We start from the raw sequence: 72,089 nt of genomic DNA on the forward strand, positions 1-72,089 counted from the left end.
CCAACTATATAATCAACTACCTGCAAAGCACTTAGTGATAACTTTGAACTTGTGAAAGGCAACTTGTTCTATTATGTCTATTATTGAAGGTAAGGACTATAGCGTGAACAACTTTGAACTGAAGCTCTGTTACCAGCTCAGGTGAATCCAATGGCATTATTTGCTGAACAATAGGAATCTCTGGGGGCCCTCCTGTAATGTCCCTACCCCCGAAACAAAGAGGACCAAGTTCAAGACCCACCTGCACCAGATGTGTGGCAATATCACTGAACAGATTGATCAGAAAAATAGGCTAAATTACAAAAGGAGAAACCTTGGCATAGTTGGTTAAAGTGCCTGCTTGGTAAACAAGAGATCCTCGGTTCACATCTGAGCAAGTACCTCAAATAAGAGTAGTCCAATTAACCTAACATCTAGGGGTTCCATTGTAGTGTCCCTGACCCAGGTTCAGTGGAAAATAAAATTTAAAAAAGGAACCTTTCTCTCCAGCATCAAAAATCAGTTTGAGAGAGAGTGCATTTACTGTAAATAGTGCTTGCTCTGTGAAAATCAGTTACCCCTCTTCTCTAGTGCAATGACTGCATTTTGAAAATCATCCAACAGATATAAAGTTTTTTTTTTAAAAGGAGATGGGGAGTGCAGGATGAGATGAAGAATGACGCAAACACAAGATCTTTCTTTTTCACTTCTTTTAACATGTTCAAGCTGGTGTTGAGTCCTTCCATGGTCCACCTCTTCCTATTCTTAGCATCTCCTCAAGCGCCACAACCCCCAAGATATCTGCACCAATTTAATTCTGGCCTTGAGCAGACCTAATTCTCATCACTCCACCATTGGTGGCGAGACCTTATCTGGAATTCCCTTGCTGAACTTTCCTGACCATCTGCCATTTTTAAAAGCTTCTTAAAGCCCTCCTCTTTGTGATGCTTTTGGGCGTTAATATCTCAATGCCGCTCAGTGTGAAATTTTACTTTATAATGCTTTCTCGAAGTGCGTTGAGACACTTGATTACATTAAAAATACTATATAAATGCAAGTTATTTTTGTACAGATAGAAGGGTGGCTCAAATGCTAATGATGTGCACACTGGATTACAAAAAGTGCATTAAAGCTCGGTCCCAATGAATCCACATCTGACTGAAACTTTTCTCGGTGGGGTGTCTGCGAGTACTTCAATCTGCCTGCAGTGATCAATTAAAGAAAGATTTGCAAGTAATTGCTGTTAAATGTGCTGATTGAAATCCCGCTACCCAGGAGGGAAAACTGGACAATTAGTATCTATTCTAATATCATTCTTGCCCTAAAGGCACAGAATATGTCCAGGGCAGGTTGTGATTATATTAAAAAAATGAAATAACTTCAAATCATATTTCAGATTTGTAGATTGCAAACCATTTTAAGATTCTTTTTAAAAAAAAGCACTAACTCAGAATTCACAGTGGCTATATCTGAAAGAAGCAGCCTAATTAATCATCCATTTACTGTTACCAGTATCAGTCACATAAATTTGCATGTTAATTTTGCTTTTGTTTTATTAATTTGAGTCTCCTAAGATCATAGTGTTTATTATCTATAAATCACCCTGTCACTCCTGATTAATCGAGAGTGATGCTTCCTTGAACAGAGAGTACAGCGAAAGTACAAGTGTGTGAGCAGGAGCAGCTTTTACATTTTCTTTGTTAAGGTGATGCTAGCAACTTTTGCCTTCTTGATGAACATTCCATGCTTTCTTCGCAGTTCTGTTCTTACACTTATTTAACTGCTGATAGATATTGAAATCTTTCATGGATTCATAAGCTGTACTCTCGAAAAACTGAATCAAACAGCTCCTTGAATCTGAAAGTGATTAACCAAGCTTCTCCAGTTAGTAAACTCCCATTTTTTTTGAACCATGGCCTGAGGTGGAAGATCACAGGTAGCAAAGTAATAGTGTACAATGCTTTGCTGTAACAGATAGGGTGGGGCAGGGGGAAAATCCTCCATTTTGCACTTCACTGTGTCAACATGCTGGTTTCTTAACCAACAATATCATAGGGCCACACTTTGCTGAGATAAGGGAGCCAGTTGCAGCAGTGTAAGTGTGTGGATGTCAACTTGAAGAAAGGAAACATGATGTCTGTTCTCATCAACATGTTCTGAAGCCCTGCCTGAAAATGTATGCGTGGATGTCAGGAGAGGGCAGCATCAAGCTAGCTTTACACTCATCCTTCCCCTGCCCATAGGTTGCTCATCTTCAGCTCAGATTCATGTACAAAGATTGATCGCTTTAGTGAAAGCAATGCAGGGTCATCGATATACATGAAACTGTATCCCAGTAGGAACAAACATTCAAATGTGGAAACTTGGAGGAGAAGAAACACTAAAGAACATGGAATGAGATGATAAGTTGTTCCTTATTGGACCCACCCATTTTTTTTTATTGCTGTGGGCTTTACCTAATCTACTTAACCCTTTAAAAAAAACTTAAAGTTTTGCTCTTTCCTCCAAAGATGCATTACGAGATAGCTCAGCACACCTTTTCTGATCCACAATTCCAAAATTAGGTTTCTTCAGTACGCTTTTGTGGTCACTTCGTTTAACCTTTTCTATCTGCACTTATCCTGAATACCTGCAATCACACTTCCAACCTGATAAACAGTTCAAGGAAATCCGGAAGCAGTTTTAAACTGAACTGGCAATGAATGAAACAAGGAAGAAATTACAAAAAGCTAAGCTTACTAATATATGGAAAGTACTTGCATGTTCAGAAATCGACATCATATTTCTCAGGACATTGGTGAGTACTTCATACAAAACAAAGTATCAATAGGTGCAAAAATAGGCCATTTGACTCCTTAAGCTTGCTCTGCCATTCAATAAGATCATGGCTGATTTGTTTGTAATTTGAATTCCACATTCCCACCTACCTTCATTGTCTAACCAGAGTCAAACTGCGCCGCAAGCTTTACAAATACTCACAGATACTGCGTCCACCATCTGCCTAGGCAGAGTGTCCCAGAGTTACCCACCTACCTAAGAGAAAATAAATCTTCTTATTTCTGTCATAAAAGGGAGAGCCCTAATGTTAGTATTACTGAGATCTACACTCACCCACAGAAGGGAAGGATTGGGGCCGCCATGGTGTAGTGATATTATTGCTGGCCTGTTAATCCAGAAACTCAGCTCATATTCTGGAACCCAGGTTCAATCCCACCACGCCTTGTGATGGAATTTGAATTTAAAAAAATTGGAAATAAGAATCTAATGATTGCTGATTGTCAGGAAAAACCCGTCTGGTTTACTAATGTCCTTTAGGAAAGGAAACTGCTGTCGTTACCTGCTCTGGACTACATGTGACTTCAGATGCACAGCATTGTGGATTGACTCTTAACTGCTGTCTGAGAAGAGTAATAAATGCTGACCTAGCTGATGATGGTCTCATCCAGTGAGTAAACTTAAAAAAAATGCCATCTCCATCTGATCAAGACTTTTCAGGATCTTCTATAATTCACACCTCACTCTCCTGAAATCCAGTGGAAACAAGCCAATTCTGTCCAGCCTTTCCTTATTAAACAATTCATTTACTTATTCTAGATATTAATCGAGTTGCCTCCAATGCATTTACATCCCATCTTTAATAAAGGAAACCACAATTGTACACAGTATTCAAGATGTAGTCTCACCAATGCTATGTATAACTGAAGCACAACAACTTTACTTTTATGATCAATTTCTCTCATAATAACGGATAGCAACTCATTAGCCTTCTTAATTAATTGCTGTGGTTGCATTCTAACCTTTAGTGACTCATGCGTTTTCTCTGCAATTCCAAATTCTGCAGTCATTCCACTTGTAAGTAATACTCTATTCCCTTAATCTTCCTGCCACTGTGAATAATGTCACATTTTCCCAGATTATACCACATGTGCAAGATTTCGCCCACTCATTCATCTGTACGTTGTGCGTGTATCACAGCTTCTTCATTAAAAATGCAGAATAGCTTTAAGATGTCTTGATTGCATCACTGGATCATTGCATGTGATCTGAGGGTATAAACATCTCAGACTGCATCTTAGCTGATGCCCCTTGAAGTGTGACACTGATGAAATGTGTTAAAACTTGTAACCAAAGAGCAGAATATTAGACCAAACACTGAAGTTCCTTTGATTGTTATGTATCATGGAGCGGTAATAAATGTCTGATGAATCTTTCTGTACCACGTTACCCCCATCTAATTCTTATGTAATTGGAGCTAACATAAGCATTGCTGCATCAAATCCACTGCTGGCAGCAAAACTCGTGCTATGATGGCAGCTGTTGGTGATTTAGAGAGGAGTCATAGAATCCCTACAGTATGGAAACAGGCTATTTGACCCATTGAGTCACACTGATCCTCCAAAGAGCACACAGACCCACTCCCCACCACCCTATAACCCTGCATTTCCCATTGAGCAGGATAGATGGATTAGCCATTGATGGACACTATGGGCAATTTAGCATGGCCAATCCACCTAACCTGCATATCTTCAGACTGTGGGAGGAAGCCAAAGCATCCATAGAAAACCCATGCAGACATGGGGGGAATGTGCAAACTCCATGCAGACAGTTGCCCGGGGCTGGAATCAAACCCGGGTTCCTGGCATTGTGAAGCAGCAGTGCTAACCACTGAGCCACTGAACCACCTTCAAGGTCACAGTGACAGGCACTTGAAATCCTCTTTGAACATCAACTAAATGAAACCCTGACCTTCTTCTTTGTGCTTAAACTATGGTCAAACTTGATGACCTGAGTCTTTGTTTTCTAAATTAAAATAACCAACAACCTGCCTTCTTATTTCTAGATAAAGAAATAAACAAGTCAAAAGCTTCTTACAACACAGATAGAGAGCGTAGTAGGAACTGCAGATGCTGGAGAATCTGAGATAACAAGGATGCTGGAGAATCTGAGATAACAAGGAATACTATCCTACTATCTCTGAAACAGATAGAGAGCTCTCCTTACAAAAATACAGCTATTAAACCACCAAAAAGCAGTTTACTAAACTAATCAGCATTATGCAGAGGTTGGTTGGTTCGGCCATGTTGATTCTCAGACTATGTAAATGCAGAGGGGAGCCTGCATGACTCTATCACTCTATATTTCATCCAAACACTGTCTACTATCAGAGATCTGCTACAGAAAGCCTGTGTTTCTCCACAAAACAGTCTTAAACCTAATAAAGGAGCAGCAGAGTGAAAAAAATGCAAAAAAGAGGCAGAAAAGAGAAAAGTAAAACAAGCAAAATAAAGTCACAGAGTCAGAGATATACAGCATGGAAACAGACCCTTCGGTCCAACTCATCCATCCTATATAAATCTAGTCCCATTTGCCAGCATTTGGCCCATTTCACTCTAAACCCTTCCTATTCATATACCCATCCAGATGCCTTTTAAATGTTGTAATTGTACCAGGTCTTCACCACTTCCTCTGGCAGCTCATTCCATACATGTACCACCCTCTGCGTGAAAAAGTTGTCCCTTATGTCCCTTTTATATCTTACTCCTCTCACCTTAAACATATGCCCTCTAGTTTTGGACTCCCCCATCCTGGGGGAAAGACCTTGCTATTTACCCTATTCAGGCCCCTCATGATGTTATAATCCTCTACAAGGTCTCCCCTCAGCCTCCGGCGCTCCAAGGAAAATATCCTATTCCGCCTCTCCCTATAGCTCAAACCCTCCAACCCTGGCAACAGCCTCGTAATTTTTTTCTGAACCCTTTCAAGTTTCTTCATATCCTTTCTATCGGAGAGAGATCAGAATTGCATGCAATCCTCCAAAAGTGGCCGAAATAATGTCCTGTACAACCGCAACATGATCTCCCAACTCCTATCGTCAATGCACTGACCAATAAACGCAAGCATGCCAAATACCTTCTTCGCTATCCTATCTACCTGCAATTCCACTTTCAAGGAACTATGAACCTGTACTCCAAGGTCTCTTTGCTCAGCAACATTCCCCAGGACCTTAGCACAAAGTGTATAAGTCCTGCCCTGATTTGCCTTTCCAAAATGTAGCACCTCACATTTATCTGAATTAAACTCCATCTGCCAATCCTTGGCCCATTGGTCCATCTGATCAAGATCCCATTGTACTCTTAGGTAACCTTCTTTGCTGTCCACTACAGAGAAAAAAAAATTAAATCTTGCACTCTAGTTCTAAAGCAAACCCTTCAACATGGAATGGAAGGCAAACATTAATTATGGTTTGGATAGCCATTTATATCTTTACTGTACTACAGCTACTCAGGCAACTAATGTGACTTTATATTACAGATCAAATGATACATGAACCAAGCGATTGCTGCAACTTTTCTTGCCATTGTCAAGTAGAGGGTTCACTGAGTTAATACATCTAGTCATTCTGCTGCACATCAGAAAGCTCTAGAAAGATCTGGAGGGTACTTGAAGACCAGCTTAAGGTAAGAATTAACTTCAACTCACAATTTAATAAGATATTGGCTGATCTGTGGCCTAACTCTATATGCCTGCGTTTGGTCAAATCCCTTAATACCTTTGCTTAACGAATGTTTATCTATCTCAGATTTAAAATTAACAACTGGTCTTACAACCACTGCCATTTGTAGAAAAGAGTTCCTAACGTTTATCATCTTTTGTGTACAGAAGTGCTTCCTAACATCTTTCCTGAAAGGTCTGGCCCTAATTATTAGATTTGTCCCCTAGTTTTTGAATCTTCAACCAATGGAAATAGTTTATCCAGTTAACTTCTTGAAGACTTCAATCAGATCACCTCTTAATTTTATAAAGTTTAGGGAAATCAAACCAAATTTGTACAATCTCTCCTCTTAATTTAACCCCAGATATCATTCTTGGAAACCTACATTGCACACCTTGCAAGGTCAATGTACCTTTCCTAAGTGTGATGTCCAGATGTGCTCACAGGACTCCAAGTGGGAGCTAGCCAGGTTTTGCCTAACTTCTGCATCCTTGTACTCCAGTCCTCTGGATAGAAAGGACAGCATTCCATTAGCTTTCTTGATTATTTTCCGTACCGCAGATTTATATCATACAATACCTGCAGTGTGGAAACAGGCCCTTCGGCCCAACAAGTCCACACCGACCTTTGGAGCATCCCACCCAGACCCATCCCCCTAAAACCCACCTAAACTACACATTCCTGAACACTATGGGCAATTTAGAATGGCCAATCCACCTAGGACTGTGGGAGGAAACTAGAGCACCCAGAGGAAACCCATGCAGACACGGGGAGAATGTGCAAACTCCACACAGACAGTCGCCTGAGGGTGGAATCGAACACTGGTCCCTGGCGCTGTGAGGCAGCAGTGCTAACCAGTGAGCCACTGTGCTGCCCAACAGTTCATGACATTTTAAAGATCTATGCACATACACACCCAAGTCTCAGAATCCCTACAGTGCGGAAACAGGCCATTCAGCCCATCAAGTCTACTCAACCCTCTGAAGAATATCCCACGAAGACCCACCTACCCTAAAACCCTGCATTTCCCATGGCTAACCCACCTAGCCCATGCATCCCTGGACACTATGGGCAATTTAGCATGGCCAATCCACCTAACCTGCACATCTTTGGACAGTGGGAGAAAATGGGAGCTCCTGGAGAAAACCCATGGAGACACAAGGAGAATGTGCAAACTCCACACAGTCACCCAAGGATGGAATCAAACCAAGGTCCCTGGCATTGTGAGGAAGCAGTGCTAACCACTGAGCCACCATGCCACCTATGTCTTGTTGAACATCCATTCTATTTAACTTCATACCATCTGGAAAGTACCCTGATCTGTCCTTTCAGCTACAGCGACAGGCCAACAACAATTGCATGCTGTGAGTACAGCCAACATTATTGTAATGGTCAAAGTGGAACAAACAAACATAGTTGATTTAGTCCAAAAAGATGTCCAGCTTTTCTTCACATTTACAAAGCAAGAGGCATTAAAGGACATTAAGAATGCATGTGCATGAAATCTGGTTCCCAAGGCCAAGCCAGCCCCCAAAACACAGCACAGATGACCAACAAGATAGTACAACACCACAACACGGGCAGCAAGGAAAGTATTAGGAATTTGCAAAAATGCAATACATCAATGAAGTAAAGCAAAAGGCAAATATCAGAAGATCACCAAGCTTTCCACTTTGTAACCTCACAAAACAACGGTATAAGGCAACCAGAAGCTTTGAAATTGCAGGGCTTTGAACATTAGAGAAAAAGAAAGCTAGCTCATTCTAAGAACAGTAGGCAAGTTAGATTAGGGAGAGCTTGTCAACGATACAAAATTGGCTTGACAGTAAGTGGTGGTGGAGGGTTGGTTCTCAGACTGGAGATCTGTCACCAGTGGTGTTTCACAGGGATCGGTACTGGGTCCACTTTTGTTTGTCATTTATGTAAATAATTTGCGTGAGAATTTAGGAAGCATGGTTCGTAAATTTGCGGATGATGCCAAAATTGGTGGTATAGTGGGCGGTGAAGAGGATTATCAAAGGTTATAAAGAGATCTTGATCAATCGGGCCAATGGGCTGAAGAGTAGCAGATGAAGTTTAATTTGGATAGATGCAAGGTATTACATTTTGGTTAAACAAACAAGGGCAGGACTTATACAGTTAAAAATAGGGTCCTGGGTAGTATTGTCGAACAGAGAGACCGAGGGGTTTAGGTACATAGTTCTTTGCAAGTTGTGTCATAGGTAGACAGGTTGGTTAAGAAGGCATTTCGCATGCTTACCTTCATTACTCAGACCATTGAGTATAGGAGTTGGGATGCCATGTTGAGGTTGTACAGGATGTTTGGAGGCCACTTTTGGAGTACTGTGTATAGTTCTGGTCACCTTGCTATCGGAAGGATATTAATAAACTGGACTGGGCTCAGAAAATATTTACCAAGATGTTGCCATGACTGGAGGGTTAGATGGGCTGGGATTGTTTTCACTGGAGCAGAGGAGGTTGAGGGATGACCTTACAGAGGTTTATAAAATCAGGAGGGGCATCGATAAGGTGAATAGTCATGGTCTTTTCCCTAGGGTGGGGGAGTTCAAACTAGGGGCATATTTTTAAAGGTGAGAGGAAAAAGATGGGTCAGCCAAGGGGTAACTTTCGACATAAAGCGGGGTTCATATGTGGAATGAACTGCCAGAGGAAGTGGTGGATGCAGATACAGTTACAACATTTAAAAGACATTCGGACAGATACATGAAAAGGAAAGGTTGAGAGAGAAATGGGACAAATGCAGGCAAATGGGATTAGTTTTATTTAGGGAACTTGGTAGGCATGGACATGTTGGACTGAAGGATCTGTTTCTATGACTATCTGATTCAATGACTTTATAACAACTCAAAGTGAGAATTAGCGTCAGTCTGAACAGACTCCAACTCATATCATCCAGGCAGCAACCCCAAAGCTCAAAGTGCAAATTAGCACAGGAGCTGGTGCCAACATATCTTGAGAGAGATGTATCGTAGCAAGTAGTGCTCCATGGTTTAACCTATGAAAGATCATCTCTGAGAATATTATACCACTTATTCTGAGCATTGGCAGAGTTACCATGTGGATGCTCACTGTGGCTTAGAAAAATCTTACACCTGGGACAAACCAATGGTCCAGCAGTGACACAGATGCACCAAACTCTATACAGTTACCATTCAAAACTAAAATTCAAACCACAACCGGTGTTGTGGAACAGACCACACATGACTCAATTAGAAGAAGATGAAGATGTTCTTAAAATGGATTTGTTACATTTTGGCTGAAGGCACTGTTGCAATCGGCAACTGCCGATGGTAAACCATAAGAGTTGCAATTTTCTAAGGAGGCCTGAGGACATTAAGAAATATCTGAGAAGTTCACAGCAGATCATTTTCAAGATCAAACAAGTCCAGGATGTCATGCCCATGTTACATCAGTGATACATGATTATTGAATGCATCATGAATGCAATCATTACTGGCTCTTCAGAATCCTGGAATGAATAGTTACTGGCAAACTATTTCAAGACATATATAAAGTGAAGAGTGATCCATATCACAATGACATAATTATCCATGCTCAAACAGTCTAACAGAATATAGAGTTAACTATTAAGTATCAAAAAAAAAAGAATCTTGCCTTGCATTGATGCATTTTTATGCAACAGCAATGCAGCAGGGATTACCATCCTGAGCATTCGTTATGCTGAGAAGGCAAATATGAACAGCCTTGCCTACTGACCAGTTTGCTAATCATTGAGATAAAGGACAGTAATGTTCATAAACAGAGGAGAATGAAAGACATGTAGGAACAGTGAGCAAGCAGAGAACTACCACACTGCACAATAGACAGAGAGTGCAAGTATTTGGATACCAGGAAACATTTCCTAAAATATGCAACTGGCCCAGATCACAGTCATAACTGATCATAGTTTGACATCGCGATGAAACAGAAACCAGCTCAAACTAAGGTGTCAATCATGCATAAAGAATGAGGAAGACAACTCTGACAACGATTGTGCAATAATGTTAAGAAACAGCAGACAGCAGCAAGACAATCAAGTTTTTAACCAAGTGCAAACAACAGAAAACTCTCCAGCCATTTATACTTTCAGAAGACCGGGATGATATGTCAAGCCTCCAAATCATTACATTAGAGTTCAAATTGTTAACCTTAGAAATTCGGTTTTACCTGTTTGCACAATTATCAAATTGACAAACTACCTACCTACAGCCATGTGTAACTATTTGAGATAATTTATCTTTGGAAAAAGATGGAAAGGGTGTTGTGTTATTCCTCACAGTTTATCTGCAGTATACGTTTAACAGACTGGTAATGAATTCATCCCTGTGTCATGGAATCTGATCTGAGGGTAGAAAGATCTCAGACTCCATCTTAACTTGGCAACTTGACTCATGGCACGCTGGTGGAAGTGTGCTTCCTGTGGCCTAATAGCTTAATGCTAGGCTTAACACTGAACTGCCTGTAATTATTATACATGTACATATCAAGAACTGTAATAAATGTCCACATTTAATGTCCACACCTGGAGTACTGTGTGCAGTTTTGGTCTCCTTACTTGAGAAAGGCACTGGAGGGGGTGCAAAGGAGGTTCACTAGGTTGATTCCAGAGTTGAGGGGGTTGGCTTATGAGGAGAGACTGAGTAGATTGGGATTATATTCATTGGAATTCAGAAGATTGAGGGGGGATCTTATAGAAACATATAAAATTATGAAGGGAATAGATAAGATAGAAGCAGAGAGGATGTTTCCACTGGCAGGTGAAGCTAGGACAAGAGGGCATAGCCTCAAGATTAGAGGGAGCAGATTTAGGACTGAATTGAGAACAAACTTCTTCACCCAGAAGGTTGTTAATCTATGGAATTCCTTGCCCAGTGAAGTAGTTGACGCTACTTCAGTAAACGTTTTTAAAGATAAGGTAGATTTTTTTTGAACAATAAAGGAATTAAGGGATATGGTGAGAACGCGGGTAAGTGGATCTGAGTCCACGAAAAGATCAGCCATGATCTTATTGAATGGCGGAGTAGGCTCGAAGGGCCGGACGGCCTACTCCTGCTCCTAGTTCTTATGTTCTTATGTCGGTTGAATCTTTCAGTACCACGTTACCCATGACTTGTTTTTATGTTACAGGAGCTATCACAAGCATTGCAGCATCAGGTACAGTTACACTGCTGGAGGCAAAGTCCATACCATGGTGGCAGTTCACAATGTTGTCTGCACCTTTATGGGTTCTTCACAACATTCTTTACTACCTCTGTCAAAGGTCAATTTAGCTACCCAGCCACACCCCTCATTTTTGCTTCTTGATTAGATTAGTACTTTTGGGATGCACCAAGAGTGTTCTACTGAGAAAACTGATGCAAAATATTTCTTCCACTCCTCTGCAACATTTGCAACACTTCCATTTTGTAAAAAATACTTTGCTGATATTTTCAAATGTTTCACTCTAGCCTGCAATTGCGGAAATAAAGATGCGTTTGCTGACTTAACCTTAATATTTGCCATTACAATCCATTTAACATCATCTGATATTTTACTGACTAGATTAAGCATGCGAGATCCACCAGCTATTACCACACATATGGAAATCCAGTTGATTATAATTTTTGACAATTCATTCAAAGTGTATTATGAAATTAAATATAAGCCAACATAATAAAACTCATTTTTAACTGTTGACTTTGGTATTTTATCTAACTCTTTAATGTAAGTAATTTCAATCTCTGGTAAATGGGTGTTTTATTATAAATTAAGTTGAAAACAAGTGAGAAATAATAGCTTGTATTTTCATCACACATAATACAAAAAGAAATGATTCAAAGGCAAAACCAGGGAACTGATTAAATAGAAATTTAGTAGCTTCTACTGAGGCCTTCAGGCTAACATATGTTTATTTTATATATAAATTTCTGTTAACAAGATCTGCTCACACAATAAACTCTTGGGAGCACAGTCAGTCAGTTTTAAGTCACTGATCAAAAAACATTAAAGTCTTTACTACACACTAGGGGTCACTCCTGAAGCCGAAAGTGAGTTATACTGTACAGTTTGCTCTGACCCAGGATCCAGTAGTCAATCAGGTGAACAATTCGGTGTAAGCAGTGGTTTCAGGCACCTAAACAACTATACATTTTCATATCATAAATAAAGCTGAATTAAGAGATGAGATTTATAGTGAGGGCCAAAGTTGGATGAGGTAATGTTTCTGAAAGACCTGACCTGTGCTGAGCACTAATCTGAGCACTATACAGATCACACTGTATTTGTTTGGGCAGTTTCATCTTGAACTCAGGCCCCAGTCAAGCCCAATATTATGTACATGGCTCCTAATGGAATCATGCCTAACTAACTAATGTTAATTGTATATAATGCTATCGTTGCTCTGAACAGACAGTACCTTGTTTCGTGAGACTTGTTTCTGTTCTTATTAAGATTCTTGGTGGTCTATCCTCTACTGCTGATAATGAGATAGACCATATGATTCAGCAATGGAACCAAGGATTCCATATGGTTCAGGTTCAAATCCCACCTGGCCCCTGAGATATGTCACAACATGTTTGAGGATGTTGATAAGAAACAATGATCAAGGAGGATATTTGGCTGTAAATTACCCCAACCACAAAGCACCAGTGCTTGATACCTAGAAGATATAACAGCCATCACCAAACTGGACAGGAGATAAGGTACTAGGTAATTCAGGTAGTGGTGCAAAAGCAAAAATTTCTGAAAATTGGAAAAGGAAATCGAGATCAGGAGAAAATGATCTATAAGGTAATAGTTTTGAAAGAGTTAACTCTGAAGTTGCATTAGCTCCACCCAATCTAGTAAATTAATACAGTCTTTGGGTACAGAATCTGGAAGTCTGGTGCAAGGTCTTGATGGAGACAGACATTTCCATTTTGGCTCCTGATTGTTGCAATCGTGCCACTGGTGTTTATCTAAAGATCTGCAATGTTTTCAACGGCTCTGCCAAAGATAACCTTGGGAGTTTTTACAAATAAGTGGACTATGTGGTCGAGTTCAAGAATAACCTGAACAGCAAAAAATTCTTGTTACTCTTTTCACCCTGTACCATATCTGGAAATATGGCTGACTTTTGCAAACCTTGGGCATGTATGTGTCCAACAAAACTCTGGGCAGAAGTACTGACGGCTTTCAGCCACTGAACCATCAAGGTACTGAACGGGACAAGGTTATTTAAACAGACTGCAATCCTGGGAAGGGGAGTCACAGATCCCAAAGAAAAATGGAAAGACGCTATGGATGGTTGATGTAGGACAGCGGTCCTGCCAATGTTGGACCTTGTATTCACTCACTGGTTTCACATTAAAAAAGTAAAACAAATAATAATAGTAAATATACATGTAGAATGCCACCACTAAACTTTATGAAGAAAAAATTGTTTGTGTTGTGTTACAGCGGAACTTTTAAAACATGAGAAGAGGTTGAAAACCCCTGGTGAAGTATATAGGAATTAAACGGAGGTAAAGTGAGGTATTGGAGATCAAAACAAAGCATATTGATGTTAAATGTTAAACTACCAGGAAGAATGCAGTTTTGTTATTCCCTTTGGAACTTTTTTTGAATTGATTTCTTTCGTCCCTAAAATTTTGAACATACAAAGACAAAGCTTTATCTGCATTAAACTAATTTTTCCTCGATTCTAGGCATCTTTTGGCATCCTCCAAGATGTACCCATGGCTCCACAGTCATGTCTGAAGCAGGGTTCTGAATCTCTGCAATGGAAACGTTGTCAATTTTAGTTTTAAACAAACATTCTAAGTATTTATGATAGAACTCAACAACCAAATGGAATCATAATTAGATGTACATACAAACCATGAGCAAGATCTTTTAATTAAATATATCCAACAGGAGGAAAGTCAGTCAACAAAGACTAAACCTCCTTGGGCTTAAGAATGAGAAGAGAAACTTAAGAGAATCAGAATTAAAACAATAATTCAAATTGTTCATAAACATATTTTCAATTTAACAAAGATTTATGATTTCCTATCTTGTGATTGTGAGATTTTAATAAGCAATTGAGTTTGGGACCTTCAGTGCCATCTCAGCAACCACTTGATGGCTCAGAATTTGATCAGTATTCATGCAGCTTAGAGGCATAGTAGCATAACACAGTGAAAAGGACAGGAGGACAATACATATGTGCAGCTAAACATTGCAAATGAAATATCACACCAATTATCATGGTATTTTGATATGAGCACTTTCATCAGCAAAAGAACAGTTCACAATATCTATTTAATTGTAGCAAAGCATAATGCATTTTATGAAAAATATTACACCAAATTCATGCTCCACACCTTTCACACTAACATAGAAGCAACAAGGAGAGGTCTGGAATGCAGCTCCTGAGTCAGTTCTTCGGAATTTTGTTTGCCCAAATGCAACCATTGGCTGAGTAATTAAAATGAACGTTTGGAATCTCTCCCTTTTAAACAAATGATCTCCACAATTATGATCCAAAACACTTTCACAGATTGAATCAAGCTGCAACAATGCCTCTTTTACAATGCCAGTTTACTTTTCTCCCCCACAATCACCAGCCAACCTGTATGTCACATGTAGATTGAAATCACAGTTCATCCCTTGGTGTAAGCTGTGCTCCATGTGCAGGCTCTGGGGCATTATTTCAAGACAAACAATTGTTTTACAGTTCAGATTGATTTCTCCTGTACTAAATGACTAACTTTGCCATTGATTTAATATTGGTCCATATTGTATTCATTTGTAAGGAATTATATTGAAAGGCAAAGCCCACTAAAACAACATGGATCCATGTTTGGCAAGATTTTAACCCTAGGCGATTGGATAGATTTTGATCGGGTTAAAATTGGGCTCCATAAACTTAGGGCAGCCCTCAACTTTACTGCACATTAATTGTCAAATATTAGAATTTATAATTTAATTCTATAAAAAATTATTAACCCATGCCTTAATTGAAGGCAATCAGATGCATCCAAAGGAAATTATTTCATTTTACAAAAGATTAAAGTGTCTTTCAGATGTGGACAGCAAAAGACTTTTAACCAAGATAAATATACGCATTCAAGTAGAGCTTTTTTTTTGAAGAAACGACTTTAATTCTAAAAGCTAGCTCAGATCCTAAAGTCTGCGCTTTACTATCTGATGCACACTTACAATTGCAAAAACTACAAGCACAATAAAGAGACGAGGTGGAGAAAGTTAAGCAGTTAGGCAGCACTGCGTCGTAACATGTTGACGTTCAAATTGGCTGCTCTGCAGAATAGGTCCGTATGAGTTCAGAAACCACACATCTCCCATATGGCAAGCTCTTGATTTTCTGCTGCTCTTCTGTGAGGAAGTGCTAAGCCAATCACTTCAAGATTGCTGTGACACTCCTATCAGCAGCCAGTTAGGGCCTAAGAATAAATCCACAGACCATGTTCTCTGCTGGAGCTTCTATCTTACATAGAGTATAGACAGGTGGAAAATTAAGAAAATTAAACATTGTATTTTCAACTAAAATCATATTTTGCAAAAGAAACACGTTAAACTTGATGAAACTATGAATTCTGTTTGTTTTCTTCCTAAGGAGCCATGGAGTCATAGACCCAAATAGCATGAAAACAGACCCTCCTGTCCAACTAGTGCATGCTGACCATGTTCCCAAACTAAACTAGTCCTACCTGCCTGCATTTGCACTATATCCCTCAGAACCTTTCCTATTCATGTACTTATCCAAATGCCTTTTAAATGTTGTAACCAAACCTGCATCCACCACTTCCTCTGCAGTTCATTTTACTTACGAACCACTCTCTGTGTAAAAATGTTGCCCCCATGTCCTTTTAAATTTCTCTCCTCTCACCTCATAAATATTCTCCCTAGTTTTGAGCTCCTCAACCTAAGGGAAATGACCTTTGCTATTCAGTTTATCTATGTCCCTCATGATTCTATTACTTCTATAAGGTCACCCCTCAACCTCCCTCGCTCCAGTGAAAAAAGAGTCCCAGCCTATCCAGCCTATTTTTATAACTCAAACCCTCCATTCCCAGCTACATCTTAGTAAATCTTTTCTGAACCCTCTTGAATCTAATAATATCATTCCCATAACAGGGTGACCAAAACTGCATATAGCACTCCAGAAGAAGTCTCGTCATCAATGTCCTGTACCTCAAAATGACTTCCCAACTCCTATACTCAAGGATTTGAGCAATGAAGGCCAGTGTGCTAAATTCTTTCTTAACCACCCTGTCTACCTGTGACAGAAATTTAATTTTGATGTACCTGAACCCCTAGGTCTCTCCGTCCTACAATACTACAGCCCTACCATTAATTATATAAGTCCTGCCTTTGTTTGTTTTACCAAAATGCAATGTCTCACATTTATCCCCATTAAACTCCAGCTGCCACTCCTCAGCCCATTGACCTAATTGATCAAGATCTCTTTGTAATCTTGGACAACCTTCTTCACTATCCACTACACCACCAATTTTGGTGTCACCTGCAAACTTACTAACCATGCCTCTTATATTCTCATGCAAATCATTCATATAAATCACACACAAAAATGGCCCTGGTACTGGTCCCTGTGGAACACCACTGGTCATGGGCCTCCAGTCCAAAAAACAACTCTCCACCATCACCCTCTGTCTCCTACTGTTAAGCCAATTTTGTACGCAATTAAAAAGCTCACCCTGAATCCCATGTGATATAACTTTACTAACTAGTCAACCATGTGAAACCTTGCCAAAGCCTTCACTAAAGTCCAAGTAAACAATGTTTACTGCTCTGCCCTCATAAATCTTTGCGGTTACTTCCTCAAAAAACTCAATCAAGTTTGTGAGACACAATTTCCCCCATACAAAACCATGCTGACTATCACTAATCATTCCTTGCCTCTTCAAATACATGTAAATCCTGTCCTTCAGAATCGCCTCCAACAACTTACCCTCCACCACTGTCAAACTCACAGGTCGAAAGTTTCCAGGCTTCTCCTTACAGCCTTTCTTTAAAAAAATGCACAATATTAGCCAGTAATCTGTACAGCACAGTGCCAACTAAGTTTCTGAAAAATATAGAAAAGGAAAAAAATCAATAACACAAAGAGCTGGTCAAGAAATAATAGAATATAAAAATTGCTCAGGGCTACTAAAGAATTGACAAGATAACGATTCAAAAAAAAAGTGTAGAATGCAAGAAGGTAAGAAATGTTAAAATGGTGAAAGACAAGAATGAATATGTTATAAAATACGTGGATGGTTTGTATACTTCAGTTAGTTCAGGGATTAGGAATTATGTAACATAAGACCATACAGAAGGTAAAGATACCCAGACATTATGATGAGGAAACCATGCTAAATCTCATTGAAGTAAGATCTGTTGGATGCCCAGTATGACCCAAACAGTTCATTGTTCTATCAGCCATGAGCTTGTGTTGTACTAAGACAGCCCAAAATAGAATACAGAATTAGATAGGAATTTGCAATCATGATCCAATAAGAGAAACAATATTTCAAGATTTGCATAAGAATCAACAGTTATCTTCCACATTAATATGTTTGCAATTTAAAATACGTTAGACTTCTCAATCTGTCCTAAAAACTGGTATGCAGTGATACAGGATTATTCAAGTTTTATCTTGCATCATAACACATCATTGTAATTGGATCATGACCAGGAAGATCTGAGAAAATTTTTAACGTAGCTTTACAAATGGCACATTATTTGGAAATGAGGACAGAAGAGCTGACACAAGGCTGGTCATGATCTAATTACAGTGAATTTTCTGATTCAGTAATACTGATGCAATAGATTTTTTTCTCTTTCCAAAGCAGGATAACAAGCCAACTCTCATTATCCATGAAAAATAGTCACTTAAACAATTAATAATATGGCAGTGACAATGGAGATTATTTTAAATTTTATGTAAGTTTGATTAAATTTGGGAGAGACATGGAAATTGACAGGCATTCAAGATAAGGTATAGTAGAAGTTACAATTTTTTTCTAAAACTCTTGTCTTGCTTTTTTTTGGGAAATTCGGTGAAGTTGCTTGATTATGAATGGATGTAACTGGCAAGAAAAGTCCAGCTGGGCAATTACACCTGCCCCAAACTCATGACAGCTGGATCATCATGATTAGATACTTCTCATCCAACCACGCCTAACCCACTTCTACTTCCCATTGTAAAAGGTTGTAAGGGTTTGAAATGGAACACATTAAGCACCACCCAATTTTATGATGTCACAGGGCCTCAGACAAGGGAACAACTTTGGATCTCAAGGGTGTAAGCCCTAACAATACGATTTTCCTCAGTCTCAGTAACAATGCTGATCATTCATGTGTACTTATTTGCTATCAGGGAATACATGTCACCTTGCTTAAGATACGCGCTGCTCCTTAGTGCCTGCTGTAAGAAAGATGTTGTTAAATTTGAAAGGGTTCAGAAAAGATTTACAAAGATGTTGCCGGGACTGGAGGGTTTGAGTTATAGGGAGACACTGAATAGGCTGGGGTGATTTTCCCTGGAATGTTGGAGACTGAGGGGTGACCTTATAGAGGTTTATAAAATAATGACGGGCATAGATAGGGTGAATAGACAAGGTCTTTAGTTCACAGGGTAGGGGAGTCCAAAACTAAATGGCAGAGGTTTAAGGTGAGTGGGGAAAGATTGATAAGGGATCTAAGGGGAAACTTTTACACACAGAGGGTAGTGCGTATGTAAAACGAGGTGTCAAAGGGAAGTGGTAGAAAAGCTGGTACAATGACAATGTTTAAAAGGCACCTGGATGGGGACATGAATAGGAAGAGTTTAGCGGGATATGGGCAAATGCTGGCAAATGGGACAAGATTAATTTAAGGTATCTGGTTGGCATGGACGATTTGGACCGAAGGGTTTGTTTCCATGCTGTACAACTCTATGCCTGTTTGACTATCAGATGATTCTCCTGTATCCATACTGGACCAGACAGGCACAGTAGATGATGGAAAGAAGATGGTGGCAGGAAATCTACCAGATCTTACACCTTGATGAGCTTTGGTGAAGGTACACCTTGCAAAATTATAACAAGTGGTGCAGATGCCATTGTACACAAAATCAGCAACTGAAAGAACTGGACATTCATGAATCCTGCAGAACAGAACCTTGCTGCAAGATTCCACAAGGCAGAATCTACAGCTGATGGTAAGAAGGATTCCTTATGTTGCAGTCAAAGTATCAAAAACTTACATCACCCACACACAGCAAGACTAAACGAAAAGAAAACAATGAAAACAATGAACGAGGCGAGGTGGAAGGAGGAGCGTGGATTATTACCTGCAGCCTCAACAATGGGAATCATGTAGGAGAAAATATTAAACGAATGGGATTCATTTTATAGATTTATAACTGGCAGGACTCATAAGATAAAGCTCATAAGGGAATTTAAACTGTATTAAAGCCACAAACAAGATGATCCCTCCAGTAAAGCCATTAAAGAAATGGGAATCATGAGACTGGCAGGGTTCATCCAGAAAAGCCACAAACAATGGAGTCACAGGGCAGAGGTAAAGGTGAAAAGTAAAGGTCTTTTTTCCTGCGGTCGGGAAGTTCAAAATTGGGGGGCATATTTTTTAAGGTGAGAGTAGACAGACTTAAAAGATGATTTATATGTGGAATGAACTGTCTGAGGAAGTGGCAGATGCAAGTACAGTTACAATATTTAAAAGACATTTGGACAGGGACACGAGTAGGAAATATTTGGATGGATATAGGCCAGACACAGGTGAATGGGACAAGTTTAATTTGGGAAACTTGGTTGGCATGGATGAGCTGGATCAAAGGTCTATTTCCCTGCTGTATGACTCTGTCACTCTATTTTACTCAGAGAAGATGGGCATCATTCATTTTACTGACTAATTATGCAAGAATGCAAACAGCTACTTACACAAAGAAGTCAATGAGACATAAAATCATATAATTGAAGAAAAACTACAGGTGTGCCAAAAGGAAATATGTGATCCAGACCTAGATCCACGTTAAAAAGAAATTTATGGCAATGTTTGTCTCATTAATTTTAAGTCTGATACTGAAATGATTGTTACTAAACAATCAGCCAGTGTACCATGGTTGAAGAAACACTGCTTACAACTACAGTAGTGTAAGTACATGACCACAGATTAAAAATATACTACAAGAAACTCTGCAACAGTAGGGTGTCAGATCGTAGAGAACGTAAATGTAGTCCAAAATCAAGATTTCTTATTCTTGAGCACAAATGCATGTTTTGACCTCAACTGAAGAACAGGTCACTCAAATGCATGTCATGGAACAACAGTTTAAAGAACATTTGGTTACTGAGCAGCCAGTCATCAAAGGACAACTGGCATAAGAGAAGATATCATTGGGCTACTGTGGAACCCATACAGAATTCATTAGACCAGATATGTTGGCATAAGAAATTTGTTTTGTACTGTCAGCAGGATGAAAACATGTGATAAATGGAGTTGGATTTTTTTCACTGCTATCGGCACTGAAGAGATTTCAGACTGCAAGAATCAACAATGTTTGCAAGATAATGCAAATGATGAGATAACTGGAGAATAATTGTACCACTCTTGAGCTAACTGAAAAATCAGCATATGATGCAAGTCAGAATGCAACATGGTTTAGAGAACAAATAGTTATAAAAGATTTAAGTTTGATGTCAGATGCTGAGGTGATTCAGAAGATTTAAGTTCAAACAACAAAAAAATTCACTTCCTTAACTTCCCAGAAAGAATCCTTTCTGACAGAGATTATGCCAAGCAAGAAGCAATCCTCAAGTAGCTGAACTGTGGAGACAAACATGTTGGCTCCATCAGTAATGCAGATGCTGTGGGCGAATGAAAGTATCCAACTGAATTAGCAAGTTGAAATAAAGAGCCTACACACTTGAACACAGATTCACCAGCAGATTGGGAATAAAATCCTGCTCACACAGAATGAGGATTTCAGTCCTCAGTGTGCCAATTGCATAAAATTCCATGCCAGTCATCACTGAGATGGGATGGTCAATATCCATCAAATGCAGGACACAGTCAAGACAAAATGTCTTAGCTCAGAGATCTAATAGTTGGTTTAGTTTCCATGCATGTGTATTTTTTCTCTGAAATTGGCCACAGCTGTGTCTCCTGTCTTTTTTTTTCTCAGAAAGTAACATCACTATCAGTGGGGATTGCAGATACACAAAGTTACATCATGTAAGGGTTAGATAGCAACAATGGGTTTGATGTATTTTTTCTTTGCAAGTTCTTTTGCTTGTAAATGCACTCCTGTATTGCTGCTGTGCGCAAGGAAACTCAAAACCTGATTTTACATTTTCCTTTAAATTTTGTAGCTTTATTATTCAATCGTATCAAGTCCTTCTAATCACTGATACAGAATTCATAAACTGTACTATAATCTCACACTGTATCCATGATTGATTTTGGTGAAGAAGGACATTGTCAAGACATTCAGATTACACTTGCTTTGGTCTACCACAGGTTTGAAAACTTTTAATATATTGTAACAAGAATAAAATGCTCTCTTTCAACAGTGGGCCCTCCTTACATCAACTGTGATTTAGATTAATAGATTTTCCAGCATTTATACTGATTAGATGGCTTGACAGCTGCTTCAGATGGATTGTTATTGTAAATATGCTGTGATTAGCTGGGAATTTTTCTTTGCTGCGAACAAAATTGAATTGGGAGGAGTCACATGCCTCAACAACGTGTGCTGCCACTATTTCATCTCTGGGTCATTCATCTGGATCAAAAACAAGGTATTTCAGACTTTAGTCACTTGAATTTGTTTATATCAGATCCATAACAGCTTTAAAATGTGTAGTACATTTGACAGTCAAGTTTTACTTCTGGAATTTGTGAGCAATTTGTTTCACATATCTATCAGTTCCTCACACCATTTGATCACTTGACCAATTTGATTAAGAAATTCCACCATTTCCATTTTACATGTGAGAAAACTAAAATTAAACTGCTGCTGCTGACACTAAGTTTGGCCCTTTACCCTGTATATCAGCTATAGCTCAAATGACAGTGTACTTGCCTTGAGGTTCAAATCACTCCACGACCTGAGTGCAAAATTCAAGAGTGACAATTCACTGCAGTACTGAAGGAATACTACCCTACCCTCAGCACTGATTTCCAGGTGACACTATAAACTGAAACCCTGTTAGCTTTGAAGAGCAGGGTAGGTCTCGCGAGTGCCCTGGCCATTATTTAACTCTCAAACAATATCACATAAACAAGATTATCTGCATTCTCTCACTGCCATCTGCTTTGAGCAAGTTGCTCCTGCATTTCCTACATTACAACTTTGATGGAACTTCAAAAGAAATTCATCAGTGGTGAAACAATTTGAGAGATCTAGGGGACATGTAAAACACAATATAAATCAAAGTCTTTTCCTCCTCTCCCTTCCAGATTTATTTTTTCCTCTTTCTTGCTCGAATGCTCAGTTTAACATCTAAACCTTATTATTTTCTGATGACCATTTTTAAAGTAATTTATTTCATTTTTTTTAGTTTGCATCTTTGTTAAGTCTTTATGGTATAAGTTTAGCTTTTATTCCACTTCTCTTCATCAAGTGTAATCTTCATACCTCTTCTGTCTTAAGCTATTTCTCTTCTTTTTTTTCTAAATTTCTAATGAAAGGTCTCACTTCATCTTGAAATTTGTCTTTTGAAGGATTTTAAAACAATATCTTTTGACGGCTTTAAGTACAATGATAAATGTAACTTCAGGCTCAGTATTAGCACTCAAGCATACAATCATCCTCTGATTGCTAATCATTACTGAAGAAATGATTTTTCTCCTTTGCAACTTGACTTTTGTCTGAAACCATGGTGTTGAAAGCCTTCCATTGCCTGAGATGTGATTCCTCGCATGAAGTTGGTGGTGACTGCTGGTAAGTTTTTGATCATATTTACTGTCCTCTGCAAATGAATCATATATCTTATCTGCATATTCATCTTTGTATCTGTGCCTGAATTTACGGACCATCATCCTCTTCCAGCTTGTATTAATCGTGATTATTCTAGGATCCAATAAATCTAATTATCTCTTCCTTTAGAAATCAGAATAACCCATCTACACTTTCATGTCATAATGTCCAGAATATGAGTAATTCTTGAGGTAGAAACAAAGGAGCGCTATGTACATCCCCGCCTCCTAGGCCTGCCCACCAATCTGCTCCTCCCACCTCACTGACCAATCTCCACCCCTATGTACCTACATCACGTTTACTATCTTCATCCCCGCCTCCTTCACCTGTCCGTCTTATCTCTCACCCTATCCGCTCCACTATCTACTTGCTATCACAGCCCCTCCCACTCTCTATTTATTTCAGAACCCCCTTCTCCTCCCCTCCACCATTTCTGAAGAAGGGTCCTGACCCAAAACGTCAGCTTTCCTGCTCCTGCCTGGCTTGCTGTGTTCCTCCAGCTCCACACTGTGTTATCTATGTACAAGCTGTCATTTCCAGGAACATGTGTTTTATTCTTGAATCTATACATCCTGATGACCTGTTGTTTTTTTTTGAAACCATTAATGAACATTGTGGACATGCACTAAAAATGTTCTCCATAAATCATCCAGTTCCACTTCCTGTTCCAATCTCTTAACTTGGACCATTATTCCAATTTGTGACTTTGCATTTGTTGACCCATTTTAATCCAAGGTTCTAACCTGTCCAAACCCCCTCCCCCCACTCCACAGTTGCTCTGCTTATTCCCAACTATTTTTGACCTCTCCCAAAGTACTTATCATTGACAAACTTGAACAGTGCTGTTAATGTGCCATCTGACCAATTGTTGGATACATAAGAAACAGTTAAAGCCTTAGATCATGTGCTTGTGATTATTCAACTGTTAAATAAATACAACTTGCTTAACAGCTATCCTCTGCACCCTGAACTCAATCAAGTTTATATTCTAGCATTTTTAATGCTGTGCTTCAAGTCTGTCAAGGTCCAACTAAATGTAAGAAACATCTATTTCCATTACTTTTGTTTCCTTTTGTTCTTTTAAATTTCTATCATATATGGGAAAGACAGTTCACACATTGCTTTCAGAATGTGGACACAATAAATAACAAAGAAAGTGGTTGCACCTTTGTCATGAGACAGGAGGTCTCTTCTGAGAGTCTTCACTCCTTATTTCACTTCCTGTTTTCTCTGAATAAAGATATTTTTGACTTTTTCTTTCCTGAATCTTAATCTCATTGTTTCTTTTGATTTTCCTAATTGATTATTTTCTACTTTGCTTCATTCCCTGAATGTATCCTTTTCTCTAATCAATTTCAAAATTGATTTCCGAACAAAATGCATAATGAAAAGCTGCTGTAAAGAACAAAATGTGAAAAGAAAATCTGCAACGACACATAGGAATGTTAACAAAAATATCACAAGTAATTTATTAAAAGCACCACTTGCACATTACATTACATTTGCCGAGAAAGGAGAATGAATTTGATGGGCCAAATTGCCACTATTTAAGAGGTAAACTGGTGAATTTTTGAACATTCAGGGTTGAGATGGTCTCTTACTTCATGAAATTCATATTAAATATCTACTGATAGAATGGATGACACAGAGATAATGAATATGGAGGTGTTGGTGTTGGACTGGGATAGACAACGTCAGATGTCATACAACACCAAGTTACAGTCCAGCAGGTTTACTTGAAAACACAAGCTTTCTGAGCTCTGCTCCTATTGGATTATAACTTGGTGTCATGCGACTTCTGACACAATTCATAGTGTGTAACCATATTATTTAGATAATCTGTACCTTCCGCATTATGTTACAGATATAGATCTAAGAATTTTAAATGCGTTCAAGTACAAAATGACTACATCATACTACTGCCATATGAATAAGTCTGTATATTTCCTTCATGTCATTAGCTCTCTTCAAAGAGCAAGGAAAAACTGAGGTTATCCTCCATCCCAAACTGAAGAGCCCCACCTGACCACCAATCAAACTTGAATCAATCAAAAGCATCAGACATTCACACTTTGTAGACAGTAGATAGTGCATGCAAGGAGAAATTGTACAGTCTAACACCAAACAGCATTGACAATATAGAATTAATGCTGGAAACTAAATTCATGGAATCCCTTCAGCCCAACAAGTCCACACCAACCCTCAGAGCATCCCACCCAGACCTATCCCCCTATCAGCCATCGAATCTACACATCCCTGAGCGCTATGGGCAAATTAGCATGGCCAACCCACCTAGCCTGCACATCTTTGGACTGTGGGAGGAGACCAGAGCACCCGGAGGAAACCCAAGCAGACAGGGGGAGAATGTGCAAACTCCCCTCAGACAGTCACCTGAGGGTGGAATTGAACCTAGGTCACTGGTGCTGTGAGGCAGCAGGGCTAACCACTGAGCCAACGTGCTGTCCTAAATGCTAAATGATGTAGAGCAGAGGGCAACTAGCGTAGTTCATACCCAGTTGTATCTGGATATAAACATCAATAGGCCACTTTGAAGTGGAGCCTGCACAATGGCAAACAAAAACAGACAAACAAAAAATCTGTTGAAGGGTCACTGGACTTGAAATGTTAACTCTGATTTTCTCTCCACAGATGCTGTTAGATCTGCTGGGTTTCTCTAGTACTGTCTGCTTTTGTTTGTTGCAGACCTCCAGCAGTTTTATTCTCTCTTGTACAATAGCAGGTCTGTTTTGAGGAGTTCTTTAACTTTATACTGTGGATGCTGGAAATCCAAAATAAAAACAGAAAGTGCTGAAGAAACTCAGCAGGTACGGCAGCATTTGTGAAGAGAGAAACAGAGGTAATGTTTTGGGTCTAATATGACAAACTTTTGAAGAAGGGTCATATCAGACCGAAACGTCTTTCTCTCTTTACAGATGCTTTCAAATATGTGGAATTTCACCAGCACTTTGTTTTTATGTTCTTACGTAACTTACATAGTACAGTAAATGGTATTGCAGGTGCTGTGAAGAAGTCCAACAGCCAGACATTGCCTGCCATCTCCCATGAGTTATACAATTTGTCTGTTATCTGTACTACAACCTACAATGTGAACAGCATAACTGGTTATATTTACCATTGATGAAGGAGGAACATTGACAACAAATGTTTCCAGTGCTGCTGTGCAGAAGTTTTATTTTGAGTTTGAAGTATAGCTTCAACTTGCTTAGAAAATGAGTGCAATACAGTATCATGAGAGTAACTGGATGATAGTCACACATGGCTAGGAGATGCCACCAGGCAGTTGCATATGTGGGGTATTACAGAAGCAACTTTTTGGACTCTGTCCGTAGTAATTGTATGCTGTCTCATAATACTAACAGTGGACAATAATCAACCTTTACATAAAATGCTGTTTCAGCATCAACTGGTGTAATGTGTACTATTCTGGGCACCTCACATTAGAAAAGATATGAAAACCATATGGAAGGTGCAGAAAAGGTTTACAAGAATAATTCTAAGGATGACTGGCTTCAATTCTGTGGATAGGTGGCAGAAACTGGAGTTGGTTTCCTCAAAGAGGATTGAATAGAGATTTGACAGATGTGTTGAACCTCATAAAACGTAGGATCTGACCTGAGAGTGTAGGGAAGTTCGAAAGTTACAGAGATAGGGCTGGAGAGTGGGACTAGCTGGGTAGCTCCTTCTGGAGCCGGAACAGCCATGATGGATCGAATGGTCTCCTTCTGTATTGTAAAATTCTAAGGTTTAATGATTATGATTCCATGATAGCAGGTTCAAGTGAAGCTTTCAATAGGGCTTTAGATTGCTTATTAAAAGCAAAATGTTGCAGACGCTGAAAATCTGAAACAAACACAGAGTGCCAGAGAAAGTCAGCTCTGAAGAAGAGTCACACTGGACTTGAAATGTTTACTCTGTTTCTCTCTCCACAGTTACTGCAAGACCTGCTGAGTTTGAGGAACAAGAGTAGGCCATTCAGCTGCTCGAGTCTGCGCCACCATTCAAAAGGATCATGGCTGATCTGATATTCCTCATGTCCATTTTCCTGTATTTTCCCCGTAAGGCTTGATTCCATGCTTGATCAACAATCTATCTCAGCCTAAAATATACACAAGGACCCTGTCCCCACAGGTCTCTGTAGCAAGGAGTTCCAAAGACTCACAACCCTGTGAGAGAGGAAATTCCTCCTCATTTCAGTCTTAAACTGACACCCCTTTATTCTGAGAATATGGACTCTGGTCCTAGAGTGTCCCAAGACAGGAACTATCCTCTCAGTATCTACCCTGTCAAACCCCTTAAGAATCTAATATTTTTCAATGAGATCACCTCTTATTCTTCCAAACTCCAGTCAACAGAGTCCCAACTTGTTTGGCCTTTGCTCATAAGACATTCCCTCCATAACAGGGATCATCTTAGTGAGCCTTCCCTAAATTGCCTTCAATGAAATGATATCTTTCCTTAAATAAGGGACCAAAACTGCTCACAGTACTTCAGGTGTGATCTCACCAGTGCCTTATACTTTTGCAGCAAGATGTCCCTACTCTTATTGTCCAAATCCCTTGAAAAAGGGTGAACATTCCTACCTCCTTCCTGATTACCTGCCACATCTGCGTACTAACTTTCTGTGTTTCATGCACAAGTCCCTTTATGCTGCAGCTTTCTGCAGTTTTTCCCCGTTTAAATAATACACTTCTTTTGTTCTCCCTTCTCCGATATTTTGTGTGCGCTTTAGATGGCTATCTGCAAAGGAAGAATGAATGAATGATTTTATTGTCATGTGTATTTTACAGTGAGAAAAACAGTAAAATACAGTGAAAAGCATTTCCACTGATGCTGCAATCCAACGCCATTTTGAATAGTTTAAAGAATAAGAAAATAAAAAGAAAGATATAGTTTAAAGACAGTCCATCAGTCCTGAGGCATCTCATCATCAACATCCATCCATCCATCCTCCACTGCTTTGCTGCCAGCTACAGTGGACCCACTGCCTGTGTGGAGTTTGCACATTCTCCCAGTGTCTGTGTGGGTTTCCTCCGGGTCCTCCAGTTTCCTCCCACAGTCCAAAGATGTGCAGGCTAGGTGGATTGGCCATGCTAAATTGCCCGTAGTGTTCAGGGATGTGTAGTTTAGGTGGGTAACAGGGGGATAGGTCTGGGTGGGATGCTCTGAAGGTCAAGTGTGGAGTTGTTGGGCCAAAGGGCCTGTTTCCACACTGTAGCGATTCTATGATGAACCAACAAGTGAAGTCACCACTGTTCAGATGCCGTCTTTCGCAGCTGGACCGATTCTCCTCCCCAACCAACTGCTCCAGACCCACCAATGTCAGAGTCACATCTCTCACCACTGGGCCCAGCTCGATATCACCATGATGCCCTTCCAGCACCGCTTCGCTGCACCAGCACTGAGCCCAATCAACGACGAACTCGCCGATTCTCAGGCACCATCTTTTGCCGATATTGCTTCTGCTGAGATAGCAGTCCCCAATTCCAATGCCAGGTTCCGTACTCACCCTGGAAAAGCAAGTAAGGGCTCACTCAAGTCTGCATTGGGCTCCCTTGCTGCTGCTATGAGATCATGCTGGGTCCACCCGGTCCATGCTGAGCTCCCTCGTGAAGATCTACATGGTTATAGGGAAAAGGCAGGGGGATCACACTAGGTGAGTTGCTCATTTGAAATTTCAATGCAGCCACAATAACCTCCTTTCACTCAAGAAAAGAATCTCAGATTCTGAGACAACAAAAGCATCTCCACTTAACATTCATAGCATGACAATGGCTGATTTCCTTATTAACGTTACTGTAAAAAGTTATAAACTTAACTGAACAAATTATGTAAATACTATGACCACATGAGTAGTTCCAAGGCTAGAAATTCAGCAGCAAGTAATTCACCTGCTGACTGCCCAAACAAGGCACAAGTTAGAAGTTCAGAGACAGCAAGAACTGCAGATGCTGGAGTCAGAGTCCATACAGTGTGGAGCTGGAGGAACACAGCAGGTCAGGCAGCATCAGAGGAGTAGAACAGTCGATGTTTCAGGCCTAGACCCTTCACCACTCCTGATGAAGGGTCTAGGCCTGAAGTGTTGATTCTCCTGCTCCTCTGCTGCTGCCTGACCAGCTGTGTTCCTCCAGTTTCTCACTGTATCAACAAGTTAGAAGTTGCTGGAATACTGTCCACTTGTCTGGATCAATGTATCTCCAACAACACTGAAGAAGTTCCACACCATTTGGGACAAAGTAACTTGCTTGTCTGTTATTCCATCTACCACCGTAAAAGTACACCCCATCCACCACCAATGCACAGTTTGTATCATTTACAAGATGCCTCGCATCAACTTGCCAAGGAACTTTTAGTAGCACCCTCCAAACTTGTGACCACTACCACTCAGATAGATTAAAACAGCAGACACATGGGAATAGCACCACTCACAAGTTCCCATGAAACTTTCCTGACTTTAAATGATATCAAAATTCCATCATTTTTGCAGATCAAAGCTTGGAGCTCCCTTCCCAAATTCTACAAATGCACCAGTTGAAAGCATACTGTCTGGGTGCATAATGGCCTGGTATGGCAACTGCTCTGCCCAGGACTGTATGAAACTACAGAAGGATGTGTCCATAGCCCAGACCATCATGGAAGTCAATCTTCCATCCATCAACTCCATTCATAAAGCTCACTGCCACGGAAAGGCTGCCAACATTATCAAAGACCCAGTGCACCCTGGTAATGTCTCTTACAACCTCTTCCATCAGGTAGAGGATACTGAAGTCTGAACACACGCACGAGCAGGTTCAGGAACAGCATTTTCCTGGCCGTCATCAGACTGATGAATGGACTCTCTCGCCTCAAATTACGCTGATCTTGCTAACATTGATCTTGTCTACCACACGACCTGTGCAATGTAACCTGTGTGCCTCTGTCTCAGTCTTTTTGATCTTTACATCCTTTGCTTACTGTGATCTGCCTGTACCGCTTGTAAACAAAGCTTTTCACTGTATTTCAGTACACATGACAATAAATCAATCAGTCAATCAGTTACTTGGGGTATAATTACACCAGACAGACGGCATGCAAACAAGGTGGAGCTTGACAAAAGCTGACAATAAATTTCAAGTTACCCATTTTTTAGGTATGTTCCTTCCTTAACCAAATGAAAGTTCTTAGAGCTAAGGTCTACCTACTGTTTATCAACTGTGTCTTCTGCAGCTCAAGTTTCTAATTCTTTAGTACATAATGAAGATATATAATCAGAAAACCTCAGTAAATGAGGTTCCCAATGAAGTTGAAAGAGAAACAAAAACAGAAATTGCTGGAGAAAGTCAGCAAGTCTGACAGCATCTGTGCAGAGTTAACCTTTCAATTCCCTTCAGAACTTGGAAGAGTATTATCTGTGAAATGAAAGTGAAAATTGCCATTGTTCACTCTCTGATTAGAGAAAGATAATTGGTTGGGAGTTTAACTTGAGGATCACCATTTCTCAAGCAAGGAATGAGGACAAAAAAGTAGGGCAGCATAGTGGCTCAGTGGTGAGAACTCCTGTCTCACAGGGACCCGGATTTGATTCCAGCCTCGGGCGACTACCTGTGTGGGTCTCCTCCAGCTCCTCCAGTTTCCTCCCACAGTCCAAAGATGTGCAGGTTAGGGGGATTAGCCATGCTAAATTGTCCATAGCATCCAGGGATGTGCAGGCTAGGTGGATCAGCCATAGGAAAGGCAGAGTTATAGGATGGGGGATTGGATCTGGGTGAGATGCTCTTTGGAGGAATGGTGTGGACTTGATGGGTCAAATAGCCTGCTTCCATACTGTAGGGATTCTATGATTCAGGGTGACCTCATCTAATTTGGGAACCTGGCATCATTTTGCATTGCAAACTTCTCACAGACATCACAAAATGTGGAAAGAAGTAGGAATATAGCATTAAGGTAGAGGATTGGCCATTATCATATTGATCAGTGAAGCAAGCTCAAGGGATCAGATGGCCTTCTCCTGCTGCTAGTTTCTATGTTTCTGTGCCCTGTCAACTGAACTAACTGACCCTGAAAATTATTTGTAATATTTTAAGGGCACTTTTTGGTTAAAAAAAAACGTGTCCATGAATTGCAACTCTTTCTTTTAGGAAATGTCTATTAGAATATTAGCCAATATTATAAGAGGATGTGAATACAGGAGTAATAAAGTCTTACTTCAATTGGACAGGAGCTTGATTAGACAGCACCTGGAGTATTGTGTGCAATTCTCATCTCCTCATCTCAGGAAGGATATTATTGTCTATGAGGCAGTGTGACAAAGGCTCACCAGACCTATTCCCAGAATGGTGGGACTGTCTTATGAAGAGAGTGAAGCAATGGAGGAAGGGCATAATGGTAATATTGATGAGGTGGGCTGCAGCGAGAGACTCCGACATTGGTGGGTTTGACACATGTGGCAGCGGAGGCGAATCAGCCCAGTGGTGAAAGATGGCACCTAAGGAAAGGCGATTTTGGTGTTAGTTGGGTTTGGCGTAGACAGCAGCGAGTGGGGATGGACTTGTCTTTATGCTGTATCTTTTCATCTTTCTTCTTATTCTTAAACGATCAAAATGGTGCCAAATGTGGTGATGAATGAAAGCTTTTCACTGCATTTTATTGTTGTTCTCACAGTAAAATACACGTGACAATAATATCATTCATTCAAATTTAGAGTTGTTCCTTTCAACACAGTCTTGATCAGTCCAAAATAAAAGCTTTGAATGTGGTGCTCTTTACTTCTGGCAGAGTTTAAACATTTAAGAAAAAAAAAATCTCCCTCCACGACTTGAAACAATGATCCTTGAATTGAGTACAATCGAGCTAAACAGCTGTGTGGGAAGTCCCTGCAGAAAGACAGAGCAATCACATTTTTTCATTCTTAGGGTTATATGGGATAAACCTGTAGGTGGCCAAGCACTGTAATTTACAATATAAAGATGTAATGCAAAAATAAAGTCACTGAAAATCCTATAAACCCATGCTGCCAATTGGAAAGACATCAAGAATAGTTGCCCACAAGCTAGTGGCCACAGAGTGGTCCAAGAATGCAAGCACAACTCTTCCTGATGTTGTTTGACAGTAGGAATTACAATGTTTGTATCAGCACAAGTTCCTTGTTCTCTCTACTTACTTTTTGGAAGATGAATAAATATAAGATGTGTACACATAAGATTTGGAGATCGATCTCAATACTTACACATGGATCCTGAATTCGAGAATAATACAGCAATTATTGACTACTGATGATAGAGAAAAATGTTCAAGCCCATTTCACTGGGAACTAATATTTAAAGAATAGTTATAATGAAAAGTAGTCAGCTTGCTTTATCATGAAAATATGTGAAAGCCTTCAGAAATTCTTTGACTCGTTCGCTGAATCAGGAGGCAAAGGATGCTCATTCAGTTCAATGAGTTTGCATCTCAGCAAGATATTTCTCAACCTCTCAAATCAAAATCTTCCAAGAAAGGAAAAAAAAATTAAAAGCAGCCAACTTGGTTGCAAATGGCCTTGCCAACAAAATTCACTGATGTGTCTGGGAAGCAGCAACTATTGGAGTTCTATAGGTACTTTATTGTCATATTAATGTTGAGGACGGGACTTATAGTCAGGCTATTATATTTAAATATGCCTTCAAGGTATGTGTGCTGGTAACCAGACAAATTAAGCAGTGATAGTAGGAACTGCAGATGCTGGAGAATCCGAGACAACGAGGTGCAGGGCTGGATAAACACAGCAGGCCAAGCAGCGTCATAAGAAATTAAGCAGTGCGTTAAGGAAAGGCAGATAGCATTCAATATGCAGAAAATGGTTATGCACATTGATACAGTAGTACATGTACAGAATAGAGGCATCCTATTCTATAAAAAAAAACTTGAATATATGTTGCACTTATCACATCAAAGTATCTCAATATGCTTCACACAGTAAATTACTTCTGGAGTGCAGTGACTGACATGTAACACAGTAGTCACACTACACCAATATAACACCTTCAGAAATCAGATAGTTCGCCTGTTCTTTTTCTGTTCAGGCAGCTCAGTTGGAGCAGCAGCTAAACCCCAACAGGAACCTCACCAGAATTCGAAATTGCTAACAAAAGTGACATCTGTGTAAAGATGTGAGCTGACTGGTAAGCAGTGGTCACCTTCCTATTCTATTCTAAGGATTTCACATAGTACACACGTTGCTACTTAAGTTAATATAACACACAAAAAGCAAGGTAAATAAGTGAATAATTTAACTAATTAATTACCAAAATAATTTACTAAAAACATATTAAGAATGGCAGTACAGGTGGTGTGTCAAGTGGTGCAGTATGTGGGAGCTCAAGGATACTATTGTGATCCAGGGCAAACGTATTTTGTCCTTCAGCTCAGAGTTTATGAGTTGGAGGCTGAACTACAGACACTGTGATGCATTAAGGACAGAGAAAGTTACCTAGATTCTTTGGACCAGGAAGCAGTCATGCCTCTGAGGATAGGGTGTTCTGATATGGTCAATGGTCGAGGACAGGAGGGTGTAACGGCAAGTAAAGCAGGTAAGGGGAGCCAGAGGGCAGGAATGTCAGCCTCTGCATGTGCCCAACAGGTCTAAGGTTCTCTCATCTTATTATTCGGATGAGAGTAGTGGCTGTGGGAAGAATAAACTAAATTGACCATGGGACCATGGTAAGTGAAACTAATTTGGAAGATGACACTGAAAGAAATTTAGTGGAAGTCGGGGACACTATAGTGAGGGGGATTGACACTGTTCTCTGCAGCAAAGAGCGTCTGTGTTGTCAGCCCAGTGCCAGGGTTCAGGACATCTGCTCTGAACAGAAGAAAAATTTGCAGTGGGAGGGGGAGCATCTAATTGTTGTGGTCAAAATGGGTGCCAACGACATAGGTATAACTAGGAAGGAGGTTCTGCATAGTCAGTACGAGGAGCTACACACCAAATTAAAAAGGAGAACCTCAAAGGTAATCATTTCTGGAATATTACCTGAGCCATGTGAAAATTGGCATTGGGTAAACAAGGTTAGAGAGATGAACGTGAGGCTGAAACGTTGATGTGGAGAAGTGTGTTTTGGTTTGTGGGGCACTGGAACCAATACTGGGGAAAGTGAGATCTCCACTGCTGCACCTGAACTGTGCTGGAATCAAGGTTTGTGTACCGCATAACCAGGGAAGTAGAGTGGTTTCTGAACCAGATAGTAGGGGCATGAGCCCAAATTTGGGAAGTTGTGGTGAATGAAAGAGTGGGGAATTTGTCCATTTTCACAGAAAGAATAAAAAAGAAGCTTGTGTAGATAGTAAGAGATTGCAGAGCTCTGAGATGCAAAGAGATGTGTGTGTCCTAGTGGACGAATCACACAAGGTTAGCATGAAGACATAGCATATCAACAGTAAAGCTAATAGAACATTATGTTTTATTGCATGAGGAATTGAATGCAAGAGTAGGGAGGTTACGACAGGGCACAGTCATTGGTAAAACCACATTTACAGTAGTGTGTTCAGTACTGGTTACCATATCTACAGAAGGATGTAAATATGTTGGAAGCAGTGCACAGAAGGTTTTCTAGACTAATACCTGGAAAGAGCTGATTGCCTTATGAGAAAAGGCTAGACAGTATAAATCTATGTCCTCTGGAGTTCAGAAAAATCAGAGGTGACTTATTTGAAACATATTAGATCATGAGGTGAGTTGACTGGGTAGATATGGAAAGGATGATTCCTCTTGTGGAATATATAGATCAAGGGGCATAAGTTTAAAAACAAATAGTCGCCCATTTAAGGCACAGATTAGGGGAAATAAAGAGTTCCTCTCAGAGGCTCGTAAGTCTTTAGAATTATCTTCCTCAAAAGGCAATGGATGTAGACTCTTTAAATAATTTTAAGGCAGAAATAGATGGATTTTTGGTGAGCAAGGGGTTGAAAGATTATTGGGAAGATGCAGGAATGTAGAATTGAGGTTAAAATCAGATCACCCATGATCTTATTGAATGGTGGAGCAGGCTAGAAAGAGCTAATGGCCTACTCTTGTTCCTGTGTAGGGAGGACAGCTTGACCACAATAATGGATTAACACTCTCTTCCTTCGCAAATCATGCTGAACCGAATAAAATGAAGAAAGACTTATGGTTTAATTGCATACACCCAATAAAGTAGCATCTCTGCAATAAACAGTCCCTCAGTTCTATCTGGAATATCAGCTGAAACTATGAGGTTAAATATTTAGCACAGTGCTTTGATCATGAATTGGAGGCCAACATTGTGACAGGTCAGGTAGACTGATAGGTTGGGCTGGATTTTCCTTCTGGTGCAAGAAGCAGAGATTGGGATAGTTCCTGGCGTACTCCTGGTCTTTCGGTTGGTGGGAAGATGCCACAATCCCAATTTCCAAGAGTTTAGGCTACTAACTGGATGTATGGCATGTTAGGTGGGCATTTAATGAGTACAGGGGACAGATCAGAGGCAGGCCACACATGTATAGGCCTGATTTAAGTACACACTATGCCAGCCATTGATCTGCTTACAATCTCATTCCATTACTGCTCATCGACAGAGTTCTCAGTAGGTAGAACACTGAAACTCAGAAGAGAAAAGTGTAGTTGCAGATTTTGAGATCATTTTCAAGGCCATCAGGAATTAGAAAGGGAGTTCCTCTTCTGGGAGGGTGAAAGGATGAGGCTACTCAGCAGGCCAGGAAGGGGGTTGTCAACATTGTGAGCAGCCACAGTGTGGTGTGCATAATTAGCCGAGTGTAGAAGAGATTCGCTGACCCTATTTGTTCTGCCACGGTGACTGCAACAATGAGCCCAATATCAGACCTCTGCATATTCAATCTCCAGCAGATACACCAGCTGTGAGGCCAAGCTGCATGCCACCCCTTAGTGTAGGAGAGGTATGTGCCCAGGGCACAGGTAGACCACTCTGAATGGCTCAAAGGCATTGCGTTGCCGAAGGCATGGAAGCACCGAATCAGACAGTTTCCAGAAAGGTCAGCAGGCCCCTTCTGTGCCATTCTCCCCCTTCATAGGGATCACCCAATTCCCTAGGCTGCTACATGTGGCTCCTGCTATGATGCCAACTTCATAAAACTACTCAGCCCCATACATTGCATACAATTCACATAGCCCTTTCAAAGCATAAAAGTGATCTTCAACCATTTTAATTCCCATCAATGCTGAATATGACAGTTTTTTGCATCCTTGCAAAAAGTGCCAGGAACCGTGACTGGAATTGGCATGTTGGCTGTCACCAATACTTTCCTTCACCGGCTGCCTTTGTTCCCTCTGCTGGCTCGTTCTGAAAATCTAGCCTGTTAATTTTATTTTCTGCTCACTAGCCAAAGTAGAAAAGGAAAACAATTTGCATGTGATGATAAGGTATTCATTCAAAGTGCACATATGAAGAAAATGCTTTTAAACAAGACTAATCAAACCAGGAGACAAGAGCATTTTGATTCCATGCTGATTAACCCCTTAAAAATCATTACTAAGTTTAATTTGGAGCGGTGTGCACCACGTTGCATTAGAAAGAATTCAGAAATTAATTGTGAGATTGTCTGAAACTCAATATTAAACTATTTGAGAGACTGGACTCGAACAGAATTGGATTATTTTCATTGCATAAAAGAAACTCGAAACTTGCTGAAGAGAAGACATCAAAGATTCTTCATTATGGGCTGTTGGTGGTGGATGGAGGATTTAGGATTAAAAGTCATTTTCGGATATGGCACAAGTTGTGGATTTTTTTTAAATCTGTGGTTCAGTTTTGATTCAGAGCTCAATTGAAAAGCTCTGTGAGCTAATCCCTCATTTGTTCCTGAAGAAAGATAAAGGCTGCAGGGGTGAACCAGAAAATTAAGTTTAGAGAATAGTAACATGTCTCTGTGGGTCTTATTATCTCCGTCTTTCACAGTCAACGCTGAAAACCTACCAGTCAATTGAGAACTGTCTACGAGTTCTATTTACCCTTTTTATCTAATAAGCTGAACTCATGCCAGATCATAGACAGGCTCATCTCTATGATAGAGATTTCTCTCATTGTTGTTAATTCTTTCCAGCTCATCTCACTGTGATCATTCCAACATAGGGATGCATGAATGCGGCAGACGCTATTGAAAGATCACATCCACAGGGGAATTGTTTCCATTGCTATTACAAGTCTGTGGTATAAAATTTAAACCTCATTTCAATTAAGGGAAAAAAATAAAGTCCAGATAAACAAAAACTGCACACTACCTATTTTCACACTGGTTATAAAGTTAACACAGAAGATATTTTAAAAAGGCATGATTTTCATGAAAATTGTTGCCTCCAGTGTTTGACTGCAAATTGCACAAATGCAAATCGCCAAATGTCAGCATAGCTGTTGCAAAAGTGCATGGAATTTCAAACACAAATTGCATTTAATGTATACCCTGCTCCTTTTGTGCTCACTAAGCCAGTACTGTGGAGAAAGTAGGCCCTGGCCATGCCCCATATTAAACAAACCATTATTCTACAGTCCATATTTGAACTGGTTTGCAAGCACTCTGGAAAGAACCTTCTAAAAATTAAACTGGTTGTTTTGTGCACAAGGGTGTTAGCAGAAATACATTCACAAAGGTTTTGAATTAAGAACAACTAAAATGTGTTAAAGAATTGATGACTGCATAAGAAAAGAATTTTGTGTGCGTTCTTTTTAAAACAGTAATTTTGCAGTAGTTTATAATCAAGTAACTCAGATTATGGATTGATGCAGATTTCAAATGTTTTTTGTATCAAGGAATACCTTTTGCAGCAATTTTACAAAGTACAGGTTAAAATGATACTCAATTATGCTTGTGTTCGCAATTTTTCTGTTTGGCAATATGCAAACTAATTTGACGAGAAATGGGCAAGATGAAAAGCACTTTTCAAACAGGGTACATTTTGTGCTAGGGTCAGCAACTGTAGCCCAAACTGAAACTCTATCCCATTGTAGGCAAATCTATTATCCTCTACTGTTTTCAAGAACAGAATACGGTATTAAGGATCAGGTGGAGTTTCCTGTGACACAAACCACATGTCCCTCTCCTGAAGGAAATAGTTGCCAGACAATTTTTTGGTTATAAATCCTTAAAGGATTGACCAAAAATAGCACATTTTGTTTTGTAATCATATCAAATTAAAGCTTCCTGCTCGAGTATCCCCTGCAACACATATGAGCATACCGAACAGAAGTTAGTAATGTTAAGTCTACTTTTTACTTCCCTTCTCTCTACCAGAAGTCAATGTTATTACTCATTCTTAATTAGTAGCCACAGCAGAATTCTATGCAGCTGTCATGGTTCGCCGAAACTGACAATCATTTTGACCCTCAAAGGAGACTGCTCTCATATCCATCATGATCATGAGTCTCACTCCTTGACAATTCAAGGATCGTGGAGTTGATTTAATGGTTTATGTACATAATTCTAGATGTAAGTTGATGAACAGTGTGACAAGTGGTTTCACTGAAATTTCTCATCTAAATTATCATTAACTTGGTTCTAAGCAGATTAATGGCAATTTTCTTCCCTGAGGAACCTTCCGAGTTCCTCCTCAATTCAAAGGTTTACATTAAACACCTGTTGCAGCCATTTCTTTCATCATCATCAATGTTTCCACTGGAAATCTTTTGGAGGTGTCAATTAGTGAGAAACAAGGATTTATGGTGAAGTAGTAGTGCTCCTACCACTGAGCCAGGAGGCATGGGTTCCAAGTTCCACCTGCTCCCCAGGTGTGTGGACAGGTTTTTAAGAAAACATCTATATGGCTATGATTAACATTCCACTTAATGTCAAGAGTTACATTAGAAAGTTATTTTGTTTAACTAGGGGACAATCAAAAAGACATGAAGGTATAAAATCCGAAAGTTGTCATTTCACTCAAGGTGGAATACAAAGTTTTGATCCGAATGCTCTGTTTGTACAGTAGAAAGCTAAATTTTAGAACACAATATGGCACCATGAAAGTTTTTATACAGTCTTTAATTGTAGCGAATTTACAAATTATGAACACATGCTCATCTTTAGAATTTCTTTCACTTCCTGACATTTTCATTTGATGATGTGGCAGATGGATGGTCAGATTGTTGAATGAAATACCAAATCTATGCAAAATCTTTGCAAGGTATTGATGCCCTGATGTTTCAATGCAAGGACAATGCAGACACAACATTGTGCAACTCTTAAGCTAAAGAAAAGAATGTGAATGCAATAACAGCTGGTCGAAAAATAACAGCAAACTATTTTGTTTGCAGCTGTTTAAGGCAAAATTGCAGTAAAACAATTTTACTTTCAGCTGATCTCACATCTGTGCACAACATCTCCTGGAAGATAAATTAATCTCCTTGGCAACAGAGAATTGGCAACCTCCTATCTATGCATTTACTGTGTTCAAGCTGAGAGCACCAACAAGCTCTCCAGGTTTAATACAACTGCATTATTTAACCCATCAAAATCAGAATAATAATTTTTTTGTAAATGTCGCAAACTAATTTATTTTCTCCTCATCCTCGGCACATTTTTTATTACCTGATGAGTCAGGGCCACTTGTCCCATTAAAGGCAATTAAAGTCCAAGCAGCCCACTTAAATATTGATTTGCAAATTGGGATCTGTCTACTTCTCAACCATCTATTTTTAATGTTTCAAAGGGAGGAAGTGTAGAATTCTAATTTAAGCAAATTATATGAAATGCTTTCTATCAGTATGCTGTTAATGAAAAATAGTTAAAAACAGGTAGTGGCTATGGTTACAGATGACAGAAAAGAAGATCTTCTTACAAAAACTAATTTGAACTGAATTTAGATGAGGTTGATCTGCATTTCATGGTTTTATTTCTCTTGCTGGTTGTGTACACCACCGTGAGAGATGATGAACTTAAGGCAGTTGCATGAGCTGAATACTCAATAGTCAATGTAGTTGGGACCATTATACACAACTAGTTAAAACATACCAATTCAAGCACATCTCATCATCATCAACTGTCCTGTACCTATCTGCTGTTTTGATTTATTCAATACCTCAATAAACTAGATGTTAAAACGAATTTGTCACATCTCCCTGCCAATTTTCTCCTCTCTACTCCTGAAAGCATGTATTCCACTTCAGTAATTCTACTTAAGAGCCAATTCTTCAGATCTAGATAATCAGAATCTATTTCTCTCAGGTGACTGGCTTATGACCAGATTCCTCCCAGTCTTATCTGAAATGCATATTTTTCAGCTGGATTCATTGGGTAACATTAGAAGTAGGAACTACTGTTGCTTTTTCCAATTCACTAATCCAAAAACACTTTGGTCAGTGATACTACACCAAAGTGTTTCCTTGTTTATGATCAGCAAATGTAACAGGACTAGGAATTGAACTTGTAATTATTTAAATGTTTGACATAATGGGTTGTTTTGCTGATTAGGCCATCTGAGGCAAACTCTACATGATTTTTCTTCCTCATCCATCTGATTTACATTCATTTCTGGTTTAGTACTCAACATCTTGAGCTAATGTGAAACCATGAATTTAAAGCAATTTCACGAAAAATATTTAACATGATATCGAGACAGCTGCCTTTCATGATTAAACTGACTTCTAACTGTTCTTTTTCTTTTGAAATTAACAACTAGATGCAACATGTCTACTTTGGAGTTCAAGACCGGCTGTTTTCTCATTGAACAAAAGCCATTCTGAGAATGTACCATGACTTTCTTTTGTTATCTGTCACTTGGTAGAGAGAGAAAAAAAAGTTTCTCTTGGCTAGATTTCTCCTCTTTCTTCTTACCTTTAAATTTCTGACTTGGATTTGTGTGCAGTGGCTGAAGTGTTGGAAATCTTTTGGAAGGTCACTATTCTGGATAGACCAAAAAGTGTTGTCAGGTCCTGTTCTCCTTCTCTAAATATTCCCCCATTCAGCTATCATCCAGGAAGAAGACAAATCAAGCATTTGGATTCTGTTCTCCACTACAAGCTGTTTCCTGAAACCCTACTCTGTATTTCATCTTCATCCCCAAGGAACTTGTGGATTTTTCTGTTGGTGAAAAAAAAATCTCTTCGATATACTCTGCTGTTTCCTTTACTTGCCAAAGCTCACACCGACAAGCTCTGAGGTTTCATCTTGCCCTAACCTTAAATTCACATCTCTTGCTAGTTTTGCACTATCTGCCCACATATGCCCTCTCAGAGTTTACTTTAGCAATTTTTGCTTCTCCTCTGGGGCCAGAAAAATTTCGGATCTGGAGTGATGTGGCTCTGACAAAATTTCTAGCAGAATCACATGAGAAGTTCAATGAGGCCTATCTCATTGTCAGAAGCAACTCACTCTACCTTTTATGCATTTACTGCGCAGCGAGCAGAGCTTCTCGCTGGGCAAAGGTGATTTGCCATTCTAGGGAGATTATACTTTGTTGAACACCTTATTAACACACTTCCTAATATTGTTATCTTAACAAACCTGCTAAACAAACCAAACATCAATTATTCTCAACATAGAAATCTGAGCAGCTACCTGGTGACTTCAGCTCACCACTCGCCAGAACAGCCTCATGTTGCTCAAAACTAATCAGAGCTCAATCTATAGCCATTGACCGCACACATGCCCCTCATCCACAGACTTTGCCATCTGACAACTGCTAACTAATTATGTAGCAACTGCTATTCTAACAGGACTAGACAGGGTAAAAGCAGGAAGGATGTCTAGGGTGTTCAGAACCAGGGGTCACAGTGTCAGGATACACACCAGGCCAATTAGGACTCTGATTTCTTGACTCAGACTGAGAGTGGTGAGCCTGTGAAATTCTCTACCACAGAAAGCAGATGAGACAAAAACATTGAATATTTTCAAGAAGTGGTTAGATGTACTTCTTTAGACTAAAGGGATCAAAGCGTATAGGATGAAAGTGGAAACAAGCTACTGAGTTAGATGAACAGCCATGCATATTGAAAGGTGGAGCAAGCTCAAAGAGCCAAATAGACTACTCCTGTTCTCATTTTCTATGTTTCTAGAGGCATGGCATGTCTCCAATCCCCTTGCACAACAGTGACCATAGTTCTATTAATTTTAAAATAGTTATGGAAAGGGAAAGGGGTTAATTGGAGCAGTTTGTTTGCAGGCAAAAGGACCTCTGCCAGTTGAGAGACCTTTAAAAGTGTGACAGCTAGAGTTCAGGGTCTATACGTACCTGTGAAGGTGAAGGGCAAGTTTGGTAGGAGTAGGGTACCCTGGATGACAAGAGATATTGAGGCTTTCACCAGGAAATAAAAAGGAGGCATGGCTCAGGAACAAGCAGCTGGGATCAAGGGAATCCCTGAAGGTATATAGGGGATACAGGAGTTTACTCAAGAAGGAAATGAGGAGGGCGAAAAGGGGACACAAGACAGCTTTGGCTGAGAAGATTAGGGTGAATCCAAAGAGATTCTTTCAGTATATTAATGGAGAAAGAATAACTAGAGAGAGAATAGGACCCATCAAGGACCAAAATGGACATGTACGTATGGAACCAAAGGAGATGGGCGAGGTCCTCAATGAATATTTCTCCTCTGTGTTTACCGTGGAGAAAGACATGAAGACTTGGAAGATTGGGGAAGTTAGTGGTGATATATTGGGAACGGTCCATATTACAGTAGAGGAGATGTTGGACGATTAGAATGTATGAAGGTGTATAAATCTTCTGGTCCTGACCAGACATATCCAAGAACCCTGTAAGAGGCTAGAGAAGAAATTGCGGGGCCCCTAGCTGATATACTTGCATCATCATTAACCACAGATGAGGTCCTGGAAGACTGCAGGGTTGCGAATGTTGTGCCCTTATTCAAGAAGGACTGCAAAGTAAAACCTGGGAATTATAGACCAGTAAGCTTAACATCTGTGTAAGGTAAGTTATTTGAGAAGATTCTGAAGGATGGTGTATCTATGAATTTTAAAAGACAGGGTTTGATTAGGAGCAGTCAGCATGGCTTTGTACTTGGGAGATCATGCCTCACAAATTTTTTTAGAGTTCTTTGATGAAGTGATCAGGAAGGTTGGTGTAGTCTATATGGATATCACTAAGGCCTTTGATAAGGTTCCACATAGTAGGCTGCTCTGGAAGGTTAGATCGCATGGAATCCAAGGACAGTTGACAAATTGGATGCACAATTGGCTTGATAGTAGGAAGCAGAGAGTAATAGTGGAAGGATGCTTGTCAGACTGGAGGACTGTGGCTGATGATGTGCCTCAGGGGTCAGTGCTGGGTCCATTGCTGTTTATCTATATCAATGATTTGGATGAGAATGTACAAGGCATGATTAGTAAGTTTGCAGATGATACTAAGATAGGTGGTACCGTGGACAGTGAAGAAGGTTATCAGAAATTGCAGCAGGATCTTGATCAGCTGGGGAAGTGGGCCGAGAAATGGCAAATGGAGTTTAATGTAGATAAGTGTTAGATGTTGCATTTTGGAAAGTCAAATCAAAGTAGGGGTTTTATGATGAATAATGCAGCTTAAGGAGTGTAGTGGAACAGAGGGACCTTGGAGTTCACATGCATGGTTCTCTGAAATTGGAGTCATAGGTAGACAGGGCAGTGAAGAATCCTTTTGACACACTGGCCTTCATCAGTCAGGGCATTGAGTATAGAAATTGGGAAGCTATGTTGCAGTTGTAGAGGACATTTATGAGGCCGCATTTGGAGGGTTGTTTTCAGTTTTGGTCACCTTGCTATAGGAAGAATTACAATAAACTGGAAAGAGTGTAGAAGAAATTTACAAGGATGTTGCCAAGACTCAAGGGACTGAGCTATAGGGAGAGGTTGGACAAGCTAGGACTTTTTTGTTTAGAGCTTAGGAGACTGAGAGGGGATCTTATAGAAGTATATAAGATCATGAGAGGCATGCATAGGATGAATGCACTCAGTCTTTATCCCAGGGTTGGGGAATTAAGGACTAGAGGGCATCAGTTTAAGGTAAGAGGGGAAAGAATAAATGGGAACCTGAGGGGCAACTTTTTTTTACACAGAGGCTGGCACGCATAGGGAATGAGCCGGCAGCGGAAGTGGTTGAGGTGGGTACATTAACAACATTTAAAAGGCATTTGGCCAAATACATTGAAAGGAAAGTTTTAGAAGAATATGGGCCAAGTGCAGGGAAATGGGATTAGCATGGATGGACATTTTGGTCAGCATGGACCACTTTGGGCCGAAGCGCCTGTCTCCGTGTTGTAGGACTCTATGGCTCTATGACACGTAGGAAGCACAGACTTGCATTATACAGCGTAACAGCAACTAGCAGTGATAGGCACTTAGCATGCAGTACAGCTAACCAGTCTGCAGATTGAACTAGGCTGCATCTCAATTCTGATAACTTGCCTGCATTGTGCTCACTCACCTGGATATTCACTGCATCCCTGCCTTACCTGCACTGTTATGTCCTCCCATGCCAGGTTTGCTGATGACCACAAACCTGGACAAGATTGTGGGGAGGATACATGGAGGCTTCAAGGTAATTTAGGCAAGTTGACAGTGTGCAAACATATGGCAGATGCAATACAACATGGATAAATGTGAAGTTATACACTTCAGCCTACAGAAACAGAAAGGAAACAGTATGATTTAAATTGCAACATTTTGGGAAGTATAGATGTAAAGAGGGATCTGGGTGTCCTTGTACACAAGCCAATTAAGTTAACAAGCATGTGCAGCAAGAAATTGGAAAGGCAACTGGTATATTAAAGACTGTCAGTTCTGAAGAAGGGTCACTGGACCAAAAATGTTAACTCTGCTTTCTCTCCAGAGATGTTGTCAGACCTGCTGAGTTTCTCCAGCAACTTCTGGGTTTGTTTCAGATTTCCAGCAGCTGCAGTTCTTTGTGTTATCTTACTACTTTTAAACTGCTGACTGTCTATTTTCCATTCCTGATTGTTACACTAGTTGAGTTTTTAGTCTTCTCATTTGAGATGCAGCTAACTTTGCCTTCCAATCTACTGACATCTACCAGTCTCCTCAGAAAAAGCAAACTGTTATCTTTCAAACTTAACATCCATTCCAATCTCCTTGAGTCTGTTGTTAGCTCCCAAATCTGTGGCCCTCTTCCTCATGTTTCATTATGAATCTCTCCATCAGCTCCTATTAAAGTAACAAATGGAAGTCTTGTTGCCTGTTGCAAAGGTAAATCATCTTTCCTTATTTTTCTTGATGCACATGCAGTAGTTTACACATGTAAGCATGAAATTTTTCATAGCCACGGTAGCTTCTGTTCATTCCCTTCTGTATCCACTCTTGCAAAACCTCTCACAATTTTAAAGTCCTTTATTGTTATAAGTCCTCTATCATCCCTTAGCCTTCTTTACTCATGAAAAAGCAGGAGATTCTTTCCTGTTACACACGTATTTTTGGTATTATCCTTGTAATTCTTCTGAGCCCTCTCGTGCTTCGATATCTCTTTTTCTAAAAATATGCCAACCAGAAATATATGCAACACCCTGTAGGATAATCAAGATTTGATGCAAGTTTAACATAACTTACCTGTTTTTCCGTTCTACCTCTTTATCATTAAAGCTCAATGCTTGATTTGCTTTTTTCTTACAATGGTCTTGTTAACCTGTAGTGCATATTTGGTGATTCATCTATTCGTAATCAGACATCTCTTTGTTCCTCTGTCCAGTCAAGACCTGCACTTTGCAACTAATAACGAATCTCTTTATTCTTCCTATCAAAATGTACCACTTCACATTTGCCTGTGTTGAACTTCATTCGCCAATTCTCTTCCCATTTTGCAATTATTGTACTGTTATTGATAGCTGTACTCAGTTAGCCAAGTAGGGAATATTTCATCATGTTCTTCACTTATGCCTTGCAAATAGCTAACAGGCTTTAGAGATTCAGGGACTGTCCTATCCACTTCAGAATTCTTAGACCCTGTTCAAGTGGTTTGGGATGAAATTCCAAAGTTTAGAACTTAACCCACTGAAGTCACAGACACCAGTGGTGGAGGGACTAAAACTGGAATTTCAAAAGATACCAGGATTGGAAGGATTCAGAGATCATGGAGGGTTGTAGGTTTTGGAAGAGGTTACAGTTGTAAGAAGGGATGAAGCTATTTGAAAACAGAGATGAGAATTTTAAAATGGAACCAATAAAGGTCAGCAAGCACAGGGAGGGATGAGAGATGAAAGAGTCTTTGTTTCAGTTAGGTTATCCACAGCAGAATTCTGGACGTCCTCAATTGAATGGACAGTGGAAACAGGAAGCCAGAGAAGTGAGCATTGAATTAGTCAAGTATAGAGATAACAAAGATGTGAATGAATGCTCTAACAGCAAATGAGATGAAGCTAGATGGATTTTGGCAACATTATCAAGGTGGAAATAGATGGTATGATGAAGTGGACCTGTCACTGGAAACACACCTTGGATCAAACACAACAGGAAAGTTTCGAACAATTTGGCTCAGCATCAGAGAGCGGAATGGATTGGTCTAGAGATTGAAACTTGAGACAAGATTCATTTGCAACACAGGAATCTCAACCATCTGCACAGGCTTGTTTTTGTGCTTGCAGCTGTTCTTCTACGTTTATTTGGTGGACAAAGGACAATGTTAGGCTCCAAAATAGTCGCTCTGAAAATATCACAATGATTAAGGCCTCTTGTTAAAGTTAAGAAACTGGCATCCTATGTCTGCCCTCTGATCTTCCATATCACACATCAGTGAGTGAATATACAGAAAGCCAGTGCCAAGTCCAAAGTGAAAGCAGCAGCTTACAGTGGCTAATCTCCAACGATAGAAATCATAAAGCCTTGTGAAGCAAATGCATCCTTTGGTCTAATTGGGAACTAGTGCTGCCAGCAATTTTTGCCACTTAATTACTTGTCAAAGCAGCCTGTAGACTGAACCATATTTTATGAATCAATAATTAGAAACTGATTGCATTTTATACTGAAAATGTACAAGTTGATTCAACAAGATGGCCTTTTGGACTTTTGCTTTTATTTTGGTACTAAGACGACTTTGAATTTATGCCAATAATTGCACGCATTTGAGACAAAATGTGTAGTAAGAGACCATTTAACTGATAATCCCGTGTCCTCCCTGAAATGTCTCGGAGGTGGTTTGAAAATGGAGCAATCCTGTGTTTTCAGCAGTGTGTTCGGAAAATGGCCAGAAACTAAATTAGTGTCATAAGGCAAATTGTGGAACTTGTTATCATTGAGACTCAAACATTGGGGAGTTGCTAATAAGCTTGCACCTGTTCACCTAAATTTGACTGATCAAAAACGTTCACAAGATCAAAACATGAATTCAGACAAAGAGAAAAAAGCTTGAAGCAAAAACAAAGTTGCTGGAAAAGCTCAGCAGGTCTGGCAGCATCTGTGAAGGAAAAAACAGAGTTAGCGTTTCGGGTCTGGTGACCCTTCCTTGCCCAACCCTTCTGCTACAATTGACTTCAAAAGTATTTATTTTCTCTAAGACACTATATAAATGCATTTTTTTTTCTTGGGAGGAATTTTTGTGGTTATGAGAGGCGTGTTTTCATGCCTGGAAGGAGATAGATCCTATAGTTGAGATACTGCGTCAAGCTCTTGACATAACCTTACCTTTGTCCAGGTCTCACTGTGATGTGATTGAAAGCAAGCAGAGAAACCATCAAGTAGCTGTTGAATAAGGAATGGAAACATTCAACGACTTTAATTGTTGTTTTGCTCCTCAACTCTCTCTTGACCAGTCAGGCCAACAGCTTTCTAAACTATGAGAAATTTGCCAGGGCCACAGAAGCTGGTGCATAGCAGACACTGTCTCTACAAATCATCTGACAAGCTGAGAAGCCTTCAATTACTTAAACTGAAGAGCTCCAGCCATGGTCAGATAAAAGACTGCTGCTCATTGCATGTCTTCTCTCAAACAGCACTGTCTGGAAGTGTTGAAAGTGACTTCGCCTTTCTGGCACTCTGCTTTCAGTTGCATTTCTCTGCTGCCAGCTTTCACTCGGGCAATAGAGCAGCTTATGCAGCTGCAACATTTGCCTCTGATAAAGAACAGCAAAACAAAAACCACCACTGCCAATAGCAACAGTTACAAAGAAAAATTGTGTGGTTGCTGAAAATCTGAGATAAAAGTAAGATGAATGCCAGAAATACACAGCAGCTCAGGTAGCATCCCTGGAGAGTAAGGGAGTTAACATTTCAGGTCAAGGTGATCTTTCAGAGCAGGAGCTGGACCATCAGTAGCAACAGTTGCCTTCTCTCCAGCTGCCTGTCCCTCCATAGGGTAAAGGGAATGGGCAACAAGATCCAGCTGGAAGGAGGTGAGACCGCCAACACAAGGTCCACTGGTTCTCCAAACAAAGCTGAGCATTAGTATCTCAAGAGGTTCAGGTTCACATAGTGGAACACTGCCAACAACTGCAGCCTTTTGGAATAAGGTCTCCTTTCCAGCTGAGAAGCAGGGACAGGGCCTTATCTGTAGTTGATAAAATGTCTCCCACTGGAAGGCAACCCACTCCTGAATCTGGGTCTTTGCTTGTCTCCAAAGTGGAGTGCTTTCTTCTCCTGCAGGCAGGGAAAGCCAAATTATGACTGTGTCTAATGGCTGCAGTGAAGAGGGGATTAAGTGTAGTCGCTGAGGTATGTTGTCACAAGGAGTATTACGGACTGCTATGTGGTGTGTCTGACCCCCACTCAGCACCTTCCTGCCTGGCTAAATAAAATGCTCCTCTCCTCCAAAGGGGAGAAGACATAAAATTTCACCCATAATTTCTAAATCCTGAGAAGTATATTTGATTACTTAATATAGTGAACTATACCCTCACCCTCACTCTTAAAACATACAATCAGTCACGACTTTCATCTCCAGAATGTTGAAAAATGTTTCTCGTTGAATATTCTAGCATTTCGTATTGGTGAGTGCAGCCACATACCTTTCTTTTCATGTTCTTCTTTCACTCTACCCATCCCCCAACACACAAGCATCAATGTCTCACACTTTCGATAGCTGAAGTTTTATTTTCCCACTTGATGAGAAATGCTCTTCTAATGGACAATTGCATTGCACATTAAAGAACTGAACTGATCAAGCCCCAAGGGATAATCAACTTTGTAACTAGTAGAAGAAATGTGATAAAAGTGTGTCAGTCAATCTAAAATCTATCTTGGCTTGTGTTTCATCCGCCCTTTCCCAGCGCTGTTGAAATTCTAATTTAAGCTCTCTTGCGTAGTCGATAGCTTGTTTCTTTTGCGGTCAATAAAACTCCAACAGTGTATCTAAAACACATAAAAATCATTCACTCACGTGAAGAAACATACTGTTTATTTGTCTACAATGTTTAGTTTGACTTGTAGACAATTTAAGAATGCAAAATTGCAGAGAAATATTGCATGCCAACAAATTTTTAAAAAAAGGGGACATTAATGCAAGTCTGTAGTAATAACAAGAAGACTCTCAGGCTGTACTAATGGAAGAGGAAAGGACTTATCATTCCTTTGTAAGCCTGAGTATCCATTTCAGCATTTGCATCAATATGCGAGATAGGGAAAGCTCTTATAAGAACAATGGACTTGAGTAGGATCTGTATTTTGAACAAATCAGTCATAGCCTTGTCCAAAGTCTTACTGTGTTGCTGACATTTTTCTGTGATGCCTCACAAAAAATTTTGCTACACAGTTTTCTTTGATTTATATAGCATATGTTATACAGTAATGGCAGATCCCTGAAGCAACTTGATTACAGTATCACATCTTTGTTCCCATTTCTATCTATGAACTTGGCAAATGTATTGAGAAGTACATTACCACTGTAAACACTGGAGCTTTCTTTCATGTTTTTCTGAGGTTGTTCAAAATACCATGGTCTACAATAAAACTGACCTGCATTTATCAAAGGGAATTAAATACATGGGCAAGTTAGTTCTGAGCAACAGATTCAATGGAAATTAGTTTCTATTCTTTATGAACACTGCACCTTAGGCACATCAGAACAACTAAAATTGTAAATCCAATATAAATACAAAAGTTGTTGGAGGAAGGTCAGGTGGCATCTATGGAGAGAAACAAAATTAAGGTTTCAGGTCGAGACACTAATTCTACCATAAAAATATAATTCTGATTTTCTCCACTGCTACTACCTGACCTGCAGAGTTTTCCCAGTAATTTTAGTTTATATTGCAGATTTCAAACATTTGCAATATTTGAAATCTGCAATAGAAATCAAAATTCACGCATGCTGCCTGAAATATACAATCTTCTGACTTAAAATATGGAGCACAATATTGATGGTGCTTATTCAGACGAGGAAATGAAATGATTATGCATGAAGATGATCTGGCTTGTGATCATCAATAACAAATGGAAGTAAATTGGCACATGTCAGTAAATCATAGTAGATCAATTATCAATGCAAAAATTTGACACATCATGAAGAGAAATTTAAAAGGAACAACCTTGTCCAAAACACAAACACCAGTCCTTTTGGGGCCACATGGATAACATTTGTGGAATGGAACCCAGTGAAGATACGGTACAGTGTAAAGTTAGACTGATATTCTAATGTCTTTGCTCAATTGCCTTCAGGGACCTGTTTTCTCTTTTCAAAAGTTTTAGTTGTTATTTGTCACTTTTTTTAAAGTGAAGAAATAAGCTTCAGCAAGGCCATGGCAGGTGTTTACAATGCATGACATGAAGCAGGCATCATTGACTAAATTGTCTATTTCTCAAATAAATACATTTTGTAAGTGTGATGCTGAATGCACCAAACGGTTTGACAAATCCAGCTTCAAAATGGTATACACACAAATGTTATAGCTCATTGAGCTTCGCCTCTTACAGCAATACTGGAAACATGATGGCAACATTTTATATTGAATTTTAAACGGTTTGATTAGAAGGATTAGTAAAACAAAATCAAATAAAATTCTGTGACCATATTTAGCAAATATTGCTGATTTCTATTAGCTCATGCATCGAAGTGGAAAGAATTCTGTCAGGTCCAAAATGGAATGTTACTGGACTAATATCTCAATATGAAAGGATGAAATGTGCACTTCTGTCAACAGAATGAACACTATTTTGCATGCAGCTCTTTGGGCACTACAAGCATTACAGATTCATTCTTAAGTAGTATTTGTAAAGTACCTAAGGAACACATGCCTTGACCTGTACGCATACAAAGTCATTGGCAGATATAGGGTGAGGCCTCTGATTCGATTCACATCTCTGACTCTGAGGAAGTCCCCATACCTGCAGCACTAACCTAAGAACCTGAAACTTCCAATTGATAGCTTTACCCTGTCTGTACTGCTTCTTGATTCCATTGACAGTGCATTTAGATGGCCAGATCCACACAGAATTGAGTTGTTTGTGTTTTACCTAACCCTAGTTTTAACTTGGATATATTGTGAGATTTTCGTCACATATATAAAGTTCAAAAATAATCAGTTGGTATGTTAAATCACTCCTTTTCGGTTCACCAACTACGCAACCCCACAAATGACAATGTTCCATACCCCACACACCTGCCCAACCTCCTGACAGTCCTCAGTGTACTACATCAATCCAACCTTTTCAGAAATGTTCATCCTTCACACCCACCACCTTGGACAGTGCTCACCTCTCCAACACAACTCCCAAACCTATCCTGGATAATGATCATTCACCCTTTCCTCTCAGACAGCACTTACACCAACTTCCCCACGTCCTGGACAGTGCTCACTTTCCTTCCGAACAATAGGCAATGCTCATATGGACAATGATCATCTGCCACTCCCAAATCCCTGGCATTGCTCTCTTTGTCCTATGTACCCTGTTGTAATACACCTTCTGGAATCCCTGGCTCCTGTTTGCCAATGGCAACATTGTTTGGGAGCGCGAATTAAACATTTCTGAGGGGGAGGGGAAAAGGAGAACAACGGCAAGGGTAAGGGACGGACAGTGAATGTGATTGGGTGTGAGGCAAAAGGGAGAACACTGTCGGGGGATGAAGGATGAGAATATTATCTGGGATGGTGAAAGTGATGTGGGAGAACATTGTTGACATGAGAGAGGGAGTTGACTGGGTGTTAAAACCAAACAAACAAAAAAAAATGCTGTCCAGGGATAATTAATGACTGTTGCCACTATCTTTCAAAATATTTTTTTCTGTGAAACAGAGCTCAGAACAGCACAGTTAACATAATCTCTGGGAGGTTTAAACTCTCTATATGGCATCCATTACAGCCAAATCCGAATCTAAAATAGGCAGAAATGTAACCATCATCAGTGCACATCAGATATGGCATAGAACCTGGAAATGGGAAAAACTTTTAATCATTTATTAAGAACGATTGGTTCTGCTGCACCTGAAAATCTGCAGGGTGAAGGTGAGTGCTTCCCACCTGCCCCATTACTCCCACCCAGCCCCAATCCCTCACTTCAAACCCAGAACCGCCGAATAATTTGGAATCTGAAAGGTACACATTTGGAAGATAAAAGTATTTCAAAGTCATGGTCATGGGCTGTTTTTGTGGGTGGAGGTCTGCTTGAATGGACAACGGTTAAAAGCAAAGAGACTTGTCTACAATGTAGTTTGCTTATAACACAGCGACGTGTACGGTTTGATGATTATTCAAACAAGGTGATTGATCTGTGGTCAGAACATCTGGTTAGAAGAAGCAACGTAAATGCGGACTATCTCTATTACAAAACAAAAATTACCAAAAAAGGATGCATTCAAAATAAAAATGCTTGCTGTCTTCTGAAAATATTGGTCAGTGCAATATTTACTACATTGATTCATGAAAATGCTTCACTATCCTTTATATTTCCTCACAGTCCTTACGAAGAGCTATAATATAATGTTGTACAGTTCTTCACAAACATATGTCCTGTGTTAGTGTCAGAATTATACCTACTTAGTCACCCTGGTGACAAACATACAGACATAGCAAATGCTGAACAATTTGTATTATAAGCTCACATTATACTAGCGAAGAGAACCACATTTCTGATCATTCTACGTAATAAAACATGAACAAATAATCCATCCTCACTTGAAATGAAGGAAAGATGCCAAAACAGACATCAACCGAATTTAGATGGTAGTGCAAAGGAGGTGGAGATATTTGTTTCTGCAGTTCTTTTATACATCAGAATATGCCCAAACTAATCTGTCAAGGTACCAATAAGAAGCAAAATGTTTTTTTTTTGTTTTATGAAGTGATTTCTTCTTCCCTGAACAACAGCACATTACTCAGGTAAAATACTTATAATTTTAAAAAGAGTAGTAACTGGCACCTGTGTTTAAACAGTTGTCTTGCATACCCAAATGATAATTCCATATGGACAGAATGGATTTAAAGTGTCTTTGGCTGATTATTTTGATTTGACTGTTAGAGAACTGTTTCAAGTTATCAAAATTCTGAATGTATGTTTTTGATTTCTTTTCAATCTCTGCACTGTAACATACTAGAACAAAGGAACATCATCATCAGTGGGAAGTACTGCATAATTGGCATTGTTGACTAAGGATAAAGCGTCATCTCACATAGTGAATGTGGATTGAACGAGGAAATGAAGAAGAACACTGGCTACTTCTAAGTCTTAACAATTCTTTTTTTGCCCTCTTTATACTTGGTGTGCTGAATGAATATTTCTTCAAATTGATGACTCTCAGGATTTGAAATGAAAAGGTGTTAGAACCAATGTCAACCTAACTAATATTTGCCAACTTCACAGACTGCCACTGTGCACCAACTGAGAAATGTTAATCAGACGAAAATGATACTAATTGGTTGTAGATTGGCATCCATTATACCTGAAATACTGTCAGAATATGAATGCTACATGTACAACCCTCGCTGGTGCATTTGCAGCAACAGGGCTCATTATAATGTAACATTACACCAGTGCCCATGAGCACCTGCTGATTCGCTGAAGCATGCTACATCTGCACAATGCTTTGTCTCCTTTGCTTAGATAGAAAGTGATAATGGTGATTCAGAACAAAACTTGCAATTGTCTATTGGAAGTCCAGTTAGATATTTGCATTTGGTTATCAATTGAACAATGGAATACTTTTTAACAGTGTGCTTCAACCAGTTCATCAATTGCTGGAAAGGAGAGACAAAAATACACACACAAACATGACAGTGATAGCTCTTTGTTGATAAAAGTTTTGTTATTAAGGCTGTATATATTGTCTTGCTGTCTCATAAAAAGTTCAGACTTACTGACACAAGCCAGCTTTAAAGTGCATCAATGATAGAGAAAAATCAATGTGGCATTCAATAAAGTGCAGCTTATAAGGCCACCAAAAAAACTATACCCCTCCTTCAAATACCACTAAAGTTGGCAACATGCCCAATACTGCCATGATACTTTCAGTCTCAACTGACAGTGTTGCATTTCCAAAGAAATTCTGTCTGAAGTGAAGTCAACGAACAATTGTTAAAATAGTGCAGAGGGTGGCATTTGTCCCGCAATTTGTCAAGATTGGCTTGTAAGCACTCAATGATAGATAAATGTTGGTTGCAAGTGGTGCTAGATTCTGTATAATCTGATGAGAAATAGCTATGCAGGACCAAGAAAGAAGTTAAACAGGACAGCATAGTGGCATATATTGTTTCCTCCACCTCAATTCTACCGATAGTAATTAATAATTATTTGCTGAAATTTCCGATATTTGGATGAACAAAATAACAGGCACTGTGTGGATAGATTGGAGAGGTTGAGGCTGCTCACCTTAGAGAGAAAGACGCTGACAGGAGATTTACTTGAGGTTGTCAAAATCCTGAGTGGGTTGGATAGGTTATGCAGGGAGAAGCTGTTCCCACTCATAAAAGGAACAAGAATGAGAGGACGTAGGTTTAAAGTGATGTACAAAAGGGTGTATAGTATGAGAAAAATACTATTTTACTCAGCAAGTGGCCTGGATCTGGAATGCACTGCCTGGTAATGTGGTTGAGGCAGGTTCAGGTGAGGTATCCAAGAGAGTATTGGATGGTTATTTGGAAAGAAATAGTGTGCAGTGGTATGGAGGAAAAGCTGAAGACTCTCATTCCATAATAATGCTTGTTTGAGGATCCAGTGCAGACACGATGGGCAAATGGTCTTCTTTTGCGCTGTGACAATTCTGTGATTCCGTAGATAGTGCATTGACTAGGAAGTGTACAGAGCGAAGTTTCTTTTTGATTAAAGCCCAAGTCTTTCAAGATACAAAAAAAAGTTGAAACGTCCCTTAAAAAGGAACTGGCTGAAGTTGCAAACGCAAGCAAGATTATAGGCAATAAAGTTAACACCACACCCCTTGCTTTTTAAACAAATGCAAAAACTCGAATGCTATCTTTAAAATCCTAAGAAAATCTGGTTTTCCACAGTAAGCATGCTTAATTGTGTCCAGACCTTAGGTAGTTCTGCCATTTTCTTTCTCCAAATAAGCATGAAAGTTGAAAGAAAGCGATGTGAAATCATCACTCCCTGTTTGGTACATCCATTCCCTACAGGCAATCCAGTACTGCCAACCTTCAATTTATAAAGGCGCAGGAGTTTTAAAGGGACCAAGGCTAGTGGAGCTGCAACAGAGAAAGACAAAGGCAAATAAGAGGCAAAAAAGGGAGAAATGAAAAGAAGGAGAGAGAAGCAAAACCAGAAGAAGAAATAAACAAGCACTGCACTCTATTCCAATTCTTACAAAAAGACAAATGCTGTGAAAAACAAATACCAGGCAAGCTCTTAATTCTTCTTCAGGGCCACTAGGGACAGCCAATAAATGCTGGCCAGCAAGCAACATCCACATCCCATGAATAAATGAATAAAAAAAATTATGAATTTTGACACCTTTACTGACCACAAATATTCAAACTAAGTGTACATTTCTATTTTACAGATCAATAGATAATGCAAAGCAAATAACTTTGAAAATCATCCTTGTCTTTGACATGGAGAGACTTAGCAAAATGAATACTTCTTGTCTTTTCATGGATGATCAGCACAGGCTGGTACTTTTTTCCCTTGAAGTGACGAAGGCTGAGAGATTACCTGATAGATGTTTATAAAATCACGAGGGGCACAGATAAGGTGAATAGCAAAAGGATGGGTGAGTCCAAAATTAGAGGGTGTAGGTTAAGGTGAGGGGGGAAAGATTTAAAAGGGATCTGAGGGGCAACTTTTTCACACAGAGAGTACTGCATATACGAAATGAACTGCCAGAGGAAATGATAGATGCAGGTACAGTTACAACATGAAAAAAATTTGGACAGGTACATGGATAGGAAAGGTTTATAGGGAAATGGGCCAAACACAGGCAAATGGTACTAGTTTAGTTTGGGAAACCTGGTTGGCATGGACGAGTTGGACAGAAAGGTTTTATTTTCCACACTGTATGACTCTATGACTCTCTAAAAGATCTGGAAAGTTCTTGAAGACTAGCTCAACGTATGAATAAGGTTAAGGACTAACAGACTTCAACTCATGTCATTCAATATATTATCAGATTCTGCTTAGTAAGTATGAGCAGCATTTATTCTTTCATTGGTGTCACTAACAAGGACAGTGTTTGCTGCCAAAGCCTAATTACACTTGAACTGAGTGGATTGCGATTGCATTTCAGAGAGGAGTCAAGAGTCAGCCACATTGGTGTGGGTCTGGATTCACTGTAGGCCAGGCCAGATAAGGATGGCAGAATTCTCTCCCTAAAGGAGATAAGAAAATTATTAGAACTTAAGGCTAATACGTCCTAGGTCACAACAGACATTATCCTAGATGACACAGTGTGGAGTTGGAGGAACACAGAAGGCCAGGCAGCATCAGAGGAGCAGGAAAGCTGATGTTTCGGGTCAGGACCCTTCTTCAGAAATATCTCTGAGACATTATCGTAGGTTCTTACAAGAAGTGGATGCAAAGATAGGAGATGTATTGGCTTAATTTTTTCAAAATTTCTGGAAAGGTTTTGTCAGCTCGGGAAAAAAAAACAAATGTAACTCCTCTATTCAGGGAAGGAAGGAGTTAGAAAACAAAAAAATCTCTAAAAGCTACAGGCCAGTTAATCTCACAAGTAACAGATGGAAAATGATGGAATCTGTTCTAAGGAGGTTACAACAGGGCATTTGGAAAATCTTAATGCAATCAGGCATCAAAGTCAACATGGTTTTCTAAAAGGAAAATCCAGTTTTACTAATGCATAAACATTATTTTTGCAAGTAACAAGCAATGTAGACAAAGGAGAGCCTGTATTTGAATTTCCAAAATGAGGCTGATAATGGTGTCATACAAAATAAGAGATAACAGAATGGGGGGATATGTTAGTATAGATAAAGTTCTGGTTAGCTAACAAGAAGCAGAGAATAGGAAGAAATGAGTTATTTTTGAGTTCTCTGGCTGTGAATACAGGAATCAGTGATAGGGACTCAACTAGTTACAATCAATATCAATAATTTGAATGAATGGTTGCCAAATTTACTTACGCCAGAAATACAGGTAGGACAGTGAATTGTGAAGATGACATGTGGAGTCTGTCGAGGCATATGGATAGGTTACGTGAAGAGACAAAAGTTGGTTGATGGAGTCATGTAGAAAAATGCATATTTGTCCACTTTGGCAGCAAAATTAGAAAAACAATATCTTATTGAAATTGAGACAGATTGAATAGCTCAGCAATACGGAGGTCTGTGTGTCCTGTTGTGCGAATCACAAGACTTTGGTATGTAGGTATGCAGTAAAGAATTATTAAGGATTGTTGTCAGTTTTTGCAAGGGAATTGAATATAAAAGTGGGGGAAATGGTGCATGTGGGTACAATTAAAATGTTTAAAAGACATTTGGATAAGAGCATGAATAGGGAAGGTTTGGAGGGATATGGGCCAGCAGCAGGCAGGCGGGACTAGTTTGGTTTGGGATTGTGTTTGGAAAGGACTGAAGGGTCTATTTCCATGCTGTATGACTCTATGACTCCAAGGATGTCATTGCATTGAAGACAATCCAGAAATAAAAAGTTATACTTGGAAATGAACACACTAGTTGAAATGGGATCTCCATTTTGAGTTGGACCAGCATGTCTCATGATCAGTTTTACTGGTGTTTCCTTTTGGATGCATTTGCAGGAAGTTCAGTTCACTAAAGCTTGGGATCAAAGGGCTAGCTTATGATGAATAGTTGGACATATTTGATCTGTAACCTTTGAAAGTTAAAAGATTGAAAGACAATCTTATTGAAAAATTTAAGTTCCTGAGCGAATTTGAGACGATGATTGCTAAGTAGATGTGTCTCCTTATGGGAGAGACTAGACGCGAGAGACACAGATTATAACAAGGCGTTGACTATTTAAAATGGAAATGAGGTGAAATATTTTCCTCAAAGGGTCATCGGTTTCCAAAATACTCATCTCCAAAAGCAGTAGATGCAGGGTCAGTGAATACTTTTAACATCAAGTTAGACAAAATTTTGTTTGACATTATAATATGTACTAATATATTAATGACTTGGAGAAACAAAGTGAATATACAGTAGCCAAATTTACAGACCACACAAAAACAGGTAGAAATGCAGGCTGCAAGAGGGAAGCAAATTATTTAGAGAGATATTGATAGGTTAAGTATGTGAGCAAAAAGTTGGCAAATGGAGAGTAATGTGTGAAAATGTGAAGTTGTTCATTTTGGAAGGGAGAACACAAGAACAGGCTATTATTTAAATGGAGAAAAACTCCAGAAAGCTGTAACACAAAGAGACTTAGGCGTACTTGAGCATGAAACACAGAAACCCAGCGAAGAAGTGCAGCAAGTAATCAGAAAGGCTAATGAAATGTTGCCCTTATTTCAAGGAGGTTGGAGTATGAGAGTAGGGAAGTCTTACTGCAACTGTGCAAGCTGTTGGTGAGATCACATTTGGAGTACTTATTGAAGGAAAGATATCATTTCATTGGAGAAATTTCAGGCAAGGTTCTCTACGATGATCCCTAGTATGGAGGGATTGTCTTATGAGCAAAGGCTAAAGGGTTGGGACTTTACTCACAAGAGATTAGAAGAATGAGAGGTGATCTCATTCAAACATATCAAATTTGTCAGGTACTTGTCAGAGAAAATGCTGAGAGGATGTTTCCACTCATGGGAGATTCTAGGACCAGAGGGCATAGTCTCAGAATAAAGGAGCACCAATTTAAGACTGAGATGAGGAGGAATTTCTTCTTGTAGAAGGATGGAAAGTCTTTGGATTTCCTTGCCAGAGAGAGCTGTGGAGGCAGAGTCCTTGTATATATTTAACACTGAAATAGATAGATTCTTGATCAGTAAGAGCATCAAGAGTTATGGGGAAAACTCAGGAAAGTGGATGTGAGGAATAGCGGATCTGACGTGATCTTATTGAAAAGCATAGTATGCTCGAGGGGCTGAACAGCCAATTCCTTTTTCTTTTTTCCTTTGGTCTTATGGTCTTATAGGAAGTTACTGGGCATTGGGGGTAGGCAAGAAAGGAGAGTTGAAGTCCCAACAGATCAGACATGATCTTATCAAATGGCAGAGCAGGGTTGAGGAGGTACATTAACTAATCTGTTCCTAATTCGTGAGTTCATACATTCATTTGAATTATCTTACAAAGCTTACTTAAGGTATCATTTGCATGGTACCTTGCACAAAGGCAATGTTAAGAAATACATCAATGAGCAAACAATCTTGAGATGTTCAATGACACCCGATTGTCTATTTATCAATTACAATTACATCAGTCACAAATTACATTCTAAGCAGACTCTAATGCCAATATCTACTTAGATGTGATTGTGACCAACTATGTAAGACAAGCAATAAAATAATCAATCCTTTGATACAATACAAAAAATCAAGAGGCTAGGCTCCAAGCAAGGATAAATCATAATTTGGGGTGTTATAATCATTTGAGTGGAAATAAGAGTGGAATTAATTAAATCAAGTTATTGTCTTGATTTGCATCTTGCAAACTAAGATCAGCTGCCATATTGACTCTGCAGACATCACCTCAGAGTGAGGTTTCAGACTTGAATGACATCTAAGTCAACTGTTAATTTATTTGCGACACAAAAAAGCCATTGACTGCCTTCCTGGTTGGAATGTCTGTGAGGAACGGTATTGTAAAAGTATTGGATTGGCCTGAAAAGTGAGAATTCTATTTACCGTCTCCTCAACAGTTAAGAAGTCAAAAGTACCAGAATCCAGCCTCCTCTGGTCTTGCCTTCCTTCTCACTCCCCCATATGGGTACATGCTTAATAAACATAGAAAATAGGAGAAGGAGTAGGCCATTCAGTCCTTCAAGCCTGCTCTATTATTCATTATATAATCGCTGATCATCCAACTCAATAGCCTGTCCCACTTTTCTCCAAAGTGCCTTGATCCCTTTCACCCAAAGTGTTAAATTTAACTACTTCTTGAAATCATACAGTGTTTTGGCCTTGACTGTTTTCTGTGGTAGTCAATTCTAATGGCTTACCACTCTCTCAATGAAGAAATTTCTCTTCATCTCAGTCCTAAATAGCTTACCCTGTATACTGTGACCTTGGTTCTGGACTCCCCTGCCATCAGAACAACTTTCCTGAACCTATCCTGTTTATAGATTTTATAGGTTGCTGTTTGAGCCAAACCATTGAGGAAAGATGTGAGAAAGCAGTTCTACACACAAAGGATGGTATAGCTCTGGAAATCTCTTCCTCAAATGGCAATGGATATTCAATCAGTTGTTAATTTAAAAATGGAATAGATATGTTTTGTTAAGCAAATGTATTAAGGAATATGGGCCAAAAGCAAATAAATGAAAGTAAGCCACAGATCAGCCATGATCTCATCAAATGGCAGAATAGCTCAAGGGGTTCAAAGTTCTGACAACCCTCCTGATTCTTCTGAACTCTAGCAAATACAATCATAACCAATTCAACCTATTCTCATATGTCAGTCCCACCATTCCAGGATTCAGTCTGGTAAACCTTCACTGCACTCCCTCTATAGTAAGAACGTCCTTCCTCAAATAAGTAGACCAAAATTGCACACAATATTCCAGGTGTTGTCTTACCAAGGCCCTGTATAATTGCAGCAAGACACCACTGGTCCTGCATTAAAATCCTCTTGCTATGAAGGCCCTTTGCTTTTTTGTCATGTGCTGCAGATGCATGCTTACCTTCAGCACCCAATGCACCAGGAAACCCAGGTGTCATTGTCCATTGCCCTCTCTCAATTTCTAGCCATATAAATTTACTTCTTATATATTCACGCAGTGCATGTACTTTTGGGATGCCAATTTTGAGCAGCTGATGGTGAACATGCTGGATGAGCCGGACAAACTGATGGAGACCGTCCGGGAAACACAGGAAACTGTGTCCCTCACTCAGGAAAATCCTTTGGGACTTCAGTAGTGTCTTGTTCCCTCTTCCACCATCAGCAATTGACAATCCCATCCTTAGCTCAGTCATCATTCCTGTCAGCTGTGAACAGGAATCAATAGTGACATTTTAATTGAAGCCTGAGTAGGCCTCACAACCTTCATGCATCTCAATGATGGCCCTTAATTTATAGATGCAGCCCTGATTTAAAACAAACCCCAACAACCTTTATCTGTCTTCAGAAGGGGTGAAACTGGAGGAAAGTATAATTTGAAACCAAGTTGAGAGGAAGGTGAATTAATGTTTGAAACACTGCACCTAAATACACAAGTCGAAATTGTCTGCAGCAGTCATACCAATTGATAAATAGAGAAAGTAGCTTAAACTGGTCGCAGCTAAAGATGACAAATAGTCCAGTAGTCCCCAAAAAGCAGATTGCATAATGAAAATACAATGCCTTGGATTTTACACGATGGCTGTTGTGCAAGCTTCCAGTAGGAAAATCACCTGTCTTTAAAAAGGCTATCCCTTCCTATCCAATTGTAAAATGTATTCCAATACAATTTATGCCTTCAAACTTGAGAAAAGCCAGACCCAAATATTAAGAAAACTTCAATGGAAGCAAAGGTTATTCAGGACACTCAGTTTCAGCCGTCAAGTGATGGTGCCCTCAACATCATGATCAAGTAATACAAATTCAGCAGTAATGTAAATTTCTGTTGTAAGCATCTCCAGGCTCATGATTCATACCTGTCTAAATGTATATTGAGAGACATGAAATCTCTCTCTCTCTCTTGCTCTGTCATTCTATCACAAACAACTTGTAGAAAGTGGATTGGACTCATTCCCAACTCTTTAGAAAATGAACAAACTAGATTAAAATTACTGCCTTTATTTCCATCATTCTGAGTTGCGGTTATGTCTGGTGCATGCATTGCACACAAAACACTGCATGCTAAAAGGTATGCCCTAAAAGCCCTAACATTCTTCCTATTAAAATTCAGTCCATAAATGATAACTCCTTCTGTTTTCACAATCAGTTCCTCTGCAAGAGGTCACAAATTTAACAGATAAAGTGAGAAATATTGTTTAAACTCAATCTATACTGACCTATCGAGTCAAATCATTTTTACCTTAAAAATATGATCTGCTGTGGAGCTTAACTTTTTTGTCAAAAGTCCCATTGCTTTTAAATATTACGCATATGGCATTGAAATTCCCCACGCACAGGGATTAAGACAAGTAAGCATTACAAACAGTGAATGGAAAATACAGAAAGAAGAGAGGAATTGCATTTATGAAGTACCTTTCCAATTCTCAGAGCGTTCAAAAGTTCTTCACAGCCAATGATTTGTTCTGTGACCTGTAATCAATGAAGTTCTGCAGGAAAACAGCAGCCAATCTGTGCACAGCAAGTTCCTACAAATACACAAAGAAGATGAATGGTTGGTTAAACCACGTTTGCTGCTGTTGTTTCAGAGATGCTTTTTGGCAGCAAACTGAGAGAAATCCTTTGTCCTTCCTCGAGCTGTGTCCTGGGGTCTTTAGTAGAAAACTGTTAAAGCACATAGGACTTTAGTTAACATCTCATCTGAAAAACAGCTTCTCTCTCTCCCTATTTATTTCAGAACCCCCTTCCACTCCCCCATTTCCGATGAAGGGTCTAGGCCCGAAACGTCAGCCTTTCTGCTCCTATGATGCTGCTTGGCTTGCTGTGTTCATCCAGCTCTGCACCTTGTTGTCTCGGATTCTCCAGTATCTGCAGTTCCTACTATCTCTGATTCAATTTTAACCCCTCTGCGAAGCCTCTTCTAAGGATGCCTAGCCTGAAGAAGTTACCCTCCTCCCTCCAGACAAACCTCAGGGGATCTCTCTCCCACTGCAACTCTCTCGTACCTCTCCACCTATCTTCTCCTCTATCCATCTTCTATCCGCCTCCCCCTCTCTCCCTATTTATTTCAGAACCCCCTTCCCCTCCCCCATTTCTGATGAAGGGTCTCGGCCCGAAATGTCAGCCTTTCTGCTCCTATGATGCTGCCTGGCCTGCTGTGTTCATCCAGCTCTGCACCTTGTTGTCTCTGACATGGGATTGGTGTGTGAGGTTATAGGTTCCAGAATAGGACTTAATTCCATAACGTAGGGTTAAGATTGTTTTTAACAAAGTCAAGATGAAATTTCATTTGTGCAAGTTTGCAACTGGCTTCAGCTTTCATTTTATCTTATTCCTAATATTTCCCAATGTTGACAACTCTACATGTGATATCTGTTCACAAAGCTGTTTAAGTTGGGGCATTTTGTGCTTTCAAGACCGGACTTCTTTTTCATTTGAGAGTATCAAGTGATATAGAACAAATGCAACTGAATGGAATTGAGGTACAGATCATCATGATCTAACTGTAAAGTGAACAGCCATGAGTAGCCATCTATTTCACTTCTTAATGATCTTCATTCTGAGATAGTCCATTTGCAACAGATCCTGTTGAACTCAAGAGGGTAAATGCTTGTTATAAAGTGTCCAGATTTTTCCAGTTAGTGATTTTTTTCCACCTCACACAACACCAACTCTAACCCCACTGATTATTGGCTCCCTGTAAAACTTGTCAAGTTTCCAACCAACTCCCTGTTATTAATGTTGAGCCACCACTTGTTGTCTAGTTCTACCTAGTCTCAGGCACCCTCGCCAGATCTGCCTAAATGATAACAAGGTGGGCATGCCACTAAACATGGACATCTATAAATTTCAAATTGTGAACTATTAGAAACCTAGAAACTAAGAGCAAGAGCAGGTCCTTTAAGTCTGTTCCACCATTCAATATGATCATGGCTAATCCTCTATCTTAACAGCATATTCCTACTTTCTCACCATTCCCCTTGATGCATTCAAAGTACAAAAATTTATCTCTTTCTTAAATATGTTGAGTGATGTGACCGGCATAGCCTCTGTGGTTGAGAATTCTATAGGTTCACAACTTTGTGTGTGAGAAAATGTTTCATCTCAGTCCTAAATGGTCTATCTTATATCCTAAGACTGTGGCCCTTGGTTTGAGAACTCCCCAACCAGGGAAAACATCCTTCCTGCATCTAGTCTGTTCAGCCTTGTTAGAATTTTAAGAAATTTCAATCAGATCTCCTGTCATCCTTTCAAATTTTAATGAAAACAGGCCAATCAATCTCTCCGCATAGGATATTCTTGCCATCACCGAAGTCAGCCTCGTGAACCATCTGCACTGCCTCTATAGCAATTATGTCCTTTCTTAGGTAGGGAGAGCAAAACTGCACACAATACTCCATGTGCAATCACATCTACGGCCAGTATAGCAACACTAAAACATCCCTAATTCTGAACTCAAATCCTCATCCAATGATGGCCAACGTACCATTTGATTTTCTAATTGCTTTCTGCACTTGCCTGTCTTACTTTCATTAACTGAGACACAAGGACACCCAGATCCTTTCACACATCTGCATTTTCTAATATACCATCACTTAAATAATACTTCCTTTCTGTTTTTCATACTGAAGTATATAATTTCACATTTAGCCATGTTGTACTGCATCTGCTATCTCTTTGCCCTCTTACACAACTTAATCTAATTTACCTTGCATCCTCCTCTCAACTACAATTCTGCTCAGGTTTGTATTATCAACAAACTTGGAAATGTTAACTTTTGTTCTCTTAACCAGGTCATTTATATATATCATGAATAACTGGGACCAAAGCATTGATCCTTGCAATTCCACATTCGTCATTACCTGCCACTCGAAAAAAAGACCCATTTATTCTGACTCTGAACTGTCAACGAATTCTCCATCCACTCCAATATATTATGCCTCATTTCATATGGTTTAACTTACTTCTATGAGGAACCTTACCAAAAGCCTTCTGAAAATCCAAATATGCAACATCTACTGATTAAGTCTTATCAAGTCTACCAGTTGCATCCTCAAAAAACTCCAGTAGTTTTGTTAAGCATAATTTGCTTATTATAACTCTGAGAGCTATTACATTCTCTGACAGTTTCTTTCCAACCTGTCCTTTGAAGTTTATATTTGCGATTTACTTGGAGATTACAGTTCTTTCAGCCTGACAACAAGCTCTAAAGGACTTCCAGATAATTCACTGTTGCGAGGTAATTTCTTTTTGTTAAAAAAAAACCAAGACTTTTTTTCTTCTCTCGTGGGATGTGGCCATCATTAGTTGACCAGCATTTACTGTCGGTCCCTAGTTGCCATTGCGAAGACGGCGGTGAGCTGCCTTCTTGAAGCACTGCAGTCCATGTGCTGTAAGTAGACTCACAATGCCATTAGGGAAGGAATTCTGCTTCTCCATTCAATTTTATCACTGTAATTTCATCATAAATAATATATCCTCCCTCTGGTGATTATGAAAAGCAAACTGCTGTAGAGTCAGGACAGATGCTGACCATATTAAACTAAGCAAGTCAATGCAATGTTGAAAGATGTAAATATATTAATTGACAGCATAATTAATCCTGCTTACATAACCAATGAAGAATACTGATGTGTCATGGAAAGCCAAAGATGCTCAAGGCAGACTCACTTTTCCAAATGTCACAGTGAAGATGATTTCAGTCAATGCACCCTCCCTAAGGATACAGCCACAATACAATGGAAACGCCAAGGCAGCAGTCAAAATTGTAAATTAATATTGGTAAGGATGCCATAGTCTCTAACACATCTATCAGGTATACTAACTGCATTCAATGGATTTCATTCTTTTAGCTGCCACACTTCACTTCTCATGCCTACAACAGTTTATTAATGGTGTGCCCTTTTATGACAGAAGCAGATTGTGTCAGTAAAGACAATCCGTGATAAGCCTGAGGTTGCAGAATTTGTGCTCAACAAGTAATTTTGCATGACATATCTATTATTTTGGTGAGCTATTCAAAATATAATTTTTGACCTAGTCTGTAAGCTAGGATTTTAATTTGTCAGGTAATTTCCTCATGAAGACAACTGAAATGTATTCTTTGTTATCCTGGTGAAAACAATGGGATATTCAAATGTTGTCCAGTTTCACTTTACACATGGAACAAGTCAGATCATATACTTGACACAGTTGTTTTTATTGTTAAATCATAAAAGACAATGCATCTGACATTATGGTAGATGTAGGAATTACCATATTCTTGTCAAGTAAAGGGAGGGAAAACTGGAATGGCCTTATGAGACAAATGGATGATGTGTTAGGGCACTGAAGATTTTTTTCTTCGTAGATGAGCTAAAGGCAGATCAAAGGGACTTATATCAGGGTGGCCAGGATGGAACATGGGGAGGGGGGAGAGGAGACTTTATGAGTTAGGAGTATGGCGCCACATTCTGTGAGGCTGTAGGAGCTGGTGAAGTCAGGAGAGATGTGTGCTGGTGAAACTGTGAGCATGGTTGTGCGAGGAGAAAACAGTGTGCATGTGCAAATGCAGAGTACAAGATTAAAAAAAGTGGACAAAGGCAGTGATGGCAGCAAACCATTCAAGATTTGGGACAATTGCTTCAAATATGGGATTTTCCTTTGAATTCCAGGATGACTGATCAACCTGACCTGCACATCTGTACATATCTTGCAACGAGCTATGAGAGATGAATGCAGAGATGCAGGTGTTGTTTGCAACCCAGTTCACCGCATGACCACTACACTCTTAAAAATTGTTTTATGGTTGACTAGTTGTTTCTTTAAACTGGTTTATGCTCACTGTGCTTGTTTGGTTAAGCCTGGGTGTGGACTCAGAGGAAAGTAAACACACTATGGAAGTTGTTGAAGGTAGGATGAGAAGCATTGGAAAGCTAGGAGCATGGTACATTCATTTAAATTCACTGCGAAAATAAACTATTACACCCATAAAAACTGGAGCCATTTCTGCATAGCTCCAGAAGATTATATACATCATAGCCACTTGTGAAAATAATCTAAATATCATATTGGGTTCAATAATATAAATAGTTCATTTAAATAATCTTTAACATTTAAATCAATGAATGGATGAATGGCAGCTAGTAGCTATATAATCATTTATGAACATGACCAGGACCAACAGAAACAATAGGTGTTGTTATTTTACCTAGTTTGAGGGTATTTCTAATAGAAACTAGAGTATCAAGTTAAGCAGTTTAAGGACAATGATTACTTAGAGCTGGTACCCAAATAGTTGCAAATGAAGGAAAAAGTTACAGCAGCCTAAACCTTTCCTAAACCTTTTCTTAACCGCCACATTCATCTTCCGAGGCCACATATATGCACAGTGATAGAAGGATAGGGAGGGAACATAACCGCTGATCGCTATCTCTGTGTGACAGTCCAAAGACACATGGCAGTACCAATATCACACTTATTTTAGATTTCCTTTCCGTCTCTGCAGGAAATGTTTTCCTCATGATGAGACTGTTAAATCACTGATGCATATTTGAACTCATTTTCAATGGTCGCCCTCTGCAATTTAATCTGGGATCTGACAAAATTACAAAAGTAAGCAAAGAATAATGGATTATGTTGCTTCTCCACCACTTCCAGGACTTTTTGAATGACCTTTAAAGGGACAGAACTTCCAACCACCTTTCCCTGACTAATGACAAAAAGATTATGCTAGAGCAGGGAATTTCTGGTCATATAATTCACTCGAAGCTCAACATAGTAAAGATGGAAAAAATCAGCTTCATAAATATGTCTGCCCTGCTTGTCAGTTTCAGGTTTAGGAAATAATCTGGATTTTGAAACAACAAAAAGCTATTTAAAGGATTTACCCTGTATCTCCTAACTTCCTTTGTTGAGAGGGGACAGAGACTTTTGAAGCACAAATTGGGGTGAAACACAAACAAATCACATCCCTTCCAGGTGTATGTGCTAAGGTGTACTATTATCCACCTGTCCGAGGTAAATGAGAAGGCATCCCAGAGAATCACTACAAATCCCACTTCAGGTCAGTATCAGATGGTGCCAATAGGCATTCCAGGTTTCCAATTGGTTTTGGATGCTTAGTTAGACATTGAGAACACTGAAGATTGAAATCTCTGTTGCTTTGGTCACTGTGAGAATCAAGGAAAATGGGTGGCATGGTAGCTCAGTGGTTAGCACTGCTCCTCACGAGTGCCAGGGAGCCAGGCTTGATTCCACACTCAGGCGACTGTGTGGAATTTGCACATTCTCGCTGTGCCTGCATGGGTTAACTCCGGGTGCTCTGGTTTTCTCCCACACTGCAGGTTAGGTGGATTGGCCATATTAAATTGCCCATAATGTCCTGGGACGTGTAGGTTGGATGGATTGCCATGGAAATGCGGGATTAAGGGGATAGCGTCTGGGTCAAATGCTCTTTGGAGGGGTGGTATGGAGGTGATAGGCTAAATGGCCTGCTCCCACACTGTAATGATTCTATAAAAGCAGATCTTGATAAATGTCCACTAATGGAATGAACTGATGGTAATAATTCTTTTTAGTTTTTAAGAGTGGAGGCGTAGACTTGCGGTTGTGGATCACCACAATCTTTGTGAATGGCAGAGCAGCTTTGAAGGGCTATGTGTGACTCCTCTTCTTATTTCTTATAATCCTATGCTCTTAATTTAAGTAAGTGAGAAATCCAAACCTGCTTTCTACCCATTCACCCATTACCAACATACTTTGATTTGAATTCATTTAGCAAGTGGAGGCAAATGTACCATGCCCTATTCAATGACTGGTAGTTAGGTAAATTGTATACAATTGCTTTGGAAAGTGTAGCGTTTTATGACAAGTCTTTAAAAAAAAATTAAATGGTAAAATTTGCATGTGCTGTCTCAATCTATATAGGTAGCCCCATTTATGCCTATCTCACATTTCAGTGGAGCAGCTTTAAATAAAGATTTTCATGTCATGTCCAATGAAACATTTCCAATAACAGCTGATGAAGTTGCCATTTATCAAGTCAGTAGGAATTCAAGTCGAAACTAAGACAGAAATAACTGGAGAAACCCAGCAGGTGTGGCAGCGTCTGTGGAGAGAAAGCAGAGTCAGCTGTGGGGGCAGAGGGCAGAGAGGAGAAAGAGAGAGAGATAGGTGGAGATGGAGCCCAGAGAAAGAACAGCAGTTGGGCAGACAAAAGGATGGAAAATAGTGAACCAGGGAGAAAGACAAGCTACTAATGGTGACCATTAGTGGATGAAAATGGGTTGGTTCTGGTGAAAGCAGTCCATGTATTGTCAAGGCCTGGAGTGTAGGGGTGGGGGAAGGAGATGGAAGGAGACATTCAGGTCCTAAAATTATTGACCTCGATACTGAGTCCTGAAGGCACTGGTTGCAAAATGTTGGCTCTGCTTTCTCCACACAGATGTTGCCAAACCTGGTCCTTTTCTCCAGCTATTCCTATTTTAGTTTCAGATTTTAGCAGTCACAGTCCTTTGTTTTTGTTCAGTAGGAATTGAAGTGTTTGACAATGGTAAATAACTGTCTCTTTCTGAACTTCCCATGGTACTACTTATGCCACTGTGGATTGTTACACTTGTCTGTCTCTAAAGCTTTAGGAAACAGAGAAATGTGGAGGAGCAGCTCTGTTGATTAAGTATGATATTGGCACATTATAGAGACATGATTTCAGTTCTGGTGATTATGATGTATTCAATATGGTCACTATGACTTATAGTAAAAGTAGAAATCATGTTCTGGATTCATTTATAGATCTCCTAACAATAAGCATTCAATAAGACCTGAAACACAGCATGCCTTAATGGGGCCTTGTAAGAAAGATAAAGCAATAATCACGGTTGTTTTTAATCTATTTACTCCAATCCATAATCAGATTGTACAGTTTAAACTGAAAAATGAGCTCATACAGTACTTTAGTGACAGTTTCCCAAAGCCAGTGAGAGAGCAGACTATAACAGACATGGTATTGTGCAATGAGACAGGATTGATTAAGTAATGACCTCAAAGTGAAAGTGTCCCAAGCTACCAGTGATCATAATATGATTGAGTTCCATATTTCATTTCAGGGAGATCAAAGTACAGCAAAGACGAATATTTAAATGCAAATAGGGCAATTATGATGGATGAAGATAGAGCTGGCTAAAATAAACTGGGAACTTAGGTTAAGGAATAGATCAGATGAGACACAATGGCAGACATTTAAGGAGACACTTCAGCATAATCAGAAAAGATACACTCAAGTTAAATAAAAAGACTGTATGGGGAGAATGCATAGCCATGGCTAAGGCAGGCAGTTAAAGATAGTATTAAATTTTAAGAATAACGATTCCACGAGGAGATTATCAAGTCAGAAGAACCAAAGAACTGAGGATGCTGGAAACTTAAAACAGAAACAAGAATTTCTGGAAAAACTGAGCAGGTCTGGCAGCATCTGTGGAGAGAAAGCTGAGTAAATGTTTCAGGTCCAATAACCCTTCTCCAGCAATTTTTGTTTTTGTAGCAAGTCAGAAAATTGGAAATAATATAAATAACAGCAAAGGGTGACCAAAAGATTATTAAGGAGGGAGAAACCAAAGTACAAGAGAAACTGAGCTAGAAATATGAAAACACGTAGCAAAGGTTTCTATTGATATTTAAAAATGAAGAACAGTCGGTGAAATAAGTATTCATCCCTCTCTTTCTCTGCAATTTCTTTCAGCAAAGTCTGTGAATGGAAAAAGCACTAAAAGTCATCTTCACCATTTAAGGAGCGTTTCTGAAGAGGATTTTCTTGGAATCTGCGAAACATCTACATCCTTCCGTAAATAAGTTGACCAATGATGTACACAATATTGCAGATAGGATCTCACTAGAATTCTCTATAACTGAAGCACAACCTCCCTTTATTGTATTCAATCTATCCCCCCCCCCCCCAGCCACTTTCCCCCACCCCCGCCTCTGGGCCACCACTGGGAGGCTACATCCATTGAGCTGGCAGCATCCTCCTGTAATGGTGGGATCAATCAGCTCTTACACCAGAGGACCATAAGACATAGGAGCAGAAATTAGGCCATTCGGTCCATCACATCTGCTCTGCCATCCAATCATGGCTGATAAGTTTCTCAAAACCATTCTCCCGCTTTCTCCCCATAATCTTAGATAGGTTCTTGATTGTCAAGGGGATCAATCTCTGTCTTAAATATCCTCAGTGATCTGGCCTCCACAGCCTCCTGTGGCAGTGAATTCCACAGATTCAACACTCTCTGGGTGAAGAAGTTTCTCCTTATCTCTATTCTAAAGGGTTTTCCCTTGACTGTAAAGCTGTGCCTGGTCTCTCCTGCTAATGGAAACATCTTCCCAACATCCTCTCTGTTCAGGCCATTCTGTATTCTGTATGTTTCAATTAGATCCCTCCTTATCCTTCTAAACTCAATTGAATATAGACCCAGGTCCTCAAACATTCCTCACACTTTAAACCTTTCAT

Source organism: Rhincodon typus, chromosome 12 (assembly GCF_021869965.1).
Source record: "Rhincodon typus isolate 14 chromosome 12, sRhiTyp1.1, whole genome shotgun sequence".
Taxonomy (NCBI): Eukaryota; Metazoa; Chordata; class Chondrichthyes; order Orectolobiformes; family Rhincodontidae; genus Rhincodon; species Rhincodon typus.